This window comes from Tiliqua scincoides, chromosome 5 (genome assembly GCF_035046505.1).
Source record: "Tiliqua scincoides isolate rTilSci1 chromosome 5, rTilSci1.hap2, whole genome shotgun sequence".
Classification (NCBI taxonomy): domain Eukaryota; kingdom Metazoa; phylum Chordata; class Lepidosauria; order Squamata; family Scincidae; genus Tiliqua; species Tiliqua scincoides.
The window spans coordinates 102,452,871-102,524,959 of NC_089825.1; the positions used below are offsets into that span (position 1 = coordinate 102,452,871).

A 72,089-nucleotide genomic window follows, 5' to 3' on the forward strand; every position below is an offset into this window, starting at 1 on the left:
ACCTTTGCGGATCATAATCCAATTAGTTTAAAACTTAATAAATCTTGGAGGAAAGGGTTCTGGAGATTAAACATTACTGATATGAAAGAAAAGAATTTTGTAAAATTAGCTAAAGAGGAAATGAGTTGGTTTTTTAAAATAAATAATCACCCAGAAATAAGACCACAAATTATCTGGAATACAAACAAAGCATATTTTAGAGGAATTATGATGAAATTTTCAGCAAGGAAAAAAAAGAGGGATAATCAATGTATCAAAGACCTAATTCTAAAATGGAAGAAGAAGGAGCAGGAGTTCCAAGAGAATCCATCTAGAGAAGAATTAAATGCTAAAATACAGAGACTTCAACATGAGATTAGAGTTATACAAATGGAAGAAATTGAGAAAAAATTAAAACTAATTAAACAGAATTATTTTGAAAATGCAAATAAAAGTGGAAGATGGCTAGCACATAGACTGAAAAAAGAATGACAGAGGAACCTTATAAGCAGTTCGATAGATGAAAATGGAATTGAGAAACATAAATCTTCAGAAGTTAAACTTATAATAGAAAAATTCTAACAGCAATTATATAAGAAGAAGAATACAGATCCTAACTTGCAAAAGGATTACCTATTAAAAATAATATGCTAAAACTGACATCAGAACAGAAACAAATTCTGGATCAAAAAATTTCCATGCAAGAAAGGCAGCTAGCGTGCCTGCATGGGCACGCTAGCGCTGATTGCCACGCTAAACCCCCTATCAGCCGGCAGCAGGGCTTTGCTGCCAGCTGATTGGCTGGCTGGCCTTGGGGGGGCGGGACAACTGAGCCTGATCTAGCGCGCAGGCGCTAGACCCGGCTCAGTTCCGTTCCTGGAAGCGACCCCCTCCCACCCGCCCTGTTAGCTAGTCTGGGATTAGCTAGTCGTTCTACGGAGGACCGGGTAGGAATTTTTGAGCATCATCTGATTGGCAATATGATGGTGCTTTGTTTTCGCCTACCTCAGACTGGCTATGGAGCGTGTTTGGGTCTGCCTATACCTCTTACTGTCCTGGTCACTGGTGGTAGAAGTGTGGGGTGGGTAGACAGAAGACCTTCTCCGGCGTCCAATCTAAGCCAGCAAGGGCAGGGGTGAGCCAGAACCGCTCTTTGGATGCTTGTCCGGCTCGAGGAGGCAGGCTGGCTAGCCCCTGGTCTGAACTTTGGGGCCTTGCAGGGGTGACCTGAAGGCAGAGTAGTTCGGCTGGCTTACCCTCTTTGGGCGACAGTGAAAGGCGGGCTTAATAACAATTGAGCTACACCTGGAGTTGGGTGGACGCCCCATGAGACTGGGGGACGTAGACGGCTAGGCCATTTCCCCCATTTAGAACCCTGCACTTAGTTTGGGTATTGTTGCCTATTTTGCCTTGTTGTGCTTGTTGTAAGTTAATAAAGTGGCCCATTTAATCCCATACCTGTTGTCGGCTGTATTTATTGGGGAATGCGTGGTAATTAACAGAAGCAATTAAAAGAAAGAAAAATCAGAAATCCCCTGAACCAGACACAATTCCCGCTGAATACTATAAGATATTTGAAGAGATTATACAATTACAATTCAAGAATTTGGTTAATGATATCTGGAAAACTGGAAATATACCGGACTCATGAAAAGAAGCATTAATTACGCTAATACACAAACAAGACACAGAAAAGAAAGAAATTAGAAATTATAGACCAATCTCTCTTTTAAATACGAATTATAAGATCTTTGCATTAATATTAGCCAGAAGATTAAAGAGAGTCCTGCTACAAATAATACATCAAGATCAAATGGGCTTCTTACCAAAACGACATCTAAAAAATATTGTGAGAGTTATTATTAATATAATAGAATACTTTGAGGCACACCCAGAGAAGAAATTAGGATTAATCTTTGTAGATGCACATAAAGCATTTGACAGAGTAAATTGGAATGTTATGATACAACAAATGTATCAGATGAATTTTGGACCAAAGTTTATAAAGATAATAGAGAAGATATACACAAAGCAGACAGCGAGAATAAAGATAAATGGTGATATAACAAGAAAGATAGAAATCCAACAGGGAACAAGACAAGGATGTCCTTTATCTCCATTATTATTTATTTTAACTTTGGAAGTATTGAACAACATAGTAAGAAGAGTTAAAAGAATTGTCAGAATGAAGGTCCAAAAAGAAGCATTTAAGATCCAGGCATATGCAAATGATCTTACTTTCATTCTTGAGGATCCAAAGCAGTCCTTAAAATATTTGATAGATAACTTGACAGAATATGGAGAAATGGCAGGACTGAAGATAAATTATAATAAAACGAAACTATTAGTGAAAAATATTAGAAAACAAGAGAAACAGCAAATACAAGAATTTGGTATTAATATTACATATAAAGTTAAATATCTGGGTATTATCTTGACAGATAAACCCAGTGCATTGCTGGAAAATAACTATTTAAAGTTAATGATGGAGATTAAGAATGATTTAAAAAGATGGAATAGATTGAATTTATCACTGTTGGGGAGAATAGCAACAATAAAATCTAAGGTGTTACCGAAACTACTATTTTTATTCCAGACAATTCCAGTGATATTAAAGAAATCATTTTTCCAAGAACTGAATAAAGTTATGGCCAACTTTATTTGGCAAGGAAAAAAAGCAAGAGTGAAGATGAACCTATTGCAAGATGCTAAAGAGGAAGCTGGTCTTGGAATGCCTAATTGGGAAATGTATTATTATGCAGCAGCAATGAACTGGGTAAAAGACTGGGCAGAATTGGAAAAATCTAGAGAGTTAAAACTAGAATTACATGATCTGCAGATTGGTCCCCATGCCTTTATGATTTATGATAAAGCTAAATACCACAGTTACTTTAAACAATACTTGATAAGAAGGGCACTGTTATTTGCTTGGGAACAAATAAGATATAAAGTTTATGGGAAACTCCTGAGATGGGTCAAACCACTAGAAATAAATACAAAGCCAATGTGGATATGGGAATCACAAAATAAGAGATATGACGACTTTTTAGCCGATAAAGCAGATCTTTATTCAAAAGAAGAGTTATTGGGGAAAGGGATTAAATTGGATTGGCTGACAGAATTACAAGTTAAAACAAGATGGATGGAAGATTTTAAAAAGAAGAAGGAATTTACCCAGTGGAGACAGAATTTGATAAAACATTTTTATCAAATGAGGAACACTATATTAAGAAGATGTACCAATATTTGTTAAACATGAAAATATAAGATGAGTTGGTAAGAGAGGTGATGATCCTGTGGGCAAAGTATATTGGACATGATATAATAATGAACAATTGGGAACAGATCTGGAAAAGAAATATGAAGATAATCAAAGCAACAACGATGAAAGAGAATATCTATAAAATCTTTTATAGATGGTACCTACCTCCAGACATGCTGGCAAAAATGTATCCTGGTACATGCAATAAATGCTGGAAATGTAAGGAGGCGAAAGGATCTTTTTACCACATGTGGTGGCTCTGCTCTAAGGCAAAAGAATTCTGGAGAAAAATACATATGAATATTCAAATTATTTTTAAATGTGTTATACCCTTTGAACCAGAGATATTCCTACTGAATATTTGTCCTGAAAGCTGTAATAATGATACAAGACATATTCTGTTGTATACAATTATTGCAGCAAGATTAATCTATGCTCAGATGTGGAAGAGCTCAGAAATTCCCATTACAGATATGTGGATTAAGAAATTATATGAAATTATTGAAATAGATGTCTTAATGGAAAGATTGAAGGATGGTAAGATAGAAATAATGAAACAGAAATAATAAGATAGAAAAGATAGAAACAGCAATTATGGAATCCGTTTTACAGATGGATAGACAAACGATTATGAGTCATTTAAGTAAAATCAAAATAGACGAAAGTAAATATATTAATGTTCATGATAATTATAGACTAGATTAGATTGAAATTTTTGTTAAATTGGTATTGACATTATAGAATGGTGGAAAGTAGTAATTAATGGTTTTTTTTATGGTGATTTGAAATGGTATTAACTACAGTTCTGCAAATTCCAATTTTTCCCCCCTTTGTACTACCTTTAACCCATGTATATTTAGTTCCTGTACCCATATCTTTATTCAATTAAAAAGAAAAAGAAAAAAAAATGTGCCTTAAACTGGGATGTGCTGGCGCTACTATGCTTACATCATGAGTTGAATCGTGAGATGCCAACCCCCTGACTAGACTGGAAACGCAAGTCATAACTGGTGACCGCTGCAACTCAACCTGAGTCAGCTAATCTCAGCCTAGACATAGAGCAAGAGCTCAGGTGACGCTGCTCGACAGGGGGTGAGGGGGCTTTTTCATCTCCAGGTCAAACTGAGGCAACAAGTAAGGGGAGTTGCCTTAGAGCCCAATCCTGTGGTCCGCGCTGTGCCTCCGCAGCGCAAAACACTAAGGCACGTTTATGGGGCATACTGCTGGGCTCCAGCCAGAGCTGACACAGCTCCGTTGTGCGCTGAGCCAGCATGTGGCAGGCGCCCGCTTTCTGCAGATTGGCGGTGCCTGTGACTGCCAGGCTGTGGAATGGCAAATGGGGGCAGGGACAGGGGCGTTCTGGGGAGGGGGGAGGCCAGCGTGATGCGGGGAGGGGGCGTGAAGGCTGCATGCCTTACATGAGCACTTTTACTTTAGCGGTGACATTTTCGTCACCGCTAAAGGGAGTAACCCCATTGCGGGGCTGCCTCCCTTACCCGCAATAGCGTAGGAGGTGCTGGATTCGGCGGCAGCCCTCGCGGTGCCGCTGTGCTGGGGCGCCCCGAGCAGCTCAGTATTTGGCTGCCCATTAGGATTGGGCTGTTAAAGGCTGTAGGAAATGTCTCCCATTCATAGCCCAGGCCAATCATATTCTCCCACTTAACTGCTTGTGTTGAATTAAGAAAAATGCCCACATCATGATTCATTGGGGAGGGGGATGGTGGTAGTAGTATTACTACTTGAGCCTCAATCCAGCTAACTCCAAATTGAGCCTCCCTAATCCTGTCTTCCATCTTGGGAGATATAGCTTCTCTCTACTCAGTCACTTAAATTTCTCCTTATGCAACTGAGCTAAAATTAACACCACAATACACAAGTGTTTCTCAAACATTGAGGGAGCTTCACTCCATCAGTAAGTTCTTGTGGGGGAGAGGCTGGGGCAGCAATGCAATCCTGGGGATCGTTGCACAGGAGGTGCTTTGCGCCCACTTTGATTGAAGATTCCAAGCATCAGGGAGCACTGCAGAGTGTTGCGCAGGGCTCCCTGCACCTTCTGCAGCCTGCTGCAGCCCTACATCATTCAAAGTAAGTGCAAAGCACCCCCCTCACCCTCCTTAGCAACACAATCCCCAGGACCGTTGCATCCCTCCCCTTCCCCCACCCCTTAAAGAGATGGTGGAACCATTACACAAACTGGTGGGTCGCGACCCACTAGTTTGAGAACCACTGCTACACATGTTAGCTCCGCTAGGAGGAGGATGCACAACCTTGTGGGTAATACCACAGGGTGGTGGTGCCATTTTTCAGAGCGGGGGCAGGGTGGAGGGGGATGCCCCAGAGTGGGGAAGAGGTTAGAGGAGGAGTGGGGCAGGGGAGAAACTGGCCTGGGAGGGGGTTGGACCAGTGGAAGTCTCATCTTCAAGATCCTACCCCCCTCATTGGGCTACAAAGCCTGACTTGGGGCTTCTCTCGTCTGCACTGGCAAAATAGCTGGCTCATATGCAAGTAGCCCCATTATTGGGTCTGGGGCTTTCTATGAGGAAGAGGATCAAAAACATCCCTTCCTCTGAGGAGACCTCTGGTGGTCTCCTGAACCCTGCTTGATGCAGCAGTAGCCATTTTGGTGCTGCTGCACCTGGCAGTGCTGGGTGGATAGGATTGGGCTGTTACTTCTGAGCAGACATACATAGGGATGTCCTGTAAGATCAACACCACACATGCTTAATGGCTGTCTGCTCGTAATAGTACAGTTCAAAATAATCTTCTTCTTTAGCTATAATGAGAAGAAAAGTACATTTCTTGATATCCTAAAAACATGTTTTTCTGCTTGCACAGATGCCAAATCTATGAGACGAGAAGGGAGTTGTGTGTCTATAATTATCAAAATCACTACAGATTGTTTTTCTTCTGCTCAATTTGGTAACACAACAAATCCATTTTATTTAAATATCCATCATTAAATTCTGAGCTCACATCTATTTTGAAGCATCTGCGCCACTCAGAGCTGAGAATAGCAGTTGCTCCATAGAATAATAGAGTTCAATTCATCTCCTCTTCTTTAGTTTCTCAAATAGCAAACTGTTATTAGTGGAATCTCTATGACTACAGAGACCTTCTGCTTCTGTGTGGTTCGTTCAAGGAATGTGTTAATTTCTACTAAGGCGTTTAGTCCAAAAAGGGTCACTGTAGTCAGGAGGACTGTAGCTTATAAGAATGTCATGTATTATTTTAAAGAATGCAAACATGCAACTTGGCCTGCTGCTGTTGTTGCTGTTGCTCCCCGTTCTTGTGTGTCAGATTCCTAGAAACACCCAGGAGAACCTGTATATGCCCGGAAACCCCACTGTTGGTGGGATCCTTTCTGTAATACCAACATACAACTTGATACACAGTTTTACAGACCATCCAGATACGATGCGTGATGTGATTAGGTAAGTTCTTTATTGTTCCATAGTCATAAGGCTCATTCACAAATCATGTCTAGAGGGGCAGAAATTGGCATGAATGATGAAATCACACGTGAAATTTTTCTTCAATAGTCCAAAGTAATGTAGAAAAGGAGGACAACTCTGAGCAGCTTGACATGTTCAGGGTCAGCAACTACCTCTCTCAAGTGTTCTCACTGTATTGTATGCAATCACTCTTTATTACATGGCAATTCACTGAAGTGTGTCATGAGACATTCCTTTGAAGTCCTTGTCTATTGGCGAAATTTGGCTGCGTGATCAGGGACCTTGGTGCAGTGGCTCATGACACACTTCAGTAGATTGCCATGAAATAAGGGTGATGAATATACGAATGCTACACAAACTACTTATTAGGGAGATAAATGTATAAAAAGAGGAAATCCAGAAATTTATGTGATGCAACATATATTTAAGTCCTGAATGGTCACCACTGCTGGACAGTGGAAACAGAGAAGTGAAAAAATCCTTGACAGGGAAGGGACCTGCAAACATGCAAAATGAAGGAAGGAAGAGAAGAGGGAGGATAAGATATAGCTGGGAAGACACCGTTTTAGAGAAATGAGGACCAGACATTTATAGAGTTTTACATATATGATAGATTTTTACATAGACGATAGGTTTTATTAAGATCCAGTTTCAAATCCCTGCTCAGCCAGAAAAATTCATGGTTAACAGTGGGGCAGTCAATAGCTCTTAGTCTCACCTCACAGGGTTGTTATGAGGACAAAAAGAAGAAAGAAACAATGTACAACATTCTGAGATTCTTGGAGGAAAGGCAGCAATAAATAAGTAAGTAGGTATATAAATAAATAAATAAATAAATAAATAAATAAATAAATAAATAAAGTAGCAAGCAAGCAAGCTAATCATGGGCCGTGTTACATTCTGAGATGTCCTTGATGGATTCCTAGTCTCCCATACGACCAGAGATGGCTATTTCCTGTTGTGTCACACACTTGGAAGGATGCACTGGGAGACTTCCCAATTGTTTCGGAGATGTGTGTCCTCACTAACATACACCTCCTGATTACACTTCTAATGAGGAGGAAAATCAGCATCTAAATATGCATGTTTGGTGATCACAAATGGTCTTACTTATCTCAGAGCTAAAAGCTCCCATGATGTGACATTGTTTGCATATCTAAAAAAGCATGGAACTGTCCAAGATGAGGCTTTTCACAAGTCAGTTAGGAGTAGAGAGCAGTTGCTCCTAAAAACCAAATGTCATCCCTCCTCCTTTCCCTTTCTCTTACTTGAATTTATCTATCATTCCCGTGCACAACTTATGTTTGTCTCCTTGTCGTAGCAGAGATTCTTAATGATTGTAAATCATTGTGTATGTGGTCCTAATGACAGTGCAGGAAATATTTTATCTGAATTTAAGTACTACCAATCTCATTGCAGCAAGAATTTCCAACATTTTCAGCATGTCCTGTCTTTGATTTTTGCAATTCATGAGATCGATCAGAATTCCAGACTCTTGCCTAATGTTACCCTGGGATTTCACATCTATGACAACCTGTTTAACTCATGGAGTACATATGAGAGTGCCTTGAGTCTACTGTTCACACAGCAAAGGAATATAACCAACTACAAGTGTGATAGAAAAAAACATGTGTTGTCTGTTATTGGAGGGCTTACTGAAGAGACTTCCATTCAGCTGGCCCCAATTACCAATGTCTACAAGATTCCTCAGGTACATTACTGATCTTCCTTAATGCCTTTCCATTTAATGATGCTCATTGGATTACATGCAAATTAAATAACTGTGGATCGAGACCCACTAAGTGGGTTGCGAGTCAATTTCAGATGGGTCCTCATTCATTTCAATGTGTATTTTATTTTTAATAGACTTGATGCTACCATGGGATGTGACTGTATCTGCGGAAATATTACAGATATGTGCTTTTAACAGACTGCTATGTATATGCTTTTAGCAATGATCATCAATGGGGCTTAGTCCCAGGTCAGTGTCGATAGGATTGGAGCCTGTTTGGGGAACTTTTTTAAACAGATCAGCAACTGCTTAGGATAGTTCCTTATTTTAAATACATTTTTAGCTTGAAATGTTAATTTACTTCATTTATTGATTTGATTTGGTCATATGGGGTGTGTGAGAAAAGTTTTCCTGCTTGATGATGTCACTTCTGGGCATGACATCACTTCTGGGTTAATGACATCACTTCCAGTGGTTCCTGACAGACTGTCATTCTAAAAAGCAGGTGTTAAAAAGTTTGAGAACCGCTGGTCTGTTGGGTTCCCTTATGTGTTCATGAAGAGTAGAAAGGAAGTTTGCCTGACTCTTTTCATTGTGCTCATGATTTCTAGCGTAAATCAGTTCCTGGAATGACACATTATTCATAAATAACAGAAATTTACTCAACATAATAGACTAAGAAAGGGAAATACTGTTTGGAATACTTTAAAAATAAAAATTTAAAAACCTGAATATTAAGAACTTCCAACCCAATCGTGAGCTGCCTGGAGCTTGCTGCCTTTTGGTCACCACTAAACAAAAGGCGCTCGTATAGGGTGAGCAGCCATGCATGAGCGGCTTGGATTCTGCGGAGCTTGGCTACGCAGACCTGCCTCTCCCTCTTCCCCTGAAATGCCTCTTCCTCTCCCCCTGGTCATGACTCCCCACTCCCCAGAACACCTCCTATGCCCCCAACCACGTCCCCATTTCCCATTCTGCAGCCCAGCAATCGGGGAAACTGCCAAGCCGCGGAACCTGGGCGCGTGCTGCAAGCTGGCACAGCTCCTGCCAGAGCTCGGCTAGCTCTGGCGGGAGCCCGGCAGTAAGCCACGCAAACGTGCCTTATGGAACGTTTGCAACTGAGGTCCGCGGCACAGAGCTGTACCGTGGACCTCAGGATCGGGGTCTTAATATTACTAGAAAACTAGAAACAATCATATCACTTTAGAATAGTGGTTCCCAATTTTTTTTAGCATGATTACCCACTTTTTAAAACAACACCCTTTCAGGACCCACCTAGGTTCACCAGACTTGTAGGGAAAAAAAGGAGATCTAGAAATAAATAAAAAGGCTATTCTGAAACTAAGTACTGCTTGGTTGTTAAAACCTGGCTGATCCTGGTAATATTTATTTATTTATTTATTTATTTATTTATTTATACATACATACATACATACATACATACAATAACCAGAATGACTCATGAACATTTATCTCCCCAACATTACACATGCTTGCAAACTGCAGGAGGTCAGCTCCTTGCAAGGCAGTTAGTAGCTACAGTATCTGATTTTTTAACAGCTTCAGGCTTTGAGGCAATTAGTTAACTGATATTTCCATCACTCTTTGGCAACCCACCAAAAATCAGGTCACAACCCACCAGTGGGTCCCAACCCACAGTTTGGGAACTGCTGCTTTAGAAGTTTCTTGTTATTTCAATAACTTCTTATGTGCCTCACTTCTCCCATTAGCTCTCTTATAGTACATCTGAGACTATTCTGAGTGGCAAAATGGATTTTCCTTCTGTGTACCGGATGGCACCAAGGAAAGGGACTTATTATACAGGGATTGTCCAGCTTCTTCTGCACTTCAGATGGACATGGGTTGGCCTCATTGTCTCAGATGAAGAAGAAGAAAGCTTTGTACAGAACCTTGTGTCTTTGCTTGATCAGAATAGCATTTGTATTGCCTTCCTGGAAAAGGATGACAAATCCGTGTCTGAATTGCAGGAAGGTTTCACTGGAAACATTTATAAAATAAAGGAAGTGTTTGTATTAAGTAAGGCCAATGTGATTATTCTCAGTGGGACACAACTGTTTCAGATTGCTTTAGCATACATCTTACATACTTCTGAACTGGACACAAGGATCCAGAACATACAGAAAGTTTGGATCGTGCCATCTGAATGGAGATTTCCTTTCTTGCCCTCAAGGCAAGTAATCGGTGAAAACATTTTTCATGGTGCCTTGTCCATCACACCCCACAAAATTGCAGTGCCAAGATTCCAGAAGTTCCTTCGTACCTTGACGCCTGACAAGTCACTTATGGATTTTATCCACTTCCATTTTGATGACACACTCTATTGCTCTCTTCTCAATGTAGATCATTTCCAGAAAGAAAAATGTGCAGAAGAGGGGAATCTAGAGGTCATTTATATGGGAGCTATGAGTGGTGAGAGTTACAATATCTATAATGCAGTCTATGCTATAGCAAATTCTCTACATGTGATATACCTCTCCAGAGAAAAAGCAAAACTGCCTAAAGGCAAATCCAAACATCTGAATGTTCAGCCATGGCAGGTAAAATAATCACTGTAATTCATTGGTGAAAAATCATATTGAAGAGATGGATGGAAATATTTAGCAAAGTTATTGCTAGGAAACCTTTGAGTTAAAATAAAAGGATGATGATGTTGTTGATGGACACAGAAGCGCATGTTATTTTGTTTTAAATTTGTATATAAATATAGAAATGAGGGAGTTTCATCCATTCTGCAAGTTAATTTAAGATTAAAATTCACAGGGAAAACATCAAGTAAACATAATTCAACAGATGGATACCAATTCTACTATATACTTAAAAAATATATGGCCCTGTCCTATGGGCATATTGCTACAGTGGGATGAACACCCCACTGTTGCAAAAGGCCCAGAAGTAGATGGAGTAGTACACCGCCATGATACTGCCAGTAAGTGGGTGGCAGGGGTATGTTGCAAGCAAAGAGGGGAAGGGCAGGGAGGTTTGGGGGTGTATCACAGAGGCAGGACACTGGATCGAAGGTGGATTCCAGCAGCACTGCCATGCACCAGAGTCCGATCTCCTCCCCTTTTCCCTGTCCCTCCCCTTTTCTCTCCTATTCATCTGGTGCAGGTCTGAGCAGACCTATAGGCCTTGACAGGGCCTATGGAGAGGTACAGGAAATTACTTTTTGATTGCTTCCCCACAATAGTATGCAGCACACACCTCAATGGCACAACTGCATGCTACAGTATGATAGGGGTTAGGATTGGGCTGTAAGAAATCTTGGTTAGCAGGTTATAGCTAAGTAACCCACATGGCCCATGTTATCCACGGGTTCAGAATACACTGAATTGATCATCTGCGGATTCTGGGCCCACTTGGTAGGTCAAACCTGTACCTTCTGGAGCTGATGGGAGCTGGGCTGTGTGTGTTCTGAGGCCTCACTGCATGTGGCCTGCATGCTGCCTCCCTGGCTCTCAGAAGGCCCTGGAAGACCAAAAATTGTGATTTCTGGTTTTTAGTTGGAAGGCCTTCTGGAGACTCAGTGCTGGTCCGGCCACATTCTGAGTATTGCAAATGCTCAAATACGCAGACTTCATCATCCACAGATTTTGACACCCATGGGGGTTCTGAGAAGAGAATACTGGCGGATACAGAGAGTTCCTCTGTATTGCTTTTTATTTTTAAAAAATCAGAACCAACAGAGAACCAATTATTTAAGAAGGATTCTACTTGTTCAAGCCCATCCCTTAATGTCAAATATTTGGTCACCTTTGAGAGTTCTGCGATATTCCATCTAGCAACTCCTTTAATGGTGGACTGGAATTGTCTTGTCAATTATTTGCAGTTGGAATTTTTTGCTGCATATCTGTAGAACCCAAAACAAAAATTTCCCCATTCTTCAATATCAGGAAATAGCTGAATTTCTTCTGCGTCAATGTACACCAGGATGAATGCTTTTTTACCCTCCAGCAGGTGCATGATATAGTCAGAAATTATTCACAACAGTGATCCCTATGTGAGCAACTATACACCCTTTCTTCCAATTCAAAGCCTCCTTCCATTCACCCAAACCCAACGTCCAATCCCCTCTACCATCCATCATTTGTTCTGACCTGCTTGCTGTTGCTTCTCCAAGCATGTGGCTGTGGCAGCATAAAGCTGGAAAGGAAGGATGTCGCTGTCTGAGCTTCCCATACCCCTGCAATATCTGGAGCTCTGGTTTGCAACATCATCTACCAAAGGAAGCTGGGCTTAGTTCAACCCAGTGCCAGTGTTTCATGTCTTAGTGGCATGGTGCCAGCAAAGAGCATGACTTCAAACTGACAAGATGGTACAGTACATTACCTGGATTCTATTATGATAGAATTCACAAATGCTGTAATAAAATGATACAGAATTGAATAAGTACTGTATAGAGATCATATAGATTCCATTTCAGGTAGCTAATATCACTCTCTTTCCATTTAGCTCCACTCTGTATTAAAAAACCTCCACTTTAACAATGGAGCTGGACAGGAAATATTTTTTGAGAAGAGAGACTTGTCATCTGGGTATGACGTCATCAATTGGGTCTGTTCAGTCAATAAATCACATCCTTTGGCCAGGGCTGTTGGAGAGATTCTCCCAAGTAAAAAGTTTGCCATCAGAGAGGATTGGATTGCATGGAATAGGCGATTTAAAGAGGTACAAACAATTTGATTTTCTCTATTCCAAATGTGAAATGTTCAGGAGTAAAATGGTCCCTTCATCTGATATATCTTTCAAAGAAACTGTGGGGAAGGAGAGGGAGCAAATTGGATTCTTCTCATAACACTCAGAGAATTATTTTCCTTTTAAACTAACATCAGTTATATATCCGAAGCCTTTTATCCCAGCCTTAACTTTGTGTTTTAAAAATTCAAAAGTATAGCTAATATAGACAGACATATATTGGGACACATATGTCTGGGATGCATAAAGAACAGGTTTAAATGTCCAATACTGGGATGCATTTGACTGGGGCGCAGTTCTCCAGGGTGCAATGATTCTGTCACTCACAAACACAGACACACAGACAATATGCAATATCTGCATCCCTTCATCTAATCAGTTGATTATTTCCCCACCACCACCAAACTCAAATGTTTCTACTCAGTCCTCACTTTTTAAACTGTTGATCATTCTCTCTTTATTCACTGTTTGCTCCAAGTCTCTGTGATTCTGTTCTCAGCTGGTAGACACATCATGGGGCACCATTTCTAACTTCTCCTTGGAGCAGGCAGGCCCAACATAGGGCCCAATCCTATACAGCCCTACTGCTGACACAAAGCTCCAACGCCTACACTTGATATTGCAAGCGTGCCATAGCATCCAGTGAGAAGGGGCCACTGGCACTGGGCCTGCGCCAGTTGGTGTTGGGCCTCAACACTGTTGGGAGGGCCAGCCAGCACTCCTGCAGTGCCTGCAAGTAGTAAGAATTTTTGGGGAGGGGGTACTTGAGGAGGCATGGGGTGGGGAGAAGTCGGGGCAGGGGAAGAGCTATCCCAGGAGCGGATGAAACTGGCAGAGTTCTTATTCTCCAATTTGGGCTGCAAAACCTGACACAGAGGCTTTCAAGTCAGTGCTGGGAAAATAGCCGGGGCAGACTTGAGAAGCCTCATTGTGGGACCAGGGGTTTCCCCCGAGGAGACCTCCAGTGGTGCCGCTGGATGCAACTGTGGCCCATTATTGCGCCTCTGCACCTGGCAGAATTGCCAGGGATAGGATTGGGCTGACAGTCCACTGTCAAATGCTGCCCTGACTCACCTCTGTACAAGTCATCCAAATTTTTTTTGAGAGAATATGGACATCCAGCTCCTGACCTCATTCTGAAGCATTCCTATTTAGCATAACAGGACGTGTGGGACATGCTAGCATGTCCCACACTTCCAGTATTATTTAAAAGGATTGCACAAGGAAACAGAGAAGTGAGGGAACAAGGAAGAAAATTTCTGCCTTCCATAGTCTTTTTAACCACTTTTTTTTTAACCATTAGACACCTCCTCCTTCCAGATGTGTCGAGAGCTGCCATCTTGGACACAGCAAAAGAGTTCAGGAGGAGAAACCGATTTGTTGTTATGACTGTACAGCATGCCCAGAAGACATGATTTCTAATCGGACGGGTAAGAGAGTGGCTGGAATGATTGGGCAGCATTTCAAATATATGTCAATGGTGACATTTCTGAAATATGCTTTGATCTGGATTCCTGGTGAGAGAACACCTCAAACTATTTTTGATCATGATACACCAGTGGGGCACAGGAAATGCTCAGGTTGAGCTTGTCATTCCACTCTGGTCTTTCCAATGTGCATGCGACAATGATAGCAGGAAAGAATGTGGTCATAACTGATCAGAGAATTTAATGTTTCTTAATCTACTGCCCAATTCTATGAGTGCCCTGTGCCATTGGAACTTGCATTTGGGCTTCTCATGGTGGTTTCAGGTGTCATGCCTTGTGTCCAATGTGTCCCCTTAAACCTATGCTAGCTGTTTTGTTTGTGTAAGTCCAAAGAGACTCCTGGGGGCACATCATGGCCAGGAAGGAGAATAGGATCTTAGCATGCACGGCTTCTTCCAACATCCTCCCCTGCCACATATCTACCTGCTCCAGAGTAGGTTTATTGGCCCATTCCTGCCAGCCATGGATTTCCCACCTTCTGCACCATCGGTCATGAGCCACCAGCTTGGTGTGGCACAAAGTTCAACAGCATAAGGCCCTGATAGGATTGGTCCATTAATTTCACAGCAGATAACACTCTACATAGCAGAGTTACCAACTTTTTTTCCCCCTTTCAGATGCAGCTCATTGTATTCCATGCCCAGAAGATCAGCATCCAAACCAGAATCACCATCAATGTATTCCCAAAGTTATCTCCTTCCTCTCCTACCAAGAGCCATTGGGGATTGTTTTGGTTTCCCTTGCAATTTCCTTTGCTTTGATTACATGTCTGGTGATGCAAACCTTCCTCAAGAACTGGGATACTCCCATTGTCAAAGCCAACAACCAGAACCTCACCTGTGTCCTCCTCCTTTCTATCTTCCTTTGCTACTTTGCTTCCCTGCTATTTATTGGCAAGCCTGGGAAACAGTCCTGCCTTCTCCGGCAAACAGGTTTCAGCATTATTTTTTCTGTGGCCGTTTCCTGCATCTTGGCAAAAACAAGCATGGTGATCCTGGCCTTCATGGCCACCAAGCCAGGCAACAGGATGAGGAAATGGCTAGGGCAGAAAGTAGCCTACTCCATTGTTCTTTCCTGCTCTTCCATTCAAGCAAGTCTCTGTATTGCCTGGATGTCAATCTCTCCTCCATTTCCAGATGCTGACATGTATTCAGAGACAGGGCAAATCCTAGTGGAATGTAATGAAGGGTCTCCTTTCATGTTCTACTGTGTCCTGGGCTACATGGGTTTTCTGGCCACTATCAGCTACACTGTTGCATTCCTAGCCAGAAGACTACCAGATGCTTTCAATGAAGCCAAGTTCATAACCTTCAGCATGCTGGTCTTTTGCAGTGTATGGATTTCCTTTTTTCCAGTTTATCTCAGCACTAAGGGGAAAACTGTTGTGGCAGTGGAAGTGTTTGCCATCTTGGCCTCCAACACTGGGCTGTTAGCTTGCATCTTTTCCCCAAAATGTTATGTTATTATTCTGAGATCTGATCTCAACACCAAGAAAATGCTAACAGAGAAGAGGAATTAAAAGTGTTGTGATTATTTGTGTTCTCCAATATTCCTCTGATATTTATTGGCTTGAAACTAATGCAGGCTATTTGCTCTTTCTTTAGGGTGGTAGAAAGCTTTGGGTTAGTGCTGCAAATTTAGCATGGGGTGAGGAAATGAGAAAGCAGAATATTTAAATCATGGAATGTATTTTTAAAGCCTAGGTGAGCTACCGTATAACATTTGAATTAGGTCAAGATCCACAGTCCCTCTTTGAAGAAAATGAGTAAACCAAAAGTTGCCTCCAAGGAGTGGAAGTAGTTTCTGGAGGCCATTCTGTGGCCTGTGCAGGCCAATAGTTGCCAGCCCAGTGCAACCCAGGATGGGCCTCCAAAGGCAACATGGAAAGTCACTGGGGGAGCCTCTGGAGTCATCCATATGGACCCTCTGATTTCATGGATGGTTAAATCCATGGATATGGGACCGAAAAATGTGGATGTTCCGTGGTATGTACTTACCTGAAATCAAATCCCATTGGACACATTGCAGCTTACTTCAGACTAAATATGCATGGGATTCTGCTGTTAGATACATTACAAGGTTGTTGGGACTGCGTCAAGATAACACATATGAAGCCCTTAGCAAACTCAGAAAATACTATAGAAATGCTAACTGTTATTATTAGGTTACAAAGAAATGTCCACATTCTGTTTGGATTTTAAAATGTGAAGACATTTTAAAATGTGAAGAAGGGATCGCAGTGAGAGTGAGGAGGAGGAAGGGTGAAAAGGGAATTTTTTTCCACCTTGGTTATATATGTAAATGATACATTTGACTTGGCCAGATGAACTGGCACATTAATGCTGCTGTGACCCTTTGGGTTGGTGATGAGAGGCTTTGCTGATCATTGACTGACTGGAGTCTTAAGTCAAGGGGACACCTGTTTGATCATCCAGATCCCCTGGGGTAAGTTGACAGCTAGAGCCGTTTACCCTGTTTAGATCCTGCATGCTCTGTGGGCTTAATTTAGTGCCCTGCTGCAAATTTTACATTGTTAAATGTTTAATAAAGTGGACAATAAGTCCAAAGTCTTGATTTTACATGCTTGATTGGGGGTGTATGGGTAAAAGCAAAGGTAAAGTTTGTTCTTCATGTCCTGCAGTGGAAAAAGGATTTTGTGCATCTTCTTCTTCTACTTATGTGTACAAAAGGCCTTTGCTTAGTTTTGGTTTGAAACTGATGTTTGTGGACCAAACTATTTAACCAGTAATCTCTTCCTTTGAAAGATTATAATAAAAACTAATAAATTGTTTAGAAGAGACTGACAATGTGTGGCAGGTGAAAATTCTACCACTGAACCACAAATGCTTTTTTCCCCAAAAAGAGCTGAATATTTATTACATCTCCAAAGTCACAGACAATTCCAAGATCTAAAACTTCAAATACTTAAGTTCAAGTGTATTTTTAAAAAAATCATTCAACAAGTTTCTAGCCCTCATTAATCTTGAAAATAATGGAAAACACGGGTTATTAAACTTAGAAAGTAGAGATGTTCTGGGAGAAGTAACTAATGTTCCATGGTCCAGCAGAAACTGTAGCTGCCACTCATGAACCTGTGCAGTCAATTGAGCCTGAAGAAGAAGTCACAGAGGTGTTGAAACAAATGAAGCCAGGCAGTTGGTCTTCCTCCTGCTGGCACTGGGCCTGGCACCTGATCGGCATGGGCCCAGTGTTGGTGCTCCCTACTCTCCAGGTGCCATAAATACGCTTTACGGCACGTTTATGGCACCCAGTGCTGACTCTAGGTAAGTATAGGATTGGGACCTAAGTTGCCTTGAAGATTTATTCACAAAGGTAGGGTACAACACCAATGTATGGAGAAATGAAGGGTGCAAGCCTCCCTCTTTTGTGTATTGTAAAGTGATATGTGTTCTGTGTATTGTGTAATGTGTGTTTGTTTATATTTGTTTTTGGAAAACAATAAAAAATTTAATACAAGCAGAAATTAGCGGTGCAATCTTATCCTCCACTGGAACAGGAGAGCCAAGAGGCTTGCGCTGTATCCAGTGCAGGACAGGGGCCATAATCGGCTGAAACAGAGGCAAGGGGAAACTTTTCCCCTTTCCCCTGGGCAAGGAGCCGTGGCCCCTATGGGTCTCCTCAGACCCGTGTGGCGCTAGTTCAAGGAGAGCGGAGCAACTTCAAGCAGCAGGGCCAACTTTTAGAAGCATTAGGGCCAACCTATCCAACGAAGTGTTTGCCTCAGGCAGCAGACTGCAGATTGGAGGTTAGGACAGCATCTTTGCCTACTTGCTTCCACTGCTTTTCTTTCTCTGCCTGTTTCCTGCACTTAAAAAAGGAGAGGAAGAATGAGAGGACGAGGAAATGAGGGGAGAAGAGTTCTAAGCTAGAACATTGCAGATGGGAGGAGCACCTTGTTGAGTAAAGGGGGGGTCTGAAGATGTGCAGTTAAGAAAGAAGGTCTACTTAACATTGCTTGATTCATTTTGCTGGATGGTGTTATTGTAAACATGAGAGGATGGAAGGCATTTCCTCCCTCTGAATGTCTGTTTCTGGTTTGTCTGTTCTGCCACTGATGCACTAACACAAATCTATTTGGACCTGCACCAACTCTTTAGCAAGTGCAGGTCTGAGTAGACTCATTGTGCTGGCTGGGTCTTTCCCTGGGGCAAGGGGATGAAGGTCTCGTTACCTCAAGGAAACATCCAGCCTGAAAAATTCCCCCACTGGTTGCAACGGAAGTTGCACTGGAGCTGCCACTTTGGCTTTGGGGAATTTGCTCTGCATTGGGCTGCCCCTTACAATCTGTAACATCTCTTACTGTGCTACAAGAGCTTTCCATACATTAAGGAAGGAAATTAGATTATGAGGGAACTGGCCAATGAACTTCCATTCAGCTGTGAACGCTTTTCTATTCTACAGCTTCCCGATGTAGGCACCTGACAAGAAGCTATTTTGGGGTGGGGACAGAGGATACTTAACTTTCCCTTTACTCAATATCTGATTCGTTTTCTAAAGATGCAGGTTGAGAAAAGCTCTGAATGGCAAGACAGAACATCACAGAGTTCGTCCTACTCGGTTTCGGAAACCTTGAGAACTGGATTATTCTCCTCTTTTTTCTATTTCTGGCCGTCTATATTGTGACTCTGTCTGGAAATCTCCTCATTGTTACAGTGGTTGCAGCCGAACAGCACCTCCACACCCCTATGTGCTTCTTCTTGGCAAATCTGTCCTTTGTGGAGATCTCCTGTACCACCACTATATTGCCCAGAATGTTGGTCAGTTTCCTTACAGGAGACAAAACCATTTCCTTCTGGGGCTGCATTCTGCAGATGCACTACTTTGGTACCATGGCAGCCACAGAATGCTACCTCTTGGCAGCCATGTCCTATGATCGCTACCTGGCCATAGGCAGACCGTTGCATTATGCCACGCTGATGAGCGAAGGCACCTGCATCCTGATGCTTTTGGTATCCTGGACAATCGGGTTACTTCTGATCACCGTCACAATATACATGTTGCCACAACTCCTATTTTGTAACCAAAATACAATTGACCATTTCTTGTGTGATTTCACCCCTGTCGTCAGACTCTCTTGCAGCAACACACGTGTTATCGAAATGGCATCTTTCATAACCTCATCCATAGGACTTCTGCCCACATTTGTCATTACAGTCACATCCTATGATTTAATCATTAGCACAATCCTAAAGATCCCCTCCATCACTGGGAGGCAAAAGGCATTTTCCACCTGCTCGTCTCACCTCACAGTAGTTTCAATTTTCGATGGTTCTTTGATTTTTGTCTATATCTTACCAACATCCAGAAAATTCAGAGGCCTAAAGAAGGCCTTTTCTTGCCTGTACATGGTCCTAACCCCTATGATCAATCCTTTCATATACACTCTCAGGAACAAAGATGTAAAAGATACCCTGAGAAAAGCATTATGCCGGTTATTGGATTTTTCTGGGATTCATCAAAAGTGATGGATGCTGTAAATGTGAGAACCTACCTAATTAGGATTAAAGCTATCAAGACTATTAGTTGTGCATGAGTGTAACTTATCATATTGAAAATCTGTTTTTTGTACATTACATTGCTCTAATCAATAAAGGTGTGCTCCTGTATCATCAGAGGTTCTGTTCTGGAGCCCTCTGCGGATTCCTAAATCTGTTGCTAGGAGGGGATGCCTACTCCCACCCTCCAGAGGTGAAGGGAGCTCCTCTCCTCTTGCCTCTGGAGGGTCATCTGAGCCTAGCAGAGGCCGCGAATATCTATCAGACTGAGCCTCAGAGGTGAAAAAATGACACTTGTTTTTCGTAAAACCAGAAGTGATGTTTTGAATGCCTTACAAGGCATTAGCAGGCCTAGGGAGGCCCTGGACATGAACGACAAACAACCAGAAGTGACTTTTTCACCTCTAAGGCTCTGTCTGAGATAGGCAGAGACTGCAGGCAGACATCCACAGTCTATGCTGGGCTCAGAAGTCCTTCTGGAGGTGAAAGGAGCTCTGCCCTTGCCTCCAGAAGGGGCGCAGCAGGGACACAGAATTGATCTGTGGATAAGTGAATCTGAGGAAATGGGATCCACTGATACAGAGGGCCCCGTGTATACCCAATTACATTACATTCATTTCTAGGGGATTTGAAAGTATTTACTACTGCTACTACTATTAAGACAATAATCATATACAAAAAGGCAAAGCCAGGTTCAATAGATCACCATGAACAGATTATGGGTTTGTTTTCCATTGTGCCTTGATAGTCTTCACCTGGTTCAAGATGGTTGCATCTGATGGTTTACTCTCAAACCCTACTAATGGTTTGGGACTGAACTCTTGATTTGTTATGGAGCCCACATCCTCAATTACCTTGCAGCCAATGGTGAAAGAGGCTGGAGCTGTAGACTTTTCTTTATTCCAAACATATTTCTCTAACAAATTTCAAAACTACTACAAAACAAATTTCAAATTTGCTACACCAGTAATGTGTGGCCATTCAGGGGATTTTTTTTTTAAAGAATAAAAGAAGGGCAAGGCTTAAATGAAGCACCTAGCATGTGGGGGAAAGTTTGCTCAGATGAACCTAAGTTTTGACCTTCCTTGAAGCCTGTTGGGTCTGAGACTTCTTCCCATCAGTCCAATTAAAATGCCATGTGACTGGCTTCTGCCGCAGTCTTTTGATGTGAAAATGCAACATACACATGCAAACAGGCATGTCACACATCCATACATGTCACAGCAGCATGCGGTCACATAAAAGAGAGGAGGACTAGATAGAACATCCAAGTGGTCTTCTCCCGGACAACAACAGGAAAAAAAGCACAGGAAAAATAGTCGGATACAATCCTAGGCAGATTTTGTTCAGCTCAATATGTTGTGATCCAGTTTTAATCCAAATCACCATGACTAGTATCTATTGGGGTAAGGCAGGCAAATGTGATTTTTACACGTAGGATGAGAAGGATCGAAGCAGCAGAGTCCATAGTGAGGCATGGTGACCCTTAACCCTAGATTGTAAAGCCATTAGAAGTAAGTTTTAACTGCCTGATTTTATTAAAGGTCTGACTAAAGCACAGAAACACACAGAATAGTAAAGAGCTACTTGATTTTATTACTAAAGATGCTTGAGCCTCAGACTCTGAAATGTAACTCAGATAAGCACAGTTTTGGGCAGATAACCTTGGCAGAGGCAGATGTCTTGGCAAAAGCTTTTGCTAAGCCTGTGTTTCTGTAGCTTTTATTTTATTGCTTAGAAAGCTGTTTTGCTAGCTGAGACCATGGGGCCTCAAAGACTTGTGTTGATACGTTTTAGAATTTGGAAAAGGGAGTTGTGACTAGGGCAACAAGGAAGATAAGACTCCCCCTTTTCCAGAAGCACACATCTGCAAAGACTTTGTGATGCCAGGTGCCAAGGCTCACTTGTTTATTCTTCCAAGTTTTCAAAAGAAGGAAAAACACATATGGGGACATAGAATATATAGTCTTTGCCTTAAAGTGTAACCAACATATATAGGAAGACATGGTAATTATAGAAGTAAGTCTTAAAGAGCCAACATGCTTGATTTTAGGAAAGCCTTAAGAAAACAGACAGAAAGAAGTAACATCCTTATCGGATGGCGACTGATATAATGTCTAGCTAAGCTCAGACAGCTGCAGGAGACAAATTTAGAGAAGAATACATTTAATTAGATAAGCAAAGAACATCCTTGAGAATCACATTGCAACTGAAATAGAGAAATGAATGTGAAAGGGGGCTGGTGCAGGGAGAAAACAGTTGACTTGGCATGTAATGTCTGAGTAACTTGTTTGAAGGTAAATGGGAGAAGGATTTCTTAAAATTAAGTGTGATGCAGTGAAAGTTTGGCTGGTTTTATGTCAAAATATATGAAAAATCACAAGAAGCTGGCTGAAGCCTTAGCCATCCACAAAAGGGAAGAGGTCGCTTATATACACCACTATAAAGTCCTCAATGCCAAAGTACTCAAAGTAACTAGTCACAATAGTTATAATAGAATTAAGACATAGAGTAAAACATAAGAACATAAGAACAGCCCCACTGGACCAGGCCATAGGCCCATCTAGTCCAGCTTCCTGTATCTCACAGCGGCCCACCAAATGCCCCAGGGAGCACACCAGATAACAAGAGACCTCATCCTGGTGACCTCCCTTGCATCTGGCATTCTGACATAACCCATTTCTAAAATCAGGAGGTTGCACATACACATCATGGCTTGTAAACTATAAAGGATTTTTCCTCCAGAAACTTGTCCAATCCCCTTTTAAAGGTCTCCAGGCCAGACGGCATCACCACATCCTGTGGCAAGGAGTTCCACAGACCAACCACCTGCTGAGTAAAAAAATATTTTACATATATAGGCAAATGTGAAGGCAGGCAAATGTGATTTTTACACGTAGGATGAGAAGGATCGAAGCAGCAGAGTTCATAGAAAGGATTTCAAAACCCCTCCTGGTTGGGTCCTGATGGCCTCACTGAAATGGATACTCACCGATTGGGGCCTAACAATGCCAACAGGTTGTGGGGAGCAAATTCGTATTACAGGCCAGTACTACCCGGCAGCCCAATCCTGATCTGCCAAATGTGAAAGGTTGCCACAGTGTCAAAAATGGCTGCCGTGGCACACTGAGCACTCTGGGCAGCTGCCAGCAACACATTTGTCACCTTCCCCTGGGTAAGTAAGGTAGCCCTGCAATGGGGCTACTCAGCTCTGCACCATCGATTTAGCCGATATAGGGCTGTGGAATTGGTGTTGAGCTCGGCTGTGTCCCACCCTCACTCACCCCACTCCCTCCCCTCTCCATGCCTTTGCTCCACCCTCCACCCACCCTGGAACACCTCCCCCATGCCCCATCTTGCCTCTCCATTGCCCAGCACTTCACGTAGAGCACCAGGTGCCAGACTTCCGTCCTTCAACCATCGCTGTTCCAGTGCTAGGCTATCTCCAGCACTGGGCTGGCGGAATGCATCATCGATGTGCTTTACAGCGTCGGCACTGTGGATCAGGGCCTAAGTCCCCATGTGGAGATGCAGCAGTGCCAAAGGGGCACAGACTGTATCCCATGGGGGAGTTTTAGACCCACAGAGTATAGGTATGGATCATTCCCAGAATTATCTGGTGATGATCGTGGAACCTTCTGCATGTAAAACGTGTGCTTTACTACTAGCCCAACTATCTATGGTGAGATTTCCCTTTTTTGAAACATATACAGTACCTACTTCATGTCCCTTTTCCATAGTACAAAGGAACTGTGGAGAAGAAGCAAAGTCTCTGTGTCCTGGAGATTGTCACTTGGTTCGGAACAAACACCCTCCTAAAAATGTAGTGAAATTTCCATTCCAATACCAAAAACACAAAGCCAACAACCAATGTTAAACTTGATTTCACATATTATATTTTATGCTCCCATAGCATAAGTATTGTTTTTAAATAATGACTGCTTGCAGGAAAGAAAAGAAAAAAGGCCAACACATGCAACTTCTCATAAATTTGAGAAAACAGAGGGAAATATTCTTTCTGTCGACAGCAACTGTTACCCTGCACATGCCCGATCTTGTCTGATCTTGGAAGCTAAGCAGGGTCAGGCCTGGTTAGTACTTGGATGGGAGACTGCCTGGGAATACTGGGTGCTGTAGGCTTATACCATAGTCTTTCGAGACTGAAGGTTGCCAACCATAACAGGGCCTCCCATTTATCTGCAGGGGTTCCACTCCAGGACCCCCCACAGATAAGGAAACGCATGAATAATGAAATCCGTGGGTTTTGAGACCCTGTAATCCTCCAGAGGTGAGGGGACCCTCTGGGAGGTCTTAGAAGGTCATTTCCAGTTTTTTGTGAAAACTGGAAGTGATGTTTTAAGGCCTTAAAGGGCCTTCAGAGGGCCAGGGAAGCCCTGTCCGACCCTCTGACGACCTTTTAAGGCCTTAAAACATCACTTCCAGTTTTTACCAAAAAGTGGAAGTGATTTTCTAAGACCTTCCACAAGCCTTAGAAGACATTCTGAGGTCTATGGAGGCCACACATGGCCTTCCTGACCCTTCGAGCACCCTCTGGGAGCTGTGCTCCCCTCGCCTCTGGAAGGTCCATGTGGGTTCAACCCACGAGTTTGGGAACCTGCAGAAGCTGAAATCCTTGGGTTTCAAATTCATGGCTACAGCGGGCCCACTGCATTTATCATAGTAACTTTTTTGCAGGAGGTCTCCTTTGCTGCCATTCATGATGGGAATTAATTTGCTTGCCTTCTGGGAGCAATAAGCAAAACCTTCACTATGATAAATTAGAGTACAGCAACAACAAGATATAAAAGAGAATTAATGGAACAGTGTTTTAGAATTTTACGCTAAATTCCGGAGGGACAGCAACTCCAAGGACTAATAATAATAGAGGTATTTCTATACCGCCTTTCTTGGTCCTCAGATTTCTCCTTAGACTTTATTCAAGGCAATTTACATAGGCAGGCAATTTAAATCCCCTTAGGGATTTTTACAATTTGAAAGAAGGTTTCTATCTTTCAAGAAACCACAACATTCAGATGTTTCTTTCTTGATCTGGTCACACATTCTGGCCTCCATCCTCCCACGCTCAGAGCAGATGGAATAGCTCAGTTCAGCTTATCAGCTGCTTCAAGGTCGCACAGTGCTGGTGGGCCTCGAACTGGTGACCTTCGGATGGTATCTTCAGGCAAATGGAGGCTCAACTCTCTAGACCAGATCTCCTGCCAGACCTCCTGCCACTCCTATGAGTGTGTTTATTTATGCTCTACAAATAGTTTAAGTAACAAGTTCCATTATTTGTATGTACAATGAGAATTATCCCTCTCCTTTGGCACTATATAAAATCAACGACAAAAAATCTAATCATTACTGTGTGGATAAAATAGAAAAAAGGGAATATGAGTCAGGTTCCTTGGCCTCTGAGTTGGGCAGCTCAATCCTACCAAATTTCCCCTGTGCTGATGCAGCTGCACCAGTGGGGGCTACCATGCAACTCATGGGGGAATTTAGCAGGCAGAGGTCTTCTTGAGGTAAGGAGGCAAAGCCCCAGCTGCAGCTGCAGGTCAGCCCAGACCTGTGCCAGCAATATCGTTGACCTTTGCCAGTGGATCAGGTCCTGAAAGGGGATAGGATATGGCTCACGCTGGTGCCCCTCATCCTGCCCCCTTCCACGCCTTTTCTGCCCAAACCCACCTATGTCACTGCCCTCCTCACCCCTATGCTCTTCTTCTTCTTCCTCTCACCCTGAACATCTCCCTGGGCTGTTCCTACCTGCTCTGATGGGCAAGGATTGAAGGTGCACCTTTGCAAAGTGCTTTATGGCACTATTTTATGGCTAGCAGTGGTGGAGCCCACATTCTGATGGCATAATGCAAGCATGGGATTGGGCCAAAATCCATACTTAAGAGTAGAATTTTTTAATAGTTCAGCATTATGTCTGCATATTGAACCACCCAAGTACGTATTTGGGAGTGAAATCATGGTTTGAAGGGAGTTTGAAAACCATGGGTTGTGTTTACTATCTGCAGCAAACAGATTCATGATTAAGGCCATTTCCTCAACTTTCTAGCCTCTGCTTGCAAGATGACCAAAACAATACGCATCCCTTTTTGCATGCCCTCTGGGACCATCAGACTCAAATTACTGGAGAAAAGTGACAATTCTAAAATCATTAGTTAGTATTAGTCTCAAGATAGGCACTACTTTTGGAAATTAAATTGAGCCTGACTACTCCTTTTACTACTCTGAAGGGGGCAGAGATAGAGTGTGCCTGGCTGGGGCGTTGTTTATTAATTATAGTATCCCTTTAAGTAAGGAGTCTCCAAACTTTTTGGCCAGAGGGCCGCATTTAATTTCTGGCACGGTTTTGAGGGCCAGAAAAAAATATAAACATAAAATTTATATAAATAAATTTGAGATGGAACTTCGGTGTGTGAATAAATAAATAAATGGGCTCATTCATTCAACCTTTCTAGCCCTCAAAACACCCTCCAGATGCAACCAGAGCATGGTTCTAGTCATGTTTGGCAAAGTGGGCCAGGGAATTTCAGGGGACAAGAGGCTGGCTGTGGGCTGGATAGAAGCTCGCCACGGGCCGCATCTGGTCCCTGGACCAGGATTTGGAGACCCTTGCTTTAACTTATCGTACTTTGAGTCATCAACACAAAAAATAACCTATTCCACAGTAATGAAGAAGGCAGACATTTGCAATATCTAATATAGTTACCTTTTAACAATTTAAAACATGCTTGAAAAGTTAGCAAGAGTAGAGTAACCTCTATCGTAGTCAATAGGCCATCAGTGAGAGGAAACTGATTGTAAACAGTTATAACTTGCAGGCATTTCCTGCTTGTTGGTTTACTCAGGACAAAGTAATATTGAACTCCCAGCAAACTCCCAAGTAAGAGTGACTTTGACAAAGGTGGTGTCTCATTTTCCTTCCATTCTGACTCCATGCCACTCCTCAACAAGGCCATTTCAGAGCTGCCTCATGACTGCAGTGGCTCTGTTTCTTTATTTCCTCTGCATACTCTACCCCCTTCCACCAGCCTGGGAGATCTGCACCTTAAACTCTCAGTCTTGGGGAACCATCTCTGTGAAGCTTTCCAGATATTATCACAGTGTTTCCCATCCTGGGGATCCTGCCCCTCCCTCCAGGCAATGAAATACATTGAATTCCCCTTGAAGAGGAGTGGTAAGCAGTGGTGACAGCAGGATGGCAGCCATGGCATTTCCCGGTTCATGACACCCCCACCAAATAAGTTTAAAAGGGTGTTTTTTTGTTTTTTTTAAGATATACCAGATGGCGGCAATGGCTGCAGGCCACAAACCTAGGGACACGCTGCTACCATCACTATGTAAGTTCAAAAACCCCTTCTTTAACTTAGTCGGTGGTGGTGCAAAGTCAGAAGTGTTGTCACCACTGAGCCACCATTGCCCATAATGGCCCCGTAAGCACTTAATGGTTCTCTTACCTTTGTGTAAAAGTTAGGAACCACTGTCTTAGCCAAACCACAAAGCTCATCCTTCCTTAGATTCTATTCCAAGCCAAATGAACAATGTCTCATTTCCCCATAAACCGTTCTGCCCTCCCCCACCCCTCTGCCACAACGGTGCAGCCCTTCTGTGCCCCAGCATCCAGCAGGTTGGATTCAGCACCAGCAGGATGGCAGAGGCCTTCTCATTGGTGCTGCCTACTCACATGTTGTCACAAACATGCTTTACAGCACCTTTGCAACGGCTAGTGCTGGTGCAGCAACTGCTACCAAAATTAGGATTGGGTTTTTAATCACTGACCCAAGTGTGCACATATGGAAGTAATTGGCAGTGATGTGACAACATCCCCACATCACCGCCAACTACATCTGCGTTGCGAGCAACTTAGTGGGCCGCTTTTGAAGCACAACAAGAAAGCTGCCATATCAGTGGCTTGGCCTAGTGACTGACTTATATTGCTTATGAGTGGCGGGGGGTATGACTTCACAATTTTGCTGCCAACTCCTTTTCCTTTTCATTTGGAGGCTCAGGCCTCCAAATGAGAAGGAACAAGAGGTGGTGGTGCGCTCACGAAGCTGCACCCAGCACCTGTAAGCGTTTGAAGAATGTGGCTGCCATCTTGGCTTGCTCTGTGGTGGAACCTGAGGCAGCTGACCCCCATCACCCCCTGCTTGCTATGCCACTATGTTTTATCCTGTTGGAAACAGTGCAGGGGCTGTAACTCAAAAGATTAAAACTGAGCTAAGCATCGCTGAAATCCGTGAGACCCATTAGTTGAGACTAACTTAAGTCTTATTCATTAAAATGAAACTTAGTCATGACTTACTTTCTTAAGATAAACCTCAATTAAGTGTCTGGATGCCAATCCCTAATAGAGTATAGATCACAATTCTTTGCCTAGCAGGGGAAAAATATTTTAAAAAAATTTACATACACTTTGGGACATGTTTGCCTCTGTAGATTTTAATGATTGTCCCTGATCCAGCTTAGTCCTGATGCAGTCCCAATGAAAGCAAAATCCCACTGACAGCCAGTTCATTCTAAATAGTGTGTCCCCTTGCTTTGATAAGATTTTGCCATAACTAATATTAACTGTGTTGGGCCGCTTTATCCTTAAGCCATTTTGTTTAGAAATTATTTTGTTAATTGGAAGTATTTTATATTCTCTAGTGTAATAAGAGATTTATTACTGATTGTCTTCATCAATAAATTGATATTTCTGTTTCTTAAAGTGTTACTTTAAGTTATCATACAACCCAAACAATAAGCTTTTCCAGAATAATGGACAAAGGCACCTATTCTGAACTTTTGCTATCTGTATTATGTTTAAACTTAATCAATGAACCTTGCATGAGTTATAAGCAATAGTAGAGTAACTACTACAGTAGTCAGAATAAAATCAATGAGAATCAACTATTATGGAAAACAGTTAAAAACAGGGCCAGCCTTAGGAGCTACAAAGTCCAATTGGAAATGCTTTTGCGGGCCTTCTCTAATTTTGCAGGGCCCCCTCTACTAATTCTTTAGCTCTTGAATGGAGCCAGGCCAAGAAAAAGAAATCTGTTACTTCTGTGCTGGTGGATAGGACTCCTGGACCTTTAGTGGTTGTCCAGAATAGGCACCTGGGATATCAGTCACAGGAAGGGAGGGACCGTGTGCCCAGCTTGCAGTGCTCCCCGACTCTCGCCTGTCACTGCCCTGTCTGCAGCAGCTCAGGCTGGAGTGAGACGGGTAGAGGATGGTGCTAGAAGATGTGAGAGCATCTCACAGATGAGCGAGGCACACGTGCTGCTGCTGGCATGGCACCAATTTCAGGGCAATCGGAAGTAGCTGCGGCAGAAGGACAGTGTGGGGCCCCCACCATGCGTAGCACCCAACTGGGCGAAATTGTCCCCATTGCCTAAAAGCTGGCCCTGGTTAAGCTATGATATCTTTTAGCTATTCTTGCCTATTCTTTAGCTATCGTAGCTATTCGTATCTTTTGGGAGAGGCACCACATCAGTTTAAGTCGCTTTTATCCAATGGGCATAAGCATTGGTTAAAAGCGACTTAAACTGATGTGGTGCCAATTTCGCCCAGTTGGGTCCCACGCATGGCGGGTGCCCCACACTGTCCTTCTGCCACCACTGCTTCCGATTGCCCTGAAATTGGTACCATGAAGAGCATAAGAACATAAGAACAGCCCCACTGGATCAGGCCATAGGCCCATCTAGTCCAGCTTCCTGTATCTCACAGTGGCCCACCAAATGCCCCAGGGAGCACAACAGATAACAAGGGACCTCATCCTGGTGCCCTCCCTTGCATCTGGCATTCTGACATAACCCATTTCTAAAATCAGGAGGTTGCACATACACATCATGGCTTGTAACCCGTAATGGATTTTTCCTCCAGAAACTTGTCCAATCCCCTTTTAAAGGCATCTAGGGTAGACGCCAGCACCACATCCTGTGGCAAGGAGTTCCACAGACCAACCACACGCTGAGTAAAGAAATATTTTCTTTTGTCTGTCCTAACCCGCCCAACACTCAATTTTAGTGGATGTCCCCTGGTTCTGGTATTATGTGAGAGTGCAAAGAGCATCTCCCTATCCACTCTGTCCATCCCCTGCATAATTTTGTATGTCTCAATCATGTCCCCCCTCAGGCGTCTCTTTTCTAGGCTGAAGAGGCCCAAACGCCGTAGCCTTTCCTCATAAGGAAGGTGCCCCAGCCCCGTAATCATCTTAGTCGCTCTCTTTTGCACCTTTTCCATTTCCACTACGTCTTTTTTGAGATGCGACGACCAGAATTGGACACAATACTCCAGGTGTGGCCTTACCATAGATTTGTACAACGGCATTATAATACTAGCCGTTTTGTTCTCAATACCCTTCCTAATGATCCCAAGCATAGAATTGGCCTTCTTCACTGCCGCCGCACATTGGGTCGACACTTTCATCGATCTGTCCACCACCACCCCAAGATCTCTCTCCTGATCTGTCACAGACAGCTCAGAACCCATCAGCCTATATGTGAAGTTTTGATTTTTTGCACCAATGTGCATGACTTTACACTTACTGACATTGAAGCGCATCTGCCATTTTGCTGCCCATTCTGCCAGTCTGGAGAGATCCTTCTGGAGCTCCTCACAATCACTTCTGGTCTTCACCACTCGGAAAAGTTTGGTGTTATCTGCAAACTTAGCCACTTCCCTGCTCAACCCTGTCTCCAGGTCATTTATGAAGAGGTTGAAAAGCACCGGTCCCAGGACAGATCCTTGGGGCACACCGCTTTTCACCTCTCTCCATTGTGAAAATTGCCCCTTGACACCCACTCTCTGCTTCCTGGCATCCAACCAGTTCTCAATCCATGAGAGGACCTGTCCTCTAATTCCCTGACTGTGGAGTTTTTTCAGTAGCCTTTAATGAGGGACAGTGTCAAACGCTTTCTGAAAGTCCAGATATATAATGTCCATGGGTTCTCCCAAATCCACATGCCTATTGACCTTTTCAAAGAATTCTATAAGGTTCGTGAGGCAAGACTTACCCTTACAGAAGCCATGCTGACACTCCCTCAGCAAGGCCTGTTCATCTATGTGTTTTGAGATCCTATCTTTGATGAGGCATTCCACCATCTTATCCGATATGGATGTTAGGCTGACCGTCCTATAGTTTCCCGGGTCCCCCCTCTTTCCCTTTTTAAAAATAGGCATGACATTTGCTATCCTCCAATCTTCTGGCACCGTGGCCATTTTGAGGGACAAGTTGCATACCTTAGTCAAGAGATCAGCAACTTCATTCTTCAATTCCTTAATAACTCTTGGGTGGATGCCATCAGGTCCCGGTGACTTATTGATCTTTAATTTATCAATGAGGTCTGAAACATCTTCTCCTTTAACCTCTATCTGACTTAACTCCTTGGTCAGGAGGGGCCGTTCTGGCAGCGGTATCTGCCCGAAGTCTTCTGCTGTGAAGACAGATGCAAAGAACTCATTTAATTTCTCTGCCATCTCTAAGTCTCCTTTTATCTCCCCTTTCCCTCCCTCACCATCCAGAGGGCAAACCACTTCTCTGGCGGGTTTCCTGCTTCTAACATATTTGAAGAAGCTTTTATTATTCCCCTTAATGTTGCTGGCCATGCGTTCCTCATAGTCTCGCTTGGCCTCCCGTATCAACTTCTTACATTTCTTTTGCCACAGTTTATGTTCCTTTTTATTCTCCTCATTAGGGCAAGACTTCCATTTATGGAAGGAAGCTTCCTTGCCCTTCACAGCCTCTCTAACTTGGCTGGTTAGCCATGCGGGCACTCTCCTGGATTTAGTGGAACCCTTCTTTCTTTGCGGTATACACCTCTGCTGGGCCTCTATTACTGTTGTTTTAAGCAGCCTCCATGCACTCTGGAGAGATTGGACTCTTTTTACCCTCCCTTTCAACCTACTTCTAACCAGCCTCCTCATTTGAGGGAAGTCCGCCCGTCGGAAGTCAAGGGTTTTTGTTAGAGATTTGCCTGGTATTCTTCCCCCAATGTGCATGTCAAAAGGGATCGCAGCATGATCACTGTTCCCCAATGGCTCAGTAACGTTTACATCTCTAACCAGGTCCTGCATACTGCACAATATTAAATCCAGAGTCACCTGTCCTCTGGTGGGCTCTGTGACTAGCTGCTCTAAGCCACAGTCATTTAGCACGTTAAGAAATCCGGTTTCCTTATCGTGACCAGAACACAAATTGACCCAGTCAGTATGAGGATAATTGAAGTAATAAATAGTTACTTCATTTATTCATAAGAATAGTTCATAATATTCATAATAATAGTTACTTCATTATTCATAATAATAAATAATTGAGGTAATAAACAGGCATGACACTATGATAGCAAAATTCTATTCAATTCCTAATGCAGGTTGGAGAAGAGATGAATGAGACTGAAATCACTGAATTTGTCCTCATTGGATTTTCTGACTGGCCCAAAACGAAGACGGGCTTAGCAGCATTCATGGCCGTTGTGTATTTAGTGACCATATTTGGAAATGGACTGATTGTCTTGGTGGTCATAGCTGAGCCTCAACTCCACAATCCTATGTACTTTTTCCTTTGCAATCTATCCATCATTGATCTCAGTCTCTCTACAATTGGCGCCCCACAAGGCATTGCCAATTGCTTGATGGACAGACCTGTCATGTCTTTTGCTATGTGTTTTACTCAAATCTATACTGGCCTATATGTTGGATCCACTGAATGTTTCCTGCTGGCAGTCATGGCTTACGACCGCTACGTTGCTGTTTCCGATCCACTACACTATACGATTGTCATGAACTGGAGAGTTTGCATTCTGTTGGCTGTTGCATCATGGACAGTTGCCTTCTTATTGTCTATAGTTCCCTGCCTTGCAAACCCAATCCATTTCTGTGGCTATAATGAGATAAATCATATTGGTTGTGAACTCCCAGCCCTCATGAAGTTGATCTGTTCAGACATGGATGTGGAGCAATTGATCATGTATTTTACCAGTACTCTCACTGTCCTCTTTCCCTTCTGCTTTATTCTCTTTTCCTATTTACGTATCTTTGTGGCCATTCTGCGAATCCACTCAGCTGGTGGCAGATGGAAAGCTTTTTCTACATGCGGATCTCACCTGGTTGTGGTAGCCGTGTTATATGCAAACTATCAAACCTCAATCAAAAGAAACCCAAGATAGCGACATAGTTATTTCTTTCTTTAATTTAGTAATAATACCAATGTTAAATCCTTTAATTTATACATTGAGAAACCAGGAAGTGAAATCTGCACTGAAACGACTCACAAGGAAGAAACTGTGAAGTATGTCTCAGGGAAAGTGTCAATCTCAACATCTTTTTTCCTAGCCAACATTCTTCTTGTTCAACTTGCTCATGCTCAATAGTCAATACAAAACTCAGATTTTGAGCTAGCCCAATCCCAGCAGTCAGCCTTTTATATTTCTTCAAAGACTGATTGTATTGGATGGTAGTCACTATGTGATTGAGGGTGAAAAATAAAATGTGAGACTCTCATCAATGCCTAATATTTTACTACTGAAAACAATGATTTTCAGGATGTTTATCCATGGGCAGCCCAATCCTATCCATAGCAGCTCCACCGGATGAGGTGTGCCAAAATGGCTACTGCAGTGGTACCGCTGGGGCCACCAGAGATCTCCTTGTCCCCTTCCACTAGGGGACAAAAGTCCCCTTCCACTAGGGAATGCACCAAGGTCCACAATGTCCTGCCCTCCCCCACCCTCCCCATGCCCCCACAGACCAGTGGTGTAGCTAAGGGGGTGTAGGGGTAGCAGTTGCACTGGGCATCAAGCTTTAGGGAGGCAGCAAACTGAGCTTGACACTAGTGAGCAAAATTGTGAAATCTTGGTATGTATGAAGACCACCATGTTATATAGCATTGGAAAGGTAATTTAATGCAGAGTGCAAAGAAACAAACCCATGCACCCCAAATTAAGCACACAAAATCAAGGCTTTGAACTTAAAGGCCACTTTATTAAACATTTAACAATGTAAAATTTGCAGCAGGGCACTATGTTAGATGCCCATTGTCTGGGCACTGTCCAATGAACACTCGAGACAACACACGTGGGAGAAAGGACCACTTTATTAGCATTTTAATACAGAAAAGGAGGCTGAGACCTGCACTTGCAGGGGCAGTGAAACCCCTGTGTGATGCGGAGGTGGGACCACTAGGTGGCCCCTGAACCAAATCTGTCCTCCAGGCTGGATGTGCACCCGACTCCAAGCTGCGCCCCATTCTTGGGAAACGTAGTTCATCCAGGTCTGTCCCATAAGGGGAAGGCAGCCAGACCACGGGCCATGCCACCTCGAGCCGCTCAGCATCTGAGGAGGACCCCCGCAGTCCCGGCCAGGGCCCCAGTCAATTTCCTCGTGCCGCTGAGCCACTGAGGACTGCTTTCGGGTTCTGTTCTGCCTATGCTGTCTGAAGGTGCACTCCACAGTCCCAAGCACGCCTCAACCACACCACCTGCCAGCATAAAGTGACCAATTGTATAATAGGGGCGCAGCCTCATACCCACAGTAGTCTGGGGTAGGTGAAAAAACTGCCTGTCACCATCCAATCTTGACAGGCAGCAAAAATTTCCTACCGGGCCCAAAAAGGTGACCTGTACAACTCAGACTGCATAATGGGTGGGTGGGTGGGTGTCCGCTCGGTGCCCATGAGTAAAGAAGGAAGGGGGGCTGTTGCTGCGTCCTTAAATTACCTCTGCTCCCCCCAGCCCCAGCCATCCACCAATCCCCTCAGGGATGTGTTCCAGTCTGGCCATACAAACTCCAATCTCCCTGCTGTAATTGGGCGATCGGAGAACATGCAGGATCTAAACAGGGGAAACGGTTCCAGCTGTCTGCCTCCCCTGACTCAAGACTCCAGTCAGTCAATGATCGGCTAAGCCTCTCATTGCCAACCCAAAGGGTCGAGGCAGCGTGATTGTGCCAGCTGGCGTGCAGAGGCTCTGATGCAAGATTCTGGAGTGGGCGGGAAGGAGGCAGGAGGGAGGTGTTCCAGGGTGGGGGAGGGTGGGTGGTGGGTGGCTCTGGGGGTGGGCAGTTGGGGAGAGGGAGGCAGGGCTGGGATCTGGCAGTTATGCTGGATCTCAAACCCCATTCCCAGGGAATTCGGAGTGATTTCAAGCCCTCCTTGGACTTGTGTCACCTCAGGAGATGGCACAAGTCCAAGGAGACCCATAGTGGTCAGGATACCTTATCCAGAGGTAAGGGGGAAAGTTTCTCCTTATTTCTAGCTGAGCTGCCTTGGGCCCCTATCCTGCGCTGGACACAGAGCAAGGCTCTTGGCTTGCCTGTTCCAATGCATGATAGGATTGCAGCCTAACTCTTCTAGCACCCTAAAGCAATAGCGATTAGCCTGGATTAATTTCACTGAAATAAACATCAGAGGAATATCGGACAACACAACAAATAACACCACTTTTAGTATCTGGTCTTTTAATTCCTCTTCTCTGTTAGCATTTTCTTGAAGTTGAGATCAGATCTCAGAACAATAACATAACATTCTGGGGAAAAGATGCAAGCCAGCAGGCCCGTGTTGGAGGCCAAGATTGCAAACACCTCCACTACAACCACTGTTTTTCCCTTAGTGCTGAGATAAGCTGGAAGAAAAGAGATCCAAACACTGCAAAAGACCAGCATGCTGAAGGTGATGAACTTGACCTCATTGAAAGTGTCTGATAGTTTTCTGGCTAGGAAAGCGACAGTGAAACTGATGGTGGCTAAAATACCCATGTAGCCCAAAACACAATAGAACATGATGAGAGAACCTTCATTACATGCCAATATGATTTGCCCTGTCTCTGAATGCATGTCAGCATCCGGAAATGGAGGAGAGATTGTCTTCCAGGCAATACAGATACTTGCTTGCATGAAAGAGCAGGAACAAACAATGGAGTAGGCTACTTTCTGCCCTAGCCATTTCCTCATCCTGTTGCCTGGCTTGGTGGCCATGAAGGCCAGGATCACCATGCTTGTTTTTGCCAAGACATAGGAAATGGCCACAGAAAAAATAATGCCAAAACCTATTTGCCGGAGAAGGCAGGACTGTTTCCCAGGCTTGCCAATAAATAGCAGGGAAGAAAAGTAGCAAAGGAAGATAGAAATGAGGACACAGGTGAGGTTCTGGTTGTTGGCTTTGACAATGGGAGTATCCCAGTTCTTGAGGAAGGTTTGCATCACCAGACATGTAATCACAGCCAAGGAAATTGCAAGGGAAACCAAAACAATCCCCAATGGCTCTTGGTAGGAGAGGAAGGAGATAACCTTGGGAATACATTGATGGTGATTCTGGTTTGGATGCTGATCTTCTGGGCATGGAATACAATGAAAGGAAAAAAAAGAAGTTGGTAGCTCTGCTAAGTGCAGTGTTACCTGCTTTATGTAGAAATCATAAAATCTCACTGCGTGAAATTAACGGACCAATCCAGATTAGAGTATTTCTGAAATGTCACCATTGACGTATATTTGAAAATGCTGCCCAGCCATTCTAGCCACTTTCTTACTGGTCTGATTAGAAATCATGTCTTCTGGGCATGCTGTACAGTCATAGGAAAAAATCGGTTTCCCCTCCTGAACTCGTTTCCTGTGTCCAAGATGGCAGCTCTCAACACATCTGGAAGGAGGAGGTGTCTAATGGGGGAAAAAAGAAGTGCTCAAAAAGACTGTGGAAAGCAGAAAAAGCAGACTGTGGGAAGCAGAAATTTTCTTCCTTGTCCCCTTACTTTTCTCCTTTCTTGTGCTATCCTTTTAAAGAAACCAGGAAGTGCAGGACATGCTAGCATGTCTTATTGTTGAATAAGAATGCTTGGGAATGAGGTCAGGAGCTGAATTTCCATTTTCTCCCCAGAGCTTTTTTTTTGATGACTTGTACAGAGGTGAGCAAGGACAGCATTTGATAGTGAACTATCAGCCCAATCCTGTCCCCGGCAGCAATGTCGGGTGCAGCAGCATCATAATAGTTACCTTTGCATCCAGCAGCATAGTCTGAGTGGTTGGAGGTCTCCTCGGGGGAAGCCACAGGCCCCACAATGCGGCTTCTCAAGTCTGTGCTGGCTATTTTGCTGGTACAGACTTGAAAGCCTTCATGTCAGATTTTGCAGCCTGACTTGGAGGTTAGGATATGATGGAGCAGAACTGTGCTGGACCCATGCCCTCCCAGGCTGGTTCCGTCCCTGCCCTGCCCTGCCCTCCCCCACCCCATTCCACCCACCACCCACCTTCCCCCACCCTGAAAATTCCTACCGCCTGCCAGTACTGTAGGACTAGGATAAAAGGCTTAGGATATATAACTGGGGTTAGTTGAAAAGAAAAACAATTCTCTGATTGTTTTATGAGCAGAATCCAGTTTGCTCCCTCTCCTTCCCCACAGTTTCTTTTCAAAATATAACAGATGTCAGGAGAAGGGCTCATGTTACTCCTGATCATTTCAGGTTTGGCATAGAGCAGTGGTACTCAAACCGGCAGGTCATGACCCACCAGTTAGTGTGAAGGTTCCCCTGTCACTTTAAGGTGCAGGGGAAGGGGAGAGTCAGGGACACGATCCACAAGATCTCATTACTAAGGGAGGCAAGGGGGGTGCTTTACTCACTTAGGGCTGCAGTAGGCTCCAGGAGGTGCAGGGAGCACCACGCAGCCCTCTGCAGGGCTCCCCAAGGCAAGGAATGTTGACAGAAAGTGAGCACAAACCACTTCCGATTCACAAACATGACCAGGAGGTGGTTTGTGTCTGCTTTTTTCTCCACATTCCAAACCTTGGGGAAGTCTGCTGAGGGCTGCGTGGGCTCCCTGTACCTCCTGAAGCCTGCTGCAGCCCTGAGTAAAAGCACCTCCCAGCTCCCCTTAGTGACGCAATCCCGGGAATCGTGTTGCTGCCCTTGGCTCTCCCCCCACAAAAACTTACTTTGGGAGTAAATCTCCCAAAAAGTTTGAGAACCACTGGCATAGAGAACTGCAGCTTGTTTGTACCTCTTTTAATTGCCTGTTCCGTATCATTCAGTCCTCTATGATGGTGAACTCTGTACTTGTATATACACTGCAGTTTTGTGGGGTGTGATAGACAAAGCACCATAGAAAATGTTTTCACCTATTACTTGCCTTCCCGGAGAAAAGGAAAATGTCCATTCAAGTGGCACGATCCAAACCTTCCGTATATAGTTCTTTGTGTGCAGTTCAGAAGTATGTAAGACGTATGCTAAAACAGACTGAAACAGTTGTTCCCCTGTGAATAATCACATTGGCTTTACTTAATACAAGCATTTCCTTTATTTTTTATGAAATTTCAATGAAATCTTCCTGCAATTCAGACACATATTTATCATCCTTTTCCAGGAAGGCAATGCAAATGCTATTCTGATCAAGCAAAGGCGCAAGGTTCTGTACAAAGCTTTCTTCATCTTCAGCTGAGACAATGAGGCCAACCCATGTCCATCTGAAGTGCAGGAGAAGCTGGACAATCCCCAAGTAATAAGTTCCTTTCCTTGGTGCCATCCGGTACACAGAAGGAAAATCCATTTTGCCACTCAGAATAGTCTCAGATGTACTGTAAGAGTGCTAATGAGAGAAGTGAGGCAAATAAAATTTATTGAAATAACAAGAAACTTCTAAAGCAGTGGTTTCCAAAGTGTGGGTCGGGACTCACTGGTGGATGGTGATCTGATTTTTGGTGGGTCGCCAAAGAGCGATGGAATGATCAGTTAACTAATTGCCTCAAACCCTGAAGCTATTAAAAAATCAGATATTGCAGCTGCTAACTGCCTTGCAAGAAGCTGAGCTCTGTCAGTTTACAAGCATGTGTAATGTTGGGGAGATAAATGTTTGTGTGTCTTTCTGGTTATAATTACACATAAATAAATAAATAAAATAGAAATATTTAAAACAAATAATATTTAAAAATATTATTTCTTTCTAGGTCTCCTTTAAAAAAGTCTGGTAAACCTAGGTGGGTCCCAATAGAGTGTTGTTGAACAGTTAGTCCTAGTGCTAAAAAGTTTGGGTCTAAAGTTATGTGATTGTTTCGAGATGTCTAGCAATATTAAGTCCTTAACATTCCGGTTTTTCTAAGTATTCCAAACACTATTTCCGTTTTCTAGTCTGAGTTGATTATGTTGAGTAAATTTTAATTACTGATGAAAAGGTGTCATTACAGGAAATGATTTATTCCAGATATCACGAGCACAATGAAAAGAGTCAGGTAAACTTCCTTTCTTCTCCTCTTGATACATAAGGGAACCCAACAGAACAGTGGTTCTCAAACTTTTTAGCACCCCCTTTTTAGAATGACAATCTGTTAGGACTCACCAGAAATGATGTAGTTAACCTGGAAAGTGATGTCGTGCCAGAAGTGACATCAACAAGCACAAAAATTTTTCACACACCTCCATGTGACAAAATCAAATAAATCAATTAAGGGCCCAATCCTGTGCTTGGTGGCATAACTCCGTGCCGCCGAGTACTGTCGCAAACGTGCCATAAGGTACATTCAACAGCCTCACTGCTGGTTCCCGCCAGTGCTAGCCCAGCGCTGGCCGGTGTTGGGCTAGCGCAGGGTGGTTGCCCAGCTTCTGTGGCTTGGCTGTCTCCCGGACTGCCAAGCTATGGAACGGTAGGTAGGGGCGGGGCTGGGGGCTGGGAGGAGGTGTTCCGAGGAGGGGGGAGGCTGGCGGGGTGGAGAGAGGGTGGGGAGGAGGTGTGATGGGGAGGTGTCACACGGGGTGGGGGGTGGGCTGTAGGTGTGCCTGGGGGAGGGATGGGAGGCGGGTCCGTGGAGCTCAGCTCCACAGGATTCAGGACACTTGTGTAGGGCTGTGTGTCCTACACAAGTGCCTTTACCACCAACTTTTTGGTCGGCGGTAAAGTGAGTAGCCCCATTGCAGGGCTGCTTACCTTACTCGGGGGAAGGGGACAAAAGTCACCTTCTCCCGAGGTGCCTCCCTGGGTAGCTCAGGGGATGCAGGATCCAGCAGCAGCCCTTCTTGGCGCTGCCGAGCCTGGGCGCCCCAGGCAGGTCAGGATTGGGCTGCCTGTAACTTAACAGTTTACAATTAGTGTAAGTTTAAAAATTTATTTAGAATAAGGAAGAACCCTCCCAAGCAGTTGCTGATCTGTTTTAAAACATTCCCCAAACATCCCAAAGGCTCCAATCCTATTCACACTTACCAAGGAGTGATAATAATAACTCGGTATTTATATTCCGCCTTTCTGGTCATCGGATTACTCCTCTGACTTTATTCAAGGCGATTTACATAGGCAGGCGTTTCTAAATCCCTCAAGGGGATTTTTACAATCATAGAGGTTCTCTCTTTCAAGAACCAACAACATTTCAGATGGATCTTCCTGGTTTGGTCTCACTTCTGGCCTCCAGTTCTCCCACGCAGGCTGACAAGCAGCTCCATCTCTCACATGGAAGGCAGCCAAGGTGCTTTTTGCTCACACCAAGAGCAGGTGGAATCATTCAGCTTGGCTTTGTCAGCTGCTTCAAGGTCTCGCTATTCTCAGCCATCCAGGGAGATGCCGGTGTCCTCGAGCTGGCGACCTTCTGATGTTATCTTCGTGCTAACGGAGGCTCTACCCTCTAGACCAGACCTCCTGCCCATGGAGTAAGCCCCATTGTTAAAAGCGTATACATAGTAGTCTGTTAAAAGTATAGATCTGTAATATTTCCCCAGATGCAGTCAAATACCACGGTAGCATCAAGTCTATTACAATTATAGTGCACTTTGAAATGAATGGGGACCCACCTGAAATTGACTCGTAACCCACCTAGTGGGTCCCGACCCACAGTTTGAGAAACACTTCAGCTGACCATCTTGCAGTGTTTTCTGCTTTTTATTTAATGTGCATGTAATCCAATGAGCATCATTAAATAGAAAGGCATTGGGGAAGATCAGTATTGTACCTGTGGAATCTTGTAGACATAGGTAATTGGGGCCAGCTGGATGGAAGTCTCTTCAGTAAGCCCTCCAATAACAGACAACACATGTTTTGTTCTATCACGCTTGTAGTTGGTTATATTCCTTTTGCTGTGTGAACAGTAGACTCAAGGCACTCTCATACATACTCCATGAGACAAACAGGTTGTCATAGATGTGAAATCCCAGGGTAACATTGGGCAAGAGTCTTGGATTCTGATTGATCTCTTGAATTGCAAAAATCAAGAACAGGACATGCTGAAAATGTTGAATATTCTTGCTGCAATGAGATTGGTGCTACTTAAATTCAGATAAAATATTTTTATATTTTATACATGATCACATACACAATGATTTACAATCATTAAGAATCTCTGTTGTAATGAGGAGAAGGGAAGGGCTGAGTGAAATGTGAATCTGAGACAAATGTATAGGTTGTGCCTGGGAACCTTTGACAAATTTGAGTAAGAGAAAGTGAAAGAAGGAGGGGTGACATTTGGTTTGCTGCAGCAACTCCTCTCCACTCCTGTCTGGCTTGTGAAAAGCCTTGCCTTGGACAGTTCCACAAGTGGCTACAATTTGCTTGGCCATCCTGTTTACACATGCAAACAATGTCACATCATGGGAGCTTCTTGTTCTGAGATAAATATGACCATTTGTGGTCACCAAGCATTCATATTTAGATGCTGATTTCCCTCCTCAATCTCATTAGAAGTGCAATCTGGAGGTGTATGTTAGTGAGGACACAGATCTCCGGAACAATTGGGAAGTCTCCCAGTGCATCCTTCCAAGTGTGTGACACAATAGCAAATAGGCATCTCTGGTCATCTGGGAGACTGGGAATCCATCAAGGAAATCTCAGAATATAACATGGCCCATGATTCGCGTATTTATTTATTAACTTACTTACTTACTTACTTTTTATTTATTACCCAGCACCCCCCAATAAAGACACAGGCAAGGGTATATGGTACAAAGGGCCACTTTATTAACTATTTAAATATACTTCAGATTGCAACAGGGCCTAACAAATAAGTCATGCGGGTTCTACATGGGGGAAACGGAGCTGCCCGTCTACTTCCCCCTATAGTGATTTGGGCGACCACACCAGACTCAGGGCAGCGTCAGTACAAGCCTGCCGCCCCCTTCATTGTCACCCCGAAGGGGCAGGGTGGCAGGCTAGCTCAGGCCACCCGAGCGAACCCGCGGTGCACCTTTACCACCAGGCCGAGGTTCATCCAGCCTGCGCCACCCAGCCGGGAATGCCAGCATGACCAAGCGTGGAGTCCACCCGGCCCTTGCCACCCTGCGGTGTACACCGATATGACCTTACCTACCCAAAACCCGCACGACACCTGCCACCCGGGGGGTCAGCCTAGCGCTTGGCCCCACCGCCCCACACGGAAACAAATTTCCGCAGGCCCAGTTGCAATTCAAGAAGAAAAGTATAATTGCCCAACACCGAAAGGTGTACTCCATCGCTTCTGAACAACTGGGGCTCATCATAGCTGATGCCTGGGTGATAAATGACACCGACTCCGTAAAGGGGTACCGCCCGCCTCACATACGAATTTACTTTCTTCCTATCCAGTTCAATCTTTTTAACATCAGAGGCATAACACCAAACACTGTGAGGCAAGAGGTCAGACCATAAGATGACCGTCCCGCAAGATGCTGATTAATGTGGAGAATATCGCTGTAGGCCTGAAGCCTCAAGGACAGAGTCATCCTCTGGCCCAGGTCGTTCTCTCCCAAATGTATAACGACGATGTGAGGCTGGGCATGGGCATGCACAAACTCATAAAAAGCAGGAAGAAGCTGATCCCACAGCATTGCCCGCCGTGCAACCCAATGCACAGTAGCCAAGGAACCAAGCTGCAACTGCATGCCAAAGCTACTGGAAGCTGCCCTCTTCCTTGCCCAGAAAATGATGGAGTGGCTGAAGATAATGACCCGAACTGCTCCCGCCCTGGAACCTGTGGACAGGAACACAGGAATCACAATTCCAGAAACATGCATCACTTAACCATATAGCACCTGGCAAAGCCAGTGCAAGTGAGCGCCCAACCGCTGTCACGGGACGAGCCCGGAAATATAGCATGCAAAACAGGAACATGTGGCAGTGCCACTATAAACTTCTGGCAATGCCAGTATAAAGAGCACCCAACCGCTGTCACGGGACAAGCCCGGAAATATAGCATGCAATACAGGAACTTGTGGCAGTGCCACTATAAATACCTGGCAATGCCAGTATAAAGAGCGCCCAACCGCTGTCACAGGCCGCGCCTGGAAATTTCTGTGGTATCTGCATCACCCCTCGCCCCTACCACCAGGGCGAGGGGGAATAGCCGAGCGAATCCCGTTCAGCGCTTGTCAGGCTCTCTGACGTAATACAAAAATGCGCAGGAGCGCCAACGGCCAATCCTCTGAATGTCCCGGGCTGGGAGGCCGATATCAGCTGCAGCCGATGCAGCCCCAGTCCTGAAAGAGTGCAGGCCGTAATCTTCCACCCGAAACCCAAGGTCCGCCACTCCCCTGCGAAAAAGGACCCTAAACTGGAAAAACATAACAGGTGAGGCATCAACATGACAGAACAAGGCATCCCAAACCACAGGACGTGCAGCCAAACAAGACCAGCATCAGCAAAACTTGAGGCCTTGGCACAGAACGCCAATGCCGCCAAGTACACTGATAAAGACCCACACGATACGTTAATGCCCTGCAGGTATAAAAGAACCGCATCAGGTGTTCTGGCGGAATAGGCCAGACTTGGGGTATGGCCAGGGCTGCCCAAAAGGCCTCAAATTCCCTTGCCTCCCTTTGATAGCTGTGAAGGTAGACGGCGCAAGCGCAGACAAAATTACATGCTGCACTCTGCACAGCCAAGGGTCTTAAGCCAAAGGGGCATCGGGTCAGGATCCTGCCGCACCCCTGGAGCCAGCTGCCGGAAATGCTCCACCTAAAAAACAAGATAGGGTGTCGGCTATGCCGTTATCAAGACCCTGGATGTGCCTAATGAAAACAAGGTGTTAATCTTAAGGCAATGCAAAACAAACACCCTCACCAGTCCCATTACCCGTGGGGACCGGGATGTCTGCTGGTTGTCCACAGCTTGGTTGTCGCACCAGAAACGCACGGTGGAGTTGGCAAATTCCTCTGCCCATAATTGAACTGCCACCGCAAGGGGGGGACAGCCCTAAAAAATCATGCCTACAGTAACCCCTTCTGAAACCCATGTATCCGGCCAAGGGGCAGAACACCATCTCTCTCTAAAATAACTCCAAATCCAAAACCACCCGCAACATCAGAGTGAACCTGCAGCCCCGCCCCAAGTAAACACTCCTGCTGCCAAAAGGATACACCATTATAAAACTCCAAAACTGTAACCAGATTACCCAATCTGCCTTCATGTCCTGGGTGATCCGCAGGCGATGGTGAGGCCTCTAATACCTGCCATGCAGGCATGCAGCCTCCTGAAAAAAGGCCTGGCTGGGGGCAACTACCCTGCAGGCAACATTCAGATGTCCCACGAGAACCTGCAAATGTCTCTAGGACAATTTCGGAGCCTGGAGGCCAGCACGTATTAGCTGCTGCAGCCTAACCAACCTGTTGCCAGGCGGCCTACTGCACCGCTGGACAGTGTCTAATTCAATACCAAAAACGTAAGGGTAGTTGCGGTGCCCTCAAAATAATAGACCATTGAGGTGAGTCGTGCTCTGCTCACCACTAACCACTCCAAAAGGGAGGCAGATTTCTCGAAAGGGCACAGGAAATTGCGCATCCCATTGGTAGCACTTTATCCAGATATAAGGAACCATTAAACTGAAAACCAAGCAAACAAAAATCATCAGGGTGGACGGGCAAGAGTCTGATTGTAGACACAATATCCGCCTTGGCCATAAGGGCGTCAAGGCCACAGCCACATACTACCCTGATAGCTTGGTCCAAAGAATATATCATAATGAACTAAGGTGTGCAGGGATCCTATCACTAACTGAACCCCCATAAGGATAGGACAGATGGTGAATGAGATGGAAGGTCCAGGGACCTTCTTGGAACTACACGTAGCGGGAACACCTAAACATTGGGAAACGGAGGAGACTTAAAGGGGCCCGCCAGATGGCCGGCTCCCTATTCCTTATCTATCTTAGCTTAAACTGTTCCTTCCATACCCTTTACCGACAGGAGATTCCTGGCCCAGGTAGACCTGGAGGGAGGGGCCGCAGGAATCTGAAATCCCTTGTCACTACCTTCAACTAATGATTGAGCGTCCGAAAACTTCGGATACCCCTACAAAATACAGCCAACACCTCTACTCTAATCAGGGTGGGCCACCTTCCCAGCTTGAGGGGGCTGACCACCCCCACATTTGGCCTGCCCAGCTCGGCGCCTGGGACTCCTCCTAAATCCTGCCAACTTGGGGCACACGGACACCGAGTGCTGGCCGTTGTACTGCCCGCTGACATGTGCAAGGGTGCAACCTGCCCTGCCGCACCGCCCCATGGAGTTAAACTCACAGCAGGAGTGGGGGGTGAACACATCACATTCCTAACATCCCTGCCACTGGCCTGGCTGCACCCAGAGCAAATGCCCACTAAGGATCAATCGCCCAAATTGGACCGGGCCAGCCAGATAATTTGAACCCACAATCCTGCTCTGAAACCTGCCAGTCGAGGGGATAATATCCAGGTACTTAAAGTGCAGCTGCCCGTGCTGCCTACATTTGAATAACTACTGCAGCATAAATAATATATCAGGTCAACCAATTATTCCAATTTTTATCAATTTTCCTGCCTTCACCCCACTTGGGGGACAGGCACTGGGTCACCCACCTTCAAGGCTGGCTCAGGTTGCTCACACAATAAACTAAACACATTAACAAACTCGCCCTGCTAAATTTTCCTTTAACTGCCAAGGCGAGTTGACCACCCAAAGGCAGGGCCGCATCCCACTAGGCCACTCGTGGATGCTCACCTGACCCTTCCGTAGCTCCCTGAGAGAAAACCCCATACAGGACATCAGCATAAAGAGCTAGGCTGTAAGGGACACCAGAGACCATCAAGATCCGATGCCTGTACCTGAACAACTGGAGGTCCCAGAGCCTGTCGCTCAATGAGCTTGTCCAAAGCGGTTAATCTCTTCTGTGCCCAGAAAATGATGGAGTGCCCACAGATAAGAACCTGAACTGTCCCTACCCAGCAACCTGGGAAGATGCCACCTGTGGCTGCTGCTGCTCATCAGGGTCCCACTGTGCTTGCACAACCGGAGGTCTGGCTGGAGCCTGTGACTCCTTAAGCTCCTCCAATGGTTACTCCGGAAGAGAGGATTTGCGTTAGGTTCGCCCCACGTCCCTTCCTGGTAGACCTCCCTGGGGAGGGAAGCACCTGATGCATTGACCATCACCCAAACCAGCGTTTGCACATTGCACTCTCCTTCTTAAAAGCTTCTACCTGTGCAACCAGAGCCCACAGCTCAGCTGTATCATCCTCCTCCTCTGAGGAAGAAATCATTGGAAGCTGGGGGGGCCTTCCCCCCTGATTTCTTATTCCTCATTGGGCATACAGACGTCTCAACAAAAAACCTGGGGGGGAGTGGTGGCAACTGACAGCCCCCTCTCACCCCTCCAATATATTTCTATTAGAGAAATATATATATTATTTCTGAGAGCCCAGCCCTATGCATGTCTACTCAGAAGTAAGTCCCAATATAGTCAAAGGGGCTTACTCCCAGGAAAGTGTAGACAAGATTGAAGTCTTATTTATCATGACCGTCTTATAATTTAACAATCATTAATTTTCTTTTTGTTTTGTTTTGTTTTGTTTCGTTATTAATTTATATTTTAACTACAACTTCCTTAATTATGGAATTTGTTTTTTTTGTTTGTTTGTTGTTGTTTTTTTAAATTAAATTTTTTTAATTATTTATTATTTTTATTAATATTATTATTATTATTATTAATCTCACCTCTTTATTTATTTATCCAATCAACTTCTTATTTTCTTTCCTCCCCCCCCTTTTTTTTTTTTAACTAGCATGCAAATGACACAGCAAAACAGCTATCTAAGTTGTGGTCTCCCATCCAATTCTGAACCACAGCTGACTCTGCTTAGCTTCACTCAATGTTGAGTGTAAAACACCACTCAGCCACCAGGCCTTATAGGCAAGCAAAGGAAGCAAACTCCTGGCAAAATGCCCTTCCCAGCTATGTGCTAGGGAGGAGGCTGGCGAAGCCCTGAAAGCCCCAAACACACGGAGGAAGGTGCGGAGAAAAGCTCCTGGTGCCTCTGCGGGCAGGCTCAACAAGCAGCTGGGCAGGAGGCAGAGCAACCCCAAGGGCGTCCAAGCGCTGGCCACCCAAACTACCCTGGGGAGGTGGGGGGGGTCGGGCGCTGAGCGAGGGAGGTGGGGGGGAGGTCGGGCGCTCAGCAGCTCCCGCTGAGCGCTCTCGCTGAGCGCAGCCAGCAGCCTGGAGGAGAGCAGCCAAGCGAGCAGCCAAGCACCAGCCGCAAGGCACACCAAGCCCACTGGAGGCGTGGGCACACCAGCCGCACACACGCGGCCAAAGAGGGGCGCAGCTGGACCGCCGCCCCTGCAAGGCAGCCCACCGCAACCCAGCCAAGAAGCCCAACCCAGGCGACACCACCAGCAACCGCTCGCTGCCCTCAGGTAAGCCGAGAGGGCAGGCGGGCTCCCGCAGCCAAGTCTGCTGGGCTCGAGGCCCCAGCAATGTGGCCTGAGTCGGGGAGCAGCGTGCAAGAGGTCCTTCCCTGACCGCTGCCTGCTCCCGACTGCGCGGGCTTCTCTGAGCAGCCTGCACGTGGCCCCAGACCAATTAGCCCCCAGCCAATCGGCTGCGAGGCTGGCCCTTCCTGTGTCTCGTGGGCGGGCAGGGTAAACGCCGGTGGCGTGCTAATACACGTGCCACCGGAATTCATTTACTGTCCTTCCTCCAAGGAGCTTAGGATGGTGTATATTGTTCTTTCTCTCTTTTTGTCCTCACAACAACCCTATGAGGTAGATAAGACTGAGGTAGTCCCAGGTTGACCAGGAAGCTTTGTGGCTGAGCAGGGATTTAAACCTGGATCTTATATGTCAAAATAATCTATTAATGTATGGTTCCTGGGTTAATATCCCTCATTTATTATTTCTCAGAAAAATGTGTCTTCTCAGGTATGTCCCATTCCCCCTCTTCTCTTCCTTCCTCCACTTTGCATGTTTACATGTCCCTTCTCCTTTCAAAAAATTTTTCTCTTCTGTTTCCACTATCTAGCAACAACACGCTAATAAATTGTATGTGTAGTGTTCATACATTCATCACGCAATTTATTGAAGTGTGTCATGAGACACTGCACCAAGGTCTCTGGTCACACAGCCAAATTCCACCATGAACGAGGACCTCAAAGGATTGTCTCATGACATACTTCAGTGGATTGCCATGAAATAAGGGTGATTGCATACAATTCAGTGAGAACACTTGAGAGAGGTAGTTGCTGACCTTGAACATGTCAAACTGCTCAGAGTTGTCCTCCTTTTCCACAATACTTTGGACTATTGAAGAACAATGATTCTTGTGATTTCATCATTCATGCCAATTTTTGCCCCTCTAGTCATGATTCGTGAACTAGCCTTATGACTATGGAACCATAAAGAACTTACCCAAACATATGGGTCACCACCCTCATCACCCCCTCCCAGGCCGGTTCCACTCTGAAAGTCTACATTTCTGGTCAATACCAGAGCAGCAATGAGCCGGATACACAATGACATCTTAAGAGTGACATTTCTATGTCTGAATTCTACCAAACAGGAGACACAGGATGGCCTTCTTCACTTCTTTATTTCTCAGGCTGTATATAAGAGGGTTGACCAGAGGTGTCAATATAGTGTACGCCACAGAGAAGACTTTGCTCAGGATCCTTAGCCTGTACGTACGTGGTAGGCCATAAGCAATCCCAACACTCCCATAAAAGAGAGTAACCACAATGAGATGAGAGGAGCAGGTGGAAAAAGCCTTCTGCTTTCCTGTCGCAGACGCAATTCGCAGGATTGCCCGAATGATAAGAACGTAAGGTATCAGGGTAAACATAAAGGGTGGAAATGTGAATGCAAAGCCCACTATATAAAAAACCACTTTGATCACATGTGTATCGCTGCAAGAGAGTTCTAGGATTGGAATGCTGTCACAAAAGTTGCGTTGCACTCCTGAGGCCTCCTCAAAGTAAAGGAATGTTTGTTCTCTTATCTCGAAGCTGCATTGCCCTTATGCCAGTGCTGGAAAGCAGGTTAGGATTACACCCTAAATAATATTAAATTTATTAATAAACCTGTGGTTTATTGATTAATATTTTTGTCCATTAATGTTTCCATTTATTTGGCACTCTGGAGAATAATGAAGACATTTTATTTTGAAAAATCAAGCAAAACAATCTAGCTGTAGAAAAATAGAAGACAAAAATGAAATGGAGCAGGGACAGAGAATTTCTTTGACTCTGAACTAAGAAGACATTTAAGCATCAGTTGTTTTCTTTAACCAGGTTGATTCACTTTCTCTGGCTATCTGACCCATGGCTAAGAAATGCCTGCAAAACAGGAAATGAAACCATGATTCTGACTGGGTTTACAAACCCCAGCGAAGTGACCCCTGCTAAGCAGGCAAAGCCTCAGAGTACCATCCTTGTGGCAAGCCTCTGCTTCCTCAGTGGGTCTCCTCAGATATACACCAGCTATTAGGCTGGTGTAAGTCTGAGGAGAGTTAAGGGACACAGAACGGAAATAGGATTCTGGAAACCATCCCTCCTTCTCATGCTTTGCCTCCTTCCCTCCCCTGTTCTTCCCATTGTCCACTCTGTTCTGCTCCTCCACCCACCCACTGCCAGCTACCTGCATTGTAGCAGGTCGCTGGCTGTGGCAACTGAGTTTGCTGCAGCCATTCCAAAACAACTGTGGCCGTTGCACTGTGCATGACACCATGAAAGTAAGTACTCTCTTACATACCTTTGTGGTGGTAGGCAAAGCCCATAGGTTTGGGCTGTCAGTTTTTTTTGAATTTGTGTTTCTCCCAAGCTTCCTGAGAGTTTGGAACCACTGCCCTAGTTTATTGCAAAAAGTCATGTAAATTATGACTTGGTCAAAAAAACAGCACATTCTTCTGTTAGGATAAATAGAAGGAATCTTAGATCATGGTACAAGACCCACATTTTAAGGTTAAAGCTACAACTTGGTCCTATGGAGTACTGTGCAATCAGAGTCAAATATACATTCTCCTATAAGGGAACAACCAAGGGCATAGGTGTGTACATGTGTCCATGCGCATGTTTATTTGCAGACATGTAAAGTTATCTGATATTTCTCTCTCCAAATTCTGCCAAAAAATTAGCACACTTGAGACACTAGGGACCTTTTGACTTCTTTATTTGCTCAGATCATATATAAGAGCATTCAGCAGAGGTGCGAAATAGTCTAAGCCAGCATTTCTCATCTTTTGGTCCCTGGAGCTGAAGTCCTGTACACTCCTTTTAGATCTCAGGGAGCCTCATCAGCACATGTGCGGAGTCTCAGGGAGCCCTAGAGAGATGGTAGATGAGGAGAGTGGTGCAGTGCCAAGCTCAATGTTGAATATTGGCATAGAGCCAGAACAGGAGAGGAATAAGGAAGGAGAGACATGAAGGCAGGTGCAAAAGGGATGAATGAACAAACCAGGCAGGGGGTGGCCACTTATGTTGTGCTTGTGGAGTCCTTGTAGGGGTTTCAGGGAGCCCCTAGACTCCTAGAAGCCCACTTTGAGAATCACTGGTCTTAGCAACAGACAATCTTGTCCAAGTCTTTCAGCCAGTTGTTTCATTGTAGGGCATAAACTAGCACAACACTTCCACTCTGAAAGCCTACATTTCTCGTCCATACCAGAGTAACATTCAGCTGGATACACAGCAACATTTTTACAGTGACATATCTATGTCTGAATTCTACCGAACAGGAGACACATGAAGGCCTTCTTCACTTCTTTATTTCTCAGGCTGTATATAAGAGGGTTGACCAGAGGTGTCAACATAGTGTAAGCCACAGAGAAGACTTTGTTCAGGTCTTTCAGCCTGCCTTTATGTGGCAGGCCATAAACAATTGCAACACTCCCATAAAAGAGAGTAACCACAATGAGATGAGAGGAGCAGGTGGAAAAAGCCTTTTGCTTTCCTGTTGCAGACGCAATTCGCAGGATTGCCTGAATGATAAGAACGTAAGATATCAGGGTAAACATAAAGGGTGGAAATGTGAACACAGAGGCCACTATATATATCACCACTTTGATCACATGTGTATCGCTGCAAGAGAGTTCTAGGATTGGAAAGCTATCACAAAAGAAATGATCAATTTCAATTGGCCCACAAAAATCCATCTTGGATATAATGGCTATTGATAGGGTAGTTGGCAAGAAGCCATTGAGCCAAGATACAAGTACCAGTACAAGGCATAACCTGCCATTCATCTGTGTGCTGTAATACAAGGGTCTACATATTGCCAAGTAGCGATCATAGGACATGACAGACAGGAGGTAACATTCAACCGCTAAGAAAGTCCCAACAAAATAATGTTGCACAAAGCAGCTGTTGACAGATATTGACCAGTTCCCAGACATGAAACTCGCTAGAATTCTAGGCAGAAGAGTTGAGCTAGAACAGGTTTCCAGGCAGGACAGATTCCCAAGGAAGAAGTACATTGGGGTGTGAAGGTGCTTCTCATACACCACAAGCAGAACAATGAGAACATTCCCTGTTATTGTCAGAAGGTAAATCAGCAGAAAGAACAGGAATAAAACCACTTTGCTTTCTTGAAGCTCTCCAAATCCCAGCAGGATGAATTCACTGATCTGCGTTTGATTTCTGGTTCTCATACTGTCAATGGACATAATTCATCTCCTTTCTCTTCAGCAAAAAAGGCTTCTGTGGATTCTGGAATCTCTTAGATTAAATTAGAATTAACCAGGTATATAGTTATGGATGTTTCTGTGTTATAGGAACAAAAGCAAAGTAATTTTGGGTTGATTATTATCACATATTCTTTAAGAATATGTGAAACAAAATTTTTAAACTCTTCTCCTCCATCTCCTGTTACTACTTCTAAGAATTTGTTATTGCAGAAGTGTCCTTCTTTCAGATTAAGGTTGTAATCATCTCAGGCAATATTCTCACTGATTAACTGTAATGTATGGCAAAGATATTTTGCCAATGACAAAATTCTGATTAAAGGAAATTATAAGAGGACTCTGTCTACTTGATTTCTACAAGCCACTAAAAAGAATTATATTTCATGCATCTGTATCACACTTTCTAAGACTGCAGTCCTCTACATCTGAATCTGGGAGTAAACCCCTTTGAAATAAACAGGTTGTGCACACATAGGATTGGGCTGTAAGATATTTAATACTGAGTATATTTTGATTCAGATTTTGGAAATACATCAAAATTTTCAGCTGTGTCCAATGATGGAAATAAGGTCTCATGCTACTTTGGCAAATCTTTAATGTATATTTAAAGTAGTGCTTCTTCATATTTTAGATGCAGTTGCTTTGTAAGAGCCCAATCCTATGTTTTCCGGCACCTGCTGGAGCAGCAGCACCAAAGTGGCTACCATTGTATCCAGGGAGCCGCCAGGAATCTCCTCGGGGGAAGCCCTGGCCCCTGTAATAGGTGCCCTTGCATCTATACCAGCTATTTTGCCAGCATAGATGCAAGAGCCTTCATGTTGGGCCTTCTGGCCTGACACTGAGTTCAGGATCCAGTGCAGCAGGGCTCCACGAGTCCCACCCTCCTCCCACCCCAGTTCCTCCCCCCACAACACCCTCATTCTGCCCTCCCCAGCCCCCACAGGCTGCACCACCACACACAGTCTCACTTACCCCTGGCAGCAGTGTGTCCTCCTCCTGACACTGGGCCTGGCACCTGACTGGCATGGGCCCTGTGCTGATGCTCCCTACTCTCCAGGTGCTGTAAATATGCTTTACGGCACGTTTATGGCACCCAGCATTGGCTCTAGGTAAGTATAGGATTGGGACCTAAGTTGCCTTGAAGTTTTGTTCTCAAAGACTGGGTACAACATCAACGTATTGAGAATTTAAATGTCTGCATTAGAATAACAGTGGTCATGGAAGTGCTCTAGACTTAACAGATACGATGCAGTCTTAGTTCTTGAGAGTGATACTGATATTGACACATCACAAGAACCTTCCTTTGGTTCATTGTTCATAATGCAGAAATCTATAGATATGAAATCAACCTTTTGATACTGACGTTCTCAAAAAAGGGTTTTAATAATAATGATGATGATGCTGGTGAGGATGATGATGATATTTTACAGCTCTAATGCTGTCAATACATTCTCACTAGGCTCTCTATTCAATTCTCAAGCCTCAGTCACACACACACACAGGGCGCAATCCTAACTCACTTTCCAGCACCGACATAAGGGCAACGCAGCTCCTAGGTAAGGAAACAAACATTCCCTTACTTTGAGGAGGGCTCCTTGAGTGCCCCCCAACTGCAGGATGCAGCGCACGTCCCACTGGCACAGCTATGCCAGTGCCAGAAAGTAGATTAGGATTTGGGCCACACACACACTCACTCCACCATTGTGTTGAACTGCAGCAAACACATCGACATTGACATGTCACAAAAACCCAAGTTACAGGTCCCATACAGATCTGCAAAAAATATTTGTCCATTTTTATTCTCAAGAAGAATAGCACCTGAAGTTCAGCAGATCAAGCATCAAGAAAACAACCTTCTCAATGTCAAGGGGCAGTGGGGAGACTCCAATGACATAAAGCAAAGATTTTCTTCTAAATGGGAAATAATTCCACCTGCATCCCAAAAGACCATAGTCACCAGTTTACCTGTTCAAGAAATCCTGTGTCTCCTCCATTAGAACTGATTCTTTACGAATGGTGTCCCATGCTGACTTGCACGTTAATAGAACCTCGGAAACCAAAAGAAATCACTTAAACATCCAACATTAAAGTATTTGTTCTCTCAGTTATTTCTGCATTACCGCAGAAAAGCTGGATGGGTCAACCACTACATTTGAAGACAGCTAGCAACCGCATGGCCCATCCTTTATACAGGATTGGGTTTCTTTCTCTTACTGCCACAATGGTTTTGAAGACAGGCATCTAATTGCAAAAATCCAAAATCTCAGTGGAAAGAAAGCTCGAGGGGGAACTTATGAGAGGTGGGAACACCACAGTACTCTAATGAATTGCCTAAAAAGACAATGGAGTCAACATACTGCCGAGGCCTCAAATTTTGATGCAGTTGTCACGGCGTCACAATCAAGGAAATCAATGACCATAATCCAGACATAATAGCAATGAACCAATTTTCCCATTCCATTATCTTTTTTCTCCCCTGTGGTTCCATTCTAGCCTGTACTCAATTCCTCCTCAATTCCAGTTTCATTGGCTTAACATGATTGCTACAACTATCAATTCCTCCCAATCATTTACATCTTTTGTCTTGATGTGTTACTAAACCACAAGTCTAAAGGAACACTACCTGGTTTAAAAAAAGAACCTTGATGTAATTGTATTATTGATTATGTTACTGATTCCATGAAGATACTTTTGATATTTTCATGCATGGGGAGAAAGCCATACAAAAGCATCTTGATACAAACATGTACACAACAAGGGATGTAGAATATTATAAAAACTAACAATAAAAAATCTTTCTGCAGCTCATACAGTTGTGTACTGTACCGGAAAGGCACCAGAAAGTTCTGGGTCCCTGGCCATAATTGCACCACACACTGCTTACTTGGTTTGGGGCAAGTTTGGCTCAATGTTGGAAGGTCTAAGAGGAAGGAGGGAAAGGGAGGAAGGCCCACTCATTTGTTCACTCACCCACTGGATTGCCACTGCCATTTGACTCCCTCCTTCTTGAATGTATGTATGTAAGTATATATAGAGAGATTGTACTTCTGATTACAGAGCCTCCCATTTATCTGCAGGGGTTCTATTCCAGGAACATTCAACATTATGTCTGCATACTGAACCACCCAAGTACCTGGGAGTGAAATCTTGGGTTGAAGGGAGATGGAAAACCATGGGTTGCATACACTGTTCCAAACGGATCCATGATTAAGGTCATTTCGTCAACTTTCTAGCCTCTGCTTGCAAGATGACCGACACAATACGCGTCCCTTTGTGCATGCCCTCTGGGACCATTGGACCCAAATTACAGGAGAAAAGTGACAACAATTCTAAAATCATTGGTTAGTATCAGTCTCAAGGTAGGCACTACTTTTGGAAATTAAATTTAGCCTGACTACTCCTAAAAGAGACTACTCCTACTAAAAGAGTACTTTACTACTCTGAAGGGGGCAGAGGTAGAGTTTGCCTGGCTGGGGTGCTGCCACGCCTCAGTTTGGGAACCTCTGCCTTACCCTGGGGAGACCACTAGCAGACTCTGTTCCCATGTTGGATGCGAAAGAGCTGCACTGTCTCCCTCTGGATCAGGGTGCAGGACCATCTTTAGGAATGGGCTGCCCATCAGTTAATGAGCGTGTTGTCAGAAACCAAGGCCTGTAAATGTTTGGCACCCCCTTGCCTGCAATGACAAAATTATTTTCCATAATAGTCATGACAGGAAATCAATAATCATAATTGTAAGACAAGAAGCACAGCCAGTGAACTTTTTCTTTCATTGAACTTTATGTACACAAACACACTTTGTAAATTTATATTTCTAGATTCATATAGAACTTCATGACTTTGCATATATAATCATACCAATCAACATGCTTCTTTTGGAGGCTGCTGCAACCAGTGTGAGCTAAATCACAGCTGCAGCAGGAGTCACTCCGCCATCTTGGGGTGCCCTCTTTGAAATCCCCTGTGCAGCTTGGCACCCGGGTTCAGGGCCCCTGCTGCCTGCTTTGTATGCCACCGAACATCCCACATTACTTTCTGTCACAATGCACTATCAACGTACATGACACTGTTTCCAACATCTTCAAGAAAAGTGGAAGAACTTCCATAATTGCAGTCAATGCCTTTAATCCACATCTGTAATTCAGAAGATTGCAGTGAGTCTTGTTTCCTTTCTGTTTGTGTACTGGAATGAGAAGTGAGTGGATGGCCACTGGGCCAATGGAGGGGGTGAGCACACATGGGTCCCAGACACCCCACCTCATTAGTCCCAATGAAAGCAGCGTCCCATTGATAGGAAGTTCATTAAAAACAATTTGTCCCTTTGCTTTGCTGAAGTTGTGTTATAACTGTTTTAAACTGAATTGGGCCCTTTTATCCTTTAAAGCATTTTTCTAGAAGTTATTTTAATAGGGTTGATTTTGTATTCTCAAATATAAGAAAATTATTCCTGATTGGCTGTATGAAATATGAAATATGAAATAAATATTTCATATTCCATAAATAAATATTGAGAATATAGATGTAAAATATAAATATTGAGAATACGAAATAAACCTATTATAAACTTTGAAAAATAACACGTTAATAAACAGAAACTTCTAGCTGTTGATGTAGACTAAAAGTGTTATTTTTTAAGTTATCATACAACCTAAACAATAACCTTTTCCAGAATAATGTAATCAAGTATATACAGTGCGCTTTTGCCATATGTAAAATGTTTAAACTTAGGGCCCAATCCTATGCCTGCAAACACCAGGGGAATGGGCATGTGCACTATTGAAAATGTGCCTTAAACGGGGGGAGGAGCTACATTCTGGGCAACAAGATGCAGCTTTTATGAGCTCCTTCTGACCTTCAGCTTCAGGTAGCCCTTCAAGGCTTTGGAGGGGCTATTTCTGGCTAGGAGAAGCCAGGAAAGTGCTTGAGACTTGAGGTTAGCAAACCCTTGGGGAAAGCAACCCCCGGGGTCAGGCAGAACCTGTCTCTTCAGCAATGAAGTGAAGGAACTCTTTCAGCCATTAATTGGCAGAGGCAGCCTGGATTCCTCCCCTCCCCCCATCACTTGGACTGCAGCTCTAAGAAAGGGGAAAATGCTCCAGGCTGTTTTTCTAATCCACCATCAACAGGAGTGAGTACAGCTTTCAAAATTCAGTGTCTTTGAAAAGGCGGCTGGATAGATGGCATGTAGTTTATTAACGAGGAAAGGAGGAAGAGAAGAGGCTTTTGGATTCTGCATCCCCTAAGAAAGCCACTTCAGAGACTGTGTGATTTGTGTTTAGTCACAATTATAAAGACTAAATACGACTAATCAAGAAAACAAGAGTTTTAGAAAAAACAGAGTGAACCACTGAGAATCTCCAGCTGCTTTGTTATGCACCAATCAACAACCAACAAAGAAGAATTAACAGACAATTAAGGGACATTTGAAACACCTTAGAAGGATACCATGGAGTAGGGAGACATCTAGTGGAGAAATTATATAAGAAATATTAATGTATTGGTACTCTGGAACTATTTAGTGTAAGATATACAGCAAAAAGAAAAGAAGTGAAGGGGACTCTGGAGGAAGCTGAATTGAAGAGACTTTCTATCTGCGTGGGTGATGAATAAGCATTAAGCTGAGGGATTAATACTGTTAACATTATTGGGATTTTGATTTATTGAACTGATATCTGCATCAGGTTGATAGATACTGCTCTGGGCACATTGTCTTTGATTCTCTGTTCATTCCTTCTTGCTTTAATATATAATGGAGCACCCTAGGAGACAGTCAAGAAAAGGACATAAAGCATCTCCAACAATCCAGACAATGCTAACACTTGAGAAAAAGCACAGAAAGAAAGAAAGAAAGAAAGAAAGAAAGAAAGAAAGAAAGAAAGAAAGAAAGAAAGAAAGAAAGAAAGAAAGAAATATGACCAAGCAGGAATTTTGGATTTTCTTAGAGATTTTTGTGAAGAGACAAGGCACATGCAGATGCAGATTTCTGATTTAGATAAGAACTTGATGGGGAAACTGGATCAATTATCAATTAAATTGAAAGAGATGGACGAGATGGCGAAGGAGACACATAAGAAGGTCAATAGAAATCAGAAAGAGGTGAACAGCATGAAAGAACAAGTAAAAAGTGATCAGGTAAAGACTGAGCAACTCACCCAACGTGTTGCAACTGCAGAACAAAGAAACCCAATGCTAGAAAGAAACGTAATGCTGCTGGAGCTTGAACAGGCGAGATATATGTTGCACATTCAGAATTATCCAGAAGGAAAACAAGAAGATATTTTCATTGGCTGGGAGAGCAAACTGAATTTGAGACAGAACTTCTTGAAGGAGGATTACACACAGTGTATAGACTCAGATCTCCATACGCAAGAATTCACAATTTCCCAAGAGAAATAATGATGAAGTTTACATAGATAAGGGTGAGAGATATGGTTCAACAAGCGCTGATGGAGAAAACATTAACTGTTGGGGGAAACTGTGAGAATTATAAGGGAAACTCCATGGAGTATAAGACAAAAGAGACTTCAATATAGGACCCTCACATCACTTTTGAGAAGAGAGAATGTGAGATACAGATGGCTGCTGCCAGAAGGTTTAGTTTTTACATATCAATTAAAAATATATAGTATCACTTCAGTAATGAAAATGAGAGACTTCTTGAAGACTTTTAGAGGAGATCAAGAGGAACAAGAACCTCCAGAAGATGTAAGCAAAGATAATTATGTTCGAAGAAAAAACAATGAGACCCCAGAGGACACAACGTATTCAGAGAAAGAATCAGAAGAAAGGCTAGATCACAGTTGAGAAGATGAAGAAGAAGAAGAGGAGGAAGAGGAGCAGGACGATGAATTTGAAAAGAAAGAAATTATTAAGACTAAACCACAAAGATGCCAACCAAGGAGAGTAGTGAAAATAAAAAAGAAAAATATAGAATAATGACACCAGATACCCAACTTGATATTTTATCTATAAATCTTAACAGATGAAGCTGTCTGGAGGCAGTGAGGATCTGGATGGGGGCTAACAAGCTGAAATTAAATCTGGATAAGACAGAGGCTCTCCAGGTTCGGAAATCCTCGATGCAGGTGCTGGACTACCAGCTTGCGCTGAATGGTGTTGCACTCCCCCTGAAGGAGCAGGTCCGCAGCATGGGGGTCCACCTGGACTCGCAGCTGCTCCTGGATTCCCAGGAGGCGCTTGTGGCTAAGGGGGCCTTTGCTCAGCTTCAGCTGGTGCGCCAGCTGCGGCCGTACTTGGATCGTGCAGACCTGGCCACAGTGATCCATGCCACGGTGACATCGAGGTTAGATTATTGTAATGCGCTTTATGTGGGGCTGCCCCTGAAGACGGTTCAGAAACTGCAATTAGTGCAGAATGCGGCGGCCCGTGTGGTTACTGAAGGTAGGCAGTTTGACTCTGTCAGTCCGCTTCTCCAGTGGCTACATTGGCTGCCCATTCATTTCCGGGCCCAATTCATGGTGCTGGTTTTGACCTTTAAAGCCCTATACTGCTCTGGGCCAGGGTATCTTAGAGATCGCCTGCTTCCATACAATCCGGCTCATCCTCTTAGGTCATCAGAGAAGGCCTTTTTATAAGTGCCGCCGCCTAGGGAGGTATGTGGGGCGGCGGTTAGAAATAGGGCCTTCTCAGTAGTGGCAGTACTGCTATGGAATTCCCTTCCCCTTGCCTTAAGAATGGCTCCCTCTCTTGAGACTTTTTGGCGAGGCCTGAAGACCCTTCTGTTTAAACAAGCCTTCTGAGTTCTCAGCCTTTTCAACATCTTTTCAACATCTTTTAATTTTTTACAGGCCTGATTCTTTTATGACTTGCTGCTCTATGCTCTTTTAACCTTTTTACTACTTTTTATCTGACTACTGTTTTTATGATGTGTTAATATGCTTATATCTGTTTTTAAATTATGTTTTTAATCTGTTTTAACCTGTTGTAAGCCGCCTTGAGTCCCTTCGGGGAGAAAGGCGGGGGAAAATAAAGTTGTTGTGGTTGTTGTTGTTGTTGTTGTTGTTGTTATTAAATTCAGCACAAAAGAGAAAGAGGATATTCTATCAGAGAATGATCATAAAGATTTAATAGCAATTCAAGAAACGCATATGCTGAAAAAAGAAACTTCTACCAAATAAGAAATTAGGCGAACTTTTTTATATGGCAGAAACAAAAAAGAAGAAAAAGGCTTAGCCTTATATATTAAACCTTTCTTGAATCCAAAATTGATTTATGCAGATGAAGACACCAGAATATTGATATTAGAAATTACATATCTGGAAAAGAAATTATTAGTGTTAAATATATATGCTCCTAATGACTCATGTGAAAAATTTTATGAAAAATTTTATGAAAAATTATGTAGAAAATTGGCTCCTTTGAATGAATATGATTTGATTTTGCTGGGTGATTTTAATTCAACGTTTGACATGAATTTAGATAGATCAAGTAAGAGGAAAAAGAAAGGAGGAAATTTACCTAAATCTTTTTTACAATCGGTATTTAATCTGATTGACACATGGAGAGTCCAGAATCCAGGAAAAAAGCAATATACTCACTTTTCAATACTTCATAAAGTATGGTCCAGAATAGATATGTGTTGGATTACAGCAATGACAGATATATTCAAAGCAGAAATATTACTAAACACCTTTGCGGATCATAATCTAATTAGTTTAAAACTTAAATCTCAGAGGAAAGGATTCTGGAGATTGAACATTACTGATATGAAAGGAAAGAAATGAGTTAGTTTTTTAAAATAAATAATCACCCAGAAATAAGACCACAAATTATCTGGAATACAAACAAAGCATATTTTAGAGGAATTATGATGAAATATTCAGCAAGGAAAAAAAAGAGGGATAATCAATGTATCAAAGAACTAATCCTAAAATTGAAGAAGAAGGAGCAGGAGTTCCAAGAGAATCCATCTAGAGAAGAATTAAATGCTAAAATATCGAGACTTCAACATGAGATTAGAATTATACAAACGGAAGAAATTGAGAAAAAATTAAAACTAATTAAATAGAATTATTTTAAAAATGCAAATAAACCTGGAAGATGGCTAGCACATAGACTGAAAAAAGAATGACAGAGGAACTTTATAAGCAGTTTGATAGATGAAAATGGAATTGAGAAACATAAATCTTTAGAAGTTAAACTTATAATAGAAAAATTCTATCAGCAATTATATAAGAAGAAGAATATAGATCCTAACTTGCAAAAGGATTACCTATTAAAAATAATATGCTAAAACTGACATCAGAACAGAAACAAATTCTGGATCAAAAAATTTCCATGCAAGAATTAACAGAAGCAATTAAAAGACAGAAAAATCAGAAATCCCCTGAACCAGACGCAATTCCGGCTGAATACTATAAGTTATTTGAAGAGATTATACAATTACCATTCAAGAATTTGGTTAATGAAATCTGGAAAACTGGAAATATACTGGACTCATGAAAAGAAGCATTAATTACGCTAATACACAAACAAGACACAGAAAAGAAAGAAATTAGAAATTATAGACCGATCTCTCTTTTAAATATGGATTATAAGATCTTTGCATTAATATTAGCCAGAAGATTAAAGAGAGTCCTGCTACATATAATACATCAAGATCAAACGGGCTTCCTACCAAAACGACATCTAAAAAATAATGGGAGAGTTATTATTAATATAATAGAATATTTTGAGGCACACCCAGAGAAGAAATTAGGATTAATCTTTGTAGATGCACATAAAGCATTTGACAGAGTAAATTGGAATTTTATGATACAGCAAATGTATTCGATGAATTTTGGACCAAAGTTTATAAAGATAATAGAGAAGATATACACAAAACAGACAGCGAGAATAAAGATAAATGGTGATATAACGAGAAAGATAGAAATCCAACAGGGAACAAGACAAGGATGCACTTTATCTCCATTATTATATATTTTAACTTTGGAAGTATTGAACAACATAGTAAGAAGAGATGAAAGAATTGTTGGAGTGAAGGTCCAAAAAGAAACATTTAAGATCCAGGCATATGCAGATGAACTTAATTTCATTCTTGAGGATCCAAAGCAGTCCTTAAAATATTTGATAGATAACTTGACAGAATATGGAGAAATGGCAGGACTGAAGATAAATTATGATAAAACAAAACTATTAGTGAAAAATATTAGAAAACAAGAGAAACAGCAAATAAAAGAATTTGGTATTAATATTACAAATAAAGTTTAATATCTGGGTATTATCTTGACAGATAAACCCATTAAAGTTAATGATGGAGATTAAGAATGATTTAAAAAGATGGAATAGATTTAATTTATCGCTGTTGGGGAGAAAAGCAACAATAAAAACAAACGTGTTACCCAAACTACTATTTTTATTCCAGACAATTCCAGTGATATTAAACAAATTATTTTTCCAAGAATTGAATAAAGTTATGGCCAACTTTATTTGGAAAGGAAAAAAAGCAAGAGTGAAGATTAAACTATTGCAAGATGCTAAAGAGGGAGCTGGCCTTGGAATGCCTAATTGGGAAATGTATTATTATGCAGCAGCAATGAACTGGGTAAAAGACTGGGCAGAATTGGAAAAATCTAGAGAGTTAAAACTAGAATTACATGATCTGCAGATTGGTCCCCATGCCTTCATGATTTATGATAAAGCTAAATACCACAGTTACTTTAAACAACATTTGATAAGAAGGGCACTGTTATTTGCTTGGGAAAAAATAAGATATAAAGTTTATGGGAAAATCCCAAGATGGGTCAAACCACTAGAAATTGATTCAAAGCCAATGTGGATATGGGAATCACAAAATAAGAGATATGATGACTTATTAGCCAATAAAGTAGATCTTTATTCAAAAGAGGAGTTATTGGAGAAAGGGATTAAATTGGATTGGCTGACAGAATTACAAGTTAAAACAAGATGGATGGAAGATAAAAAAAAGAAGGAATTTACCCAGTGGAGACAGAATTTGATAAAATATTTTTATCAAATGAGGAACACTATATTAAGAAGATGTACCAATATTTGTTAAACATGAAAATGGAAGATGAGTCAGTAAAATAGGTGATGATCCTGTGGGCAAAGAATATTGGACATAATATAACAAAGAACAATTGGGAACAGATCTGGAAAAGAAAAATGGAGATAATCAAAGCAACAACGATGAAAGAGAATATCTATAAAATCTTTTATAGATGGGACCTACCTCCAGACATGCTGGCAAAAATGTATCCTGGCATATGCAATAAATGCTGGAAATGTAAGGAGGCAAAAGGATCTTTTTACCACATGTGGTGCTCTGTTCTAAGGCAAAAGAATTCTGGAAAAAAATACATATGCATATTCAAAGTATTTTTAAATGTGTTATACCATTTGAACCAGATATATTCCTACTGAATATTTGTCCTGAAAGCTGTAATAATGATACAAAACATATTCTGTTGTATACAATTATTGCAGCAAGATTAATCTATGCTCAGATGTGGAAGAGCTCAAAAATTCCCATTACAGATATGTGGATTAAGAAATTATATGAAATTATTGAAATGGATGTCTTAACTGACAGATTGAAGGATGGTAAGATAGAAATAATACAGCAATTATGGAATCCGTTTTACAGATGGATAGACAAATGATTATGAGTCATTTAAGTAAAATCAAAATAGACGAAAGTAAATATATTAATGTTCATGATAATTATAGACTAGATTAGATTGAAATTTTTGTTAAATTGGTATTGACATTATAGAATGGTGGAAAGTAGTAATTAATGGTTGTTTTTTATGGTGATTTGAAATGGTATTAACTACAGTTCTGCAAATTCCAATTTCCCCCCCCCTTTGTATTACCTTTAACCCATGTATATTTAGTTCCTGTACCCATATCTTTATTCAATTAAAAAGAAAAAGAAAAAAAAATGTGCCTTAAACTGGGATGTGCTGGTGCTACTATGCTTACATCATGAGTTGAATCATGAGATGCCAACCCCCTGACTAGACTGGAAACGCAAGTCATAACTGGTGACTGCTGCAACTCAACCTGAGTCAGCTAATCTCAGACTACACATAGAGCAAGAGCTCAGGTGATGCTGCTCGACAGGGGGTGAGGGGGCTTTTTCATCTCCAGAGCAAACTGAGGCAACAAGTAAGGGGAGTTGCCATAGAGCCCAATCCTGTGGTCTGCGCCGTGCCTCCACAGCGCAAACCACAGTCGCAAACGTGCACTAAGGAACATTTGCAGGGCATACTGCTGGGCTCCCACCAGAGCTGATACAGCTCCAGCGAGCGCTGAGCCAACGTGTGGCGGGTGCCCACGTTCCGCAGATTAGCGGTGCCTGTGAGCGCAAGGCTGTGGAATGGCAAACGGGGGCGTGGACAGGGGCGTTCTGGGAAGGGGGGAGGCTGGCGTGATGCGGGGAGGGGGCGGGCCAGGGAGGAGGATCTGCTCCTCAGGATCCTAGGTGCTCGTGAAGGCTGTGTGGCATTTTGGTCACTGCTAAAGAGAGTAACCCCATTGCGGAGCTGCCTCCCTTGCCCGCAATAGCGCAGGAAGTGCTGGATTCGGCGGCAGCCCTCGCGTTGCCGCTGTGCTGGGGCACCCCAAGCAGCTCAGGATTCGACTGCCCATTAGGATTGGGCTGTTAAAGGCTGTAGGAAATGTCTCCCATTCATAGCCCAGGCCAATCATATTCTCCCACTTAACTGCTTGTGTTGAATTAAGAAAAATGCCCACATCATGATTCATCGGGGAGGGGGATGGTGGTAGTAGTATTACTACTTGAGCCTCAATCCAGCTAACTCCAAATTGAGCCTCCCTAATCCTGTCTTCCATCTTGAGAGATATAGCTTCTCTCTACTCAGTCACTTAAATTTCTCCTTATGCAACTGAGCTAAAATTAACACCACAATACACAAGCATTTCTCAAACATTGAGGGAGCTTCACTCCATCAGTAAGTTCTTGTGGGGGAGAGGCTGGGGCAGCAATGCAATCCTGGGGATCGTTGTACAGGAGGTGCTTTGCGCCCACTTTGATTGAAGATTCAAAGCATCAGGGAGCACTGCAGAGTGTTGCGCAGGGCTCCCTGCACCTTCTGCAGCCTGCTGCAGCCCTACATCATTCAAAGTAAGTGCAAAGCACCCCCTTCACCCTCCTTAGCAACACAATCCCCAGGACCGCTGCATCCCTCCCCTTCCTCCACCCCTTAAAGAGATGGTGGAAGCATTACACAAACTGGTGGGTCGCGACCCACTAGTTTGAGAACCACTGCTATACATGTTAGCACCACTAGGAGGAGGATGCACAACCTTGTGGGTAATACCACAGGGTGGTGGTGCCATTTTTCAGAGCGGGGGCAGGGTGGATGGGGGTGCTCCAGAGTGGGGAAGAGGTTAGAGGAGGAGTGGGGCAGGGGAGAAACTGGCCTGGGAGGAGATTGGATCAGTGGAGGTCTCATCTTCAAGATCCTACCCCCCTCGTTGGGCTATAAAGCCTGACTTGGGACTTCTCTCATCTGCACTGGCAAAATAGCTGGCTCAGATGCAAGTAGCCCCATTATGGAGTCTGGGGCTTTCTATGAGGAAGAGGATCAAAAACATCCCTTCCTCTGAGAAGACCTCTGGTGGTCTCCTTAACCCCGCTTGATGCAGCAGTAGCCATTTTGGTGCTGCTGCACCTAGCAGTGCTGGGTGTATAGGATTGGGCTGTTACTTCTGAGCAGACAAACAGAGGGATGTTCTGCAAGATCAACACCACACATGGTTAATGGCTGCCTGCTTGTAATAGTACAGTTCGAAATAATCTTCTTTAGCTCTAATGAGGAGAATAAAAGTACATTTCTTGATATCCTAAAAACATGTTTTTCTGCTTGCACAAATGCCAAATCTATGAGACGAGAAGGGAGTTGTGTGTCTACTTTATAATTATCAAAATCACTACACATTGTTTTTCTTCTGCTCAATTTGGTAACACAACAAATCCATTTTATTTAAATATCCATAATTAAATTCTGAGCTCACATCTATTTTGAAGCATCTGTGCCACTCAGAGCTGAGAGTAGCAGTTGCTCCATAGAGTAAGAGAGTTCAATTCATCTCCTCTTCTTTAGTTTCTCAAATAGCAAACTGTTGTTAGTGGAATCTCTATGTATACAGAGAGCTTTTGCTCCTGTGTGGTTCCTTCAAGGAATGTGTTATGTTCTACTAAGGAGTTTAGTCCAATAAGGGCCACTGTAGTCAGGAGGACTGTAGCTTATAAGAATGTCATGTATTATTTTAAAGAATTCAAACATGCAACTTGGCCTGCTGCTGTTGTTGCTGTCGCTCCCCGTTCTTGTGTGTCAGATTCCTAGAAACACCCAGGAGAACCTGTATATGCCCGGAAACCCCACTGTCGGTGGGATCCTTTCTGTAATACCAACATACAACTTGATACACAATTTTACAGACCATCCAGATACGATGCGTGATGTGATTAGGTAAGTTCTATATTGTTCCATAGTCATAAGTCTAGTTCACAAATCATGACTAGAGGGGCAGAAATTGGCATGAATGATGAAATCACACGTGAAATTTTTCTTCAATAGTCCAAAGTATTGTGGAAAAGAAGGACAACTCTGAGCAGCTTGACGTGTTCAAGGTCATGAACTACCGCTCTCAAGTGTTCTCACTGTATTGGATGCAATCACCCTTTACTACATGGCAATTTACTGAAGTGTGTCATGAGACATTCCTTCAAAGTTCTTGTCTGTTGGCAAAATTTGGCTGCGTGATCAGGGACCTTGGTGCAGTGGCTCATGACGTACTTCAGTAGATTGCCATGAAATAAGGGTGATTTATATATGAATACTACACAAACTACTTATTAGGGAGATAAATGTATAATAAGAGGAAGAGGAAATCAAGAAATTTATGTGATGCAACATATGCAGATATATTTAAGTCCTGAATGGTCACCATTGCTGGACAGTGGAAACAGAGAAGTGAAAAAATCCTTGACAGGGAAGGGACCTGTAAACATGCAAAATGAAGGAAGGAAGAGAAGAGGGAGGATAAGATATAACTGGGAAGGCACAGTTTTAGAGACATGAGGGATATTAACCAGAGGACCAGACATTTATAGATTTTTGCATTGACAATAGATTTTTACATAGACAATAGGTTTTGTTAAGATCCAGGTTCAAATCCCTGCTCAGCCACAAAAATTCATGGTTAGCATTGGGGCAGTCAATAGCTTAGTTTCACGTCAAAGGGTTGTTATGAGGACAAAAAGAGGAAAGAAACAATGTACACCATTCTGAGATGCTTGGAGGAAAGGCAGCAATATGTAAGTAAGTAAGTAAGTAAGTAAGTAAGTAAGTAAGTAAGTAAGTAAATAAATAAATAAATAAATAAATAAAGTAGCAAGCAAGCTCATCATGGGCCATGTTACATTCTGAGATGTCCTTGATGGATTCCTGGTCTCCCATATGACCAGAGATGGCTATTTCCTATTGTGTCACACACTTGGAAGATGCACTGGGAGACTTCCCAATTGTTCCGGAGATGTGTGTCCTCACTAACATACACCTCCTGATTGCACTTCTAATGAGGAAAATCAGCATCTAAATATTGGTGATTGGTGACCACAAATGGTCTTACTTATCTCAGAGCTAAAACCTTCCAGGATGTGACATTGTGTGCATGTCTAAATAAGCATGGAACTGTCCAAGACGAAGCTTTTCACAAGCCAGTTAGGAGTAGAGAGCAGTTGCTCCAAAAAACCAAATGTCATCCCTCCTTCTTTCCCTTTCTCTTACTTGAATTTATCTATCATTCCCGTGCACAACTTATGTTTGTCTCCCTGTCATAGCAGAGATTCTTAATAATTGTAAATCATTGTGTATGTTGTCCTAATGACTGTGCAGGAAATATCTGAATTTACATACTACCAATCTCATTGCAGCAAGAATATTCAACATTTTCAGCATGTCCTGTCCTTGATTTTTGCAATTCAGGAGATCAATCAGAATCCCAGACTCTTGCCCAATGTTACCCTGGGATTTCACATCTATGACAATCTGTTTAACTCATGGAGTACGTATGAGAGTGCCTTGAGTCTACTGTTCACACAGCAAAGGAATATAACCAACTACAAGTGTGATAGAAAAAAACATGTGTTGTCTGTTATTGGAGGGCTTACTGAAGAGACTTCCATCCAGCTGGCCCCAATTACCAATGTCTACAAGATTCCTCAGGTACATTACTGATCTTCCTCAATGCCTTTCCATTTAATGATGCTCATTGGGTTACATGCAAATTAAATAACTGTGGGTTGAGACCCACTAAGTGGGTTGCGAATCAATTTCAGATGGGTCCTCATTCATTTCAATGTGTATTTTATTTTTAATAGACTTGATGCTACCATGGGATGTGACTGTATTTGGGGAAATATTACAGATGTATATTTGAACAGACTGCTATGTATATGCTTTCAACAATGATCATCAATGGGGCTTAGTCCCAGGTCAGTGTGGATAGGATTGGAGCCTTTGGGATGTTTGGGGAACTTTTTTTAAACAGATTGGCAACTGCTTGGGATAGTCCCTTATTTTAAATACATTTTTAAATTAAACTGTTAATTTACTTAATTTATTGATTTGGTCATATGGGATGTGTGAGAAAAGTTTTCCTGCTTGATGATGTCACTTCTGGGCATGAGGACCCACTTTTTAAAACAACACCCTTTCAGGACCCACCTATCACCAGACTGGTAGGGGGAAAAAAGAAGATCTAGAAATAAATAAGAAGGCTATTCTGAAACTAAGTACTGCTTGGTTGTTAAAACCTGGCTGATCCTGGTAATACTTATTTATTTATTCATACATACATAAAATAACCAGAATGACTCATGAACATTTATCTCCCCAACAATACACATGCTTGCAAGCTGCAGGAGGTCAACTCCTTGTAAGGCAGTTAGTAGCTACAGTATCTGATTTTTTAACAGCTTCAGGCTTTGAGGCAATTGCCATATTTTTCGACCATAAGACGCACCTGACCATAAGACGCACCTAGTTTTTAGAGAAGGAAAACACGAAAAAAAATATTCTGAACCAAATAGTGTAATAAAATATTTAATAAACTATAACAGAATAACATTTGAACCATGTAAAGTGAACAGCAGTCAACAGTGGCATTAAGAACCATAATAATAATAATAATAATAATAATAATAATAATAATAATAATAATAATAATAATAATAATAATAATAATAATATAAAGTATTTATATACCGCCTTTCTTGGTCTTTATTCAAGACTTTATTCAAGGCGGTTTACACAGGCAGGCTTATTAAATCCACGCAGGGATTTTTACAAATTGAAAGAAGGTTCTCTCTTTCAAGAACCACCACATTCAAGCTGTTACACTCCGATCTGGTTTAACATTCTGTCCTCCATCCTCCCACGCTCCGAGCAGATGGAACAGCTCAGCTGCAGCTTGCCAGCTGCTTCAAGGTCGCACGGTGCCGGTGGCCTCGAACTGGCGACCTTGTGGATGTTAATCTTCAGGCAAATGGAGGCTCTACCCTCTAGACCAGACCTCCTGCCCATCACTGCCCTCCTGTTATCACTGTCATTAACAAATGGAGAGACTTAAAGGTTTGAGTACTCTAGTTTTCTGGAAACCCCAAGAACTCAGAATTTATAAAGCTCACAAAAGCAGGTGCACACAAATAGGGGATCACATTATCTTTCTGCTACAATGATGTTCTGCCAAATTCCAATCCACTGGGCCTTGTGCCTGCTTAAGGCTGATCAGTCCCCCTTGTGCAATTCACCAGTGCAGCAAGCAAAAGTGAGTCCAGTTCTAGTCCACAGACGCCAAGTAAATCAGTCCCATCAATCAGAGTTGCCAAATCAGAGTCCAGAGCCAATAAGCCAAATTACAGTCCAAGGTCAGGTTCTAGGTAGGTCAGTCAAATCCATCAGGGTATCCAAGTCCAGTCACAATCCAAGTCAGATTCCAAATTCAATAAAGTCTCCTCTCCTACCTCCAACCTGCACTCCTTCCAAACCCACAAACCCTTTCTGCCTCAGGTACTCCTTATATCCCTGAGGGCCCTATTGCCTTCCAGTGACTGCAGCTGTGCAGCACACTCTGCTGGATGCCCAGGCCTTACCCTTAAAGGGGCCACTGCTGACACCTACCTCCTCGACAGTTCCCATACAATACAATACAAATGAACAAGTGGAAAGTCCAACCACAACTTGAATTCTCAAGACACAACAAACCTCGGGATTTATGGTGAGAACCGAGCCTTAACTGGGGCTTGTGCAATAAGCAAACACTGGCATTCTGACCAAGGAGACAGTTTTTTCTTTGTGATGGTGGGGGGGCTTACATTCAGATGCTGGATGAGGAGAGTGAAAGCGCCCCTCCCCTGCTGTGTGAGTGTGTGGGGGGGCAGAGTATCTGTGTGTGTAAGAGAAGGGGGCAGCCTGTGTGTGTGAGAGAGGGGGGAAAGTGTTTGTGTTGCAGAGAAGTTGTGATGCTCCAGGCTTGGGGTGGGGGGAAAGAGAGGCTGTGATGCTCCAGGCTTGGGGGGGAAGAGTCTGTGATGCTGTAGACTTGGGAGGGGAAGCAAGAGTCTGTGATGCTCCAGGCTTGGGGGGGGGAGAGAGAAGCTGTGATGCTCCAGGCTTGGGGGGGAAGAGTCTGTGATGCTTGGGGGGGAGCAAGAGTCTGTGATGCTCCAGGCTTGGGGGGGAGAGAGAGAGGCTGTGATGCTCCAGGCTTTGGGGGGGAGAGAGGCTGTGATGCTCCAGGTTTGGGGGGCAGAAGAGAGAAGCTGTGATGATCCAGGCTTGGGGGGAGACAGGATGTGATGCTCTAGGCTTGGGGTGGGGGGAAAGAGAGGCTGTGATGCTCCAGGCTTGGGGGGGAGAGAGAGGCTTTCCTGGGAGTAAGCCCCCCTGACTCTAAAGGGACTTACTTCAGAGTAGGCATGCACAGGATTGGGCAGCGAGACTGCCTCCCCACCAACGCTTTCCTGGGAGTGAGCCCCAGTGACTCTGAGACTTACTTCTGAGTAGACACGTGGGCTTGCAAGGCTCAGGCTCTGGCGGGCTGTGGCACCTTGGAGCCCTGCTCATCGCCCTCGCGCTCCGTCCGGCGCTGCCACAGTCCACGCGGGCGCTGAGGGAAGGCAGGAGCCCCCCGGCCAGCTCAGCCTCTGACTACCTGGGGAAGCTGAGCAGAGCAGAGCAGAGCAGAGCGAGCGGGCAGGGGGCGGGGCCAGGGGCAGAGGTGTTTTTTTTTCTCTTCTTTTTTTTTCAGTATTCGCTCCATAAGATGCACACACATTTCCCCCAACTTTTTTTGGGGGGAAAAGTGCGTCTTATGGAGCAAAAAATATGGTAGTTAACTGATATTTCCATCACTCTTTGGCGACCCACCAAAAATCAGGTCACAACCCACAAGTGGGTCCTAACCCACAGTTTGGGAACCGCTGTTTTAGAAGTTTCTTGTTATTTCAATAACTTCTTATGTACCTTACTTCTCCCATTAGTTCTCTTATAGTACATCTGAGACAATTCTGAGTGGCAAAATGGATTTTCCTTCTGTGTACCGGATGGCACCAAGGAAAGGGACTTATTATACAGGGATTGTCCAGCTTCTTCTGCACTTCAGATGGACATGGGTTGGCCTCATTGTCTCAGTTGAAGATGAAAAAAACTTTGTACAGAACCTTGCGCCTTTGCTTTATCAGAATAGCATTTGTATTGCCTTCCTGGAAAAGGATAACAAATACGTGTCTGAATTCCGGGAAGATTTCATTGAAAGCATTTATAAAATAAAGGAAGTGCTTGTATTAAGTAAAGCCAATGTGATTATTCTCAGTGGGACACAACTGTTTCAGATTGCTTTAGCATTAATCTTACATACTTCTGAACTATCCACAAGGATCTATATACCAAAGGTTTGGATCGTGCCACCTGAATGGAGATTTCCTTTCTTGCCCTCAAGGAAAGTAATCGGTGAAAACATTTTTCATGGTGCCTTGTCCATCACACCCCACAAAACTGCGGCGCCAAGATTCCAGGAGTTCCTTTTTACCTT

The 72,089-nt window shown here is 43.5% G+C and overlaps 3 protein-coding genes and 1 pseudogene across 3 annotated transcripts; 3 read left to right on the forward strand and 1 right to left on the reverse strand.

Annotated features, from left to right (window-relative positions):
• Positions 1-6,655: 6,655 nt before the first annotated feature.
• On the forward strand, positions 6,656-16,144 carry LOC136652708 (vomeronasal type-2 receptor 26-like). Its single transcript, XM_066629629.1, has 5 exons — positions 6,656-6,672; positions 8,113-8,404; positions 10,156-10,983; positions 14,442-14,568; positions 15,243-16,144. The coding sequence occupies exons 1-5, from the start codon at positions 6,656-6,658 to the stop codon at positions 16,142-16,144; spliced, it is 2,166 nt and encodes a 721-aa protein (XP_066485726.1).
• A 3,331-nt stretch (positions 16,145-19,475) lies between these two features.
• On the forward strand, positions 19,476-33,307 carry LOC136652709 (olfactory receptor 13H1-like). Its single transcript, XM_066629630.1, has 2 exons — positions 19,476-19,595; positions 32,513-33,307. The coding sequence occupies exons 1-2, from the start codon at positions 19,476-19,478 to the stop codon at positions 33,305-33,307; spliced, it is 915 nt and encodes a 304-aa protein (XP_066485727.1).
• Positions 24,162-24,281, forward strand: LOC136655112 (5S ribosomal RNA; annotated as a pseudogene).
• Positions 33,308-51,014: 17,707 nt separating the features above from the next.
• On the reverse strand, positions 51,015-51,965 carry LOC136652710 (olfactory receptor 2AP1-like). Its single transcript, XM_066629631.1, has one exon. It carries the CDS (start codon positions 51,963-51,965, stop codon positions 51,015-51,017), a length of 951 nt encoding a protein of 316 aa, XP_066485728.1.
• Between the last annotated feature and the right edge of the window lie 20,124 nt (positions 51,966-72,089).

Bases quoted from the DNA above. Each gene is read 5' to 3' on its own strand.
- LOC136652708 (XM_066629629.1), top strand. The intron at 8,405-10,155 runs GTACATTACTGA...TTCTCCCATTAG, and splicing joins ATGTCTACAAGATTCCTCAG to CTCTCTTATAGTACATCTGA. The intron at 10,984-14,441 runs GTAAAATAATCA...TTTAACCATTAG, and splicing joins TGAATGTTCAGCCATGGCAG to ACACCTCCTCCTTCCAGATG.
- LOC136652709 (XM_066629630.1), top strand. From the start codon at position 19,476: ATGGCAGCCACAGAATGCTACCTCTTGGCAGCCATGTCCTATGATCGC. The intron at 19,596-32,512 runs GTATCCTGGACA...TTCCTAATGCAG, and splicing joins CCTGCATCCTGATGCTTTTG to GTTGGAGAAGAGATGAATGA.
- LOC136652710 (XM_066629631.1), bottom strand. From the start codon at position 51,965: ATGTCCATTGACAGTATGAGAACCAGAAATCAAACGCAGATCAGTGAA.